Below are 72,089 nucleotides of genomic sequence, written 5' to 3' on the forward strand. Positions count from 1 at the left end.
TTACCACATAGATATATCTGAAGGGTGAATATGAAAACAATACTGTAAAAAATATAGCATTCTATTCTATTAAATAATCCCGATACATTGTATATTTAAAGGAGAGCTTTAACAAAACAACAAAATGCCCCTTAAAATGAATGGAGTGATAAATATGATATCTTACAAGAAACTATTAAAACTAAAATTGTAAAAACAAAAAATTGCATGGAATGAGAACCTGCAGACTCATGGATAGCCTTTCCTGTTCAGCCATCATAATTTCTACAGACATTCACTGGTACAGAAACATGATTCATACAGTGCATTTGGTGGCATAATTATTCCATGTTTGCAGCTTTAACAAAATCAGTTTAAAATGTCGAGAGATGTCATCTATCATTGGTTAGGTCAGATTAGTGTTGTACCAGAGACAGATTGTGGTATACATGACCTTGTTAGAATTCTCCTGTATCTATTAAAGGTGTCTTTTCAATGACTGAAGTAACATTTACTACAAAATGTAAAATGGGAAGGGGGGGGGGGCATTTCTTCGACTTCAACCTTGCTAGATGACTGACAGTCATTTTGCCATCGTTTTACTCCCTAGTTTTGTTCTCTGTGCAAATCAATTTCGTAGATCATTTTATCTTCTTCAATATGATATGATGAATCACTGACATCCCTCTTGACAATATGAGTACAAAGCTGGAATAGATATCAAACTATGACATTCATCAAATTATGTTTTACATGCACTTATCATTACATTTGACTTGTCTATGGTTGTTAGTATTTGTAAAGTTGGTTCAAGACCTGTCACATGTACAAAATAGGACAGCGGATCTGGTTTAAGTTATGATGTTCTCTGTCTTAGAGTTTTGTTACAATTACAAAAGGCTGGATTAAAAAAAAAAATCAATAATGTCAAACTCTAACAAGCCCTAACTCTCATAACCATGCTTATATAATTCATACAGCATCAGAGTTGCAAATTTTCAACAGTACTTGTACCGTATAAAGATTGCATATTATAAAATTTACAATGTTTGAGATGTACAAAATCCTAAAGACGTTACAAAAATATGAAAGTGGCTTAAACATAATTAGGTGGGTGTAAATATGAAGCCTCTCACATTCATAATCTCCCTTCCATAAAAATAAGTGTAGTCATTATTACAGGTATGTGGGCAAAATCCTCCTAGAGGTATGTCCACATCCAAATAAAGCAGTAGATTTTGATACATTTTCATAAAAATAATGTTTTTTTAGTCTTTAAAATTTCTAAAGAATTGACACATTTACACATATTAGATAACTCACATAGGACAGGATGAATATCAAGGTAATGCTGGATGTATTCAGAGAGATAATGCTAAAAGATAACAATACATATTGGTGACTACAGTATGATATTTCTTGCATGATGAAAAGGCATAATTAACACTGACAGCAATATATTCCAGGAGATAAAAAGGTAAACAACTTCTAATTTATCATATAGACAGTCAATGGCTCATATCACTGATTTATACATGTATACTTGAACATACTGTTACAGACAATAATATATAAATAAAATGCAGGCATGCTTTTCAGCCTCAAATAACATTTCAAACTTTTGAGTGGACATGTAATGGAGGTGGGATAAATGAGAACAAAAGGAAGACATGAGAATCAAAGGAAGATAGTGAGGGAGAGAAAAGGAGGGCATAATTACATTGTGCCCCCCACCCCCTTAAAAAAAGGACTGACAACAATGTTTGAAGCTTGGTTTGGTGCAGAGGCACTCACACACACCCTCCATCATATGTCATACCTACAGAGTTGTACTAACAAACTTCATGCTCATTGGTAGGCATAGCCTGATTTCAAGGCTGTTGGCTTTTTTTCCCCTTAAAAAAAACATTAATCGCATCTGCTGTCAAACAATACAAATTACAGTTTAACCCATTTAGCACTTTCAAGGCTGAATATTTGGCATATTTCTAGATGCATCACAAAAAAGTGGATGTTTATAAAAATAAGAGCAATTCTTAATTCTTCTGCAGATTTGGTACAATGCCAAGTGATGATGTCAATGGTATGGTACAATAGTAATTAAGAGTTCAATGTAGATTGGAGTTTTAGAGCACATCCCACAAAAATTAATTGTGACATGGGTTAAATTCAAAATGATTGTGACAAATTCAAAATGATTGTGACAAATTCAAAATGATTGTGACAAATTTTAGAGTGAGCGTTCAGCCCGTGAACAGCTCCTCACATCTGCTCCCATATTTTGTTCTAATTTCTTGCAGTATCATCTTGGCCATAGCTTCAAAACTACACCAATGTTCTTGGTAAGGCATCTGGATCACGCTAGACTCTTGATGCAATTTCTAAGGATGTACCTGTCATGTCTGTGGACTTCATATTTTTTGCCATACCATGAGTCTACTTGGGTCAAGCACAGCCATGTTACAGCTTCTTCATGGGCATACCCATTGCTGATTACTCAAGCCTGAATGAACTAGCTTGGAATCTTATTGTGACCATCCACTGAAGCAGTTACAAAGTGCTGAGACAATGGAGTCAATCAAGTATTCAACCCTTGTTCTGCTCCTTGGCATGCACCTGCTGAATGGGTGTACTTCAGAATGCTGGTCTCAACTGAGACAATCCCAGTACACTCTTACACCAGTGAAGTGGACACATTCTCAGGCAGTGAAACTTACAAGTAAACTCTGTGGCGGTCAGATTCACTACTACCCCAAGTCTGATGCTTGTTTTCGAATCTCCATTCTTCGTGATGGCGACATCAATCCTAACCCTGGGCCTGTTGAGGATTTGTGCAGAGGTCAAGGCACGCAAACTAAAGACATCAGAGAGCATGTTACGCATACTTATCCCAGGCAGAAGCTGTATGATATCGGCCTCAAAGAGACATGTCATCAATGGCTTCCCCCTACATTATGGAGAACTCTCACTTCTCTTGGAATCTCGTACAAAAAGAAAACGAATCGGGGGAAAAAGCGGAAAGCAGCAACACCCATTACTCAATCTTCTGTCATACATGTAGCGTCTGAAGAGAGCAGCATTTCAACTGTACAATCTATGCCTCTACCATATTTGCCATGCTGCCACAAGGTAAGACCACCCCCAGCATCCATGATGCCCTCGACTTGCACGTCAGCCCAAAAGCCCTGTCACTTTGGCTTGTGGAATGCACGGTCGCTGAACAACAAAGTGGACATGTTCTGTGATGTGGTGATGGAGAGAAAACTTGATATTATTGTCATCACAGAAACATGGATGTCAGGGGATCATCGAGATGACCACACCATTGCAGGAATACTAAATGCACTACCCGATTATAGGCTGCACCATGTGCCAAGACAAACCAGGAAAGGAGGTGGCCTTGGTATTTGCCTCCTTAAGTCCTTCAAAGTTGTTTTCAACAAATCCAAAGTATTCGAGTCTTTTGAAATTATGGATTTGACATTTACCTGTTCGTTAAAGTGTTCATCTGTGCGTCTGGTAGTGATTTATAGGCCGCAAATGACAGCAAACAGATGCTCCACGATTACTAACTTTTTTCATGAGTTTTCAACACTCCTTGAAGAGCTGGCTACTTACCCTGGTCACGTTATGGTGTGTGGGGATTTTAACATTCATGTTGATGACGTCACAAGTCGCAGCACTATACTTCTTGATGATCTTGCTACGTCATTCAACCTCAACCAACTTGTTAGATCTCCAACCCATGATGCAGGCCATACATTGGATCTGATCCTGATACGTGCTTTGGATGATTTTGTTGTGGATGACAGTGTCACCGTCTCTAATCCCTTGCCTTCAGATCATGCTTTGGTTGAATGTAAGCTGAACATATCCAGGCCTCCGGCAGGGAAGATTGTCATAAAGACGCGTAAGCTTCGTGACATAGATCTGGAGGCATTTCGCTGCGACATTACAAAATCTGCACTGTTTCTTGCTCCATCCTCTGATCTAGCCGAATTAGTAAAACAGTATAATGATGTCCTTAGTGATATGCTGAACAAGCATTCACCTGAGATAATACAAACAATCACTGCTCGTCCACATGCTCCTTGGTATGATGATTCTCTCCGTGCAGCAAAGAAGGAACTTCGGAGCTGGGAACGGCTAAGAAATTCTCAGAATCTCGAAGTGTACAAACAAGTTTTTCGAGATCAGCGAGCTAGATACAAGGCTTTGTTGAACAAGAGAAGACGTGAATATCACAAGAAATCCTTCGAGGATTGCAACACTCGGCAAATGTTTCAAAAGTTCAGCAAACTTTCCTCGTCATCGTCCGACAAGGTTCTTCCATCCAAGTATGGTGGTGATTTACTTCACTTGGCTAACCAGTTTGTGCAATTCTTCTCTGAGAAAATTCAAAACATAAAGAATGAATTGGCAAAAGTGTCAAACAACCAGTCATCACTTTCATTTCCTTGTACATCACCACGTCCAAATAGCATCCATGCGACAGCATACGGACCAACCTTTGCAGAATTTCAACCCGTCACCGAGACAGCGGTAAGGAAACTGGTGTTGGCTTCACCATCTCCATCTTGCAACCAGGATCCAATACCCACATGGCTGTTGAAGAAATGTGTTAATGAGCTGACTCCAGTACTCACACGCATTATCAACCTTTCTCTGATGAGCGGCTGTTTTCCAGATTCCTTCAAGCATGCACAAGTTGATCCTCTTATTAAGAAACCAGGTTTAGATTCAGAAGTATTGGGAAATTACAGACCAATAGCAAAGCTTAAATTTGTTGCAAAGTTGGTAGAGCGAGCATGTGCCAATCAGATACATGCATATCTGGAATCAAATGAAATGTATGGAAGAGCACAATCAGCATACAGGAGAAATCACAGTGTTGAGACAGCTACGATACGTGTTTTTAATGACCTACTTCTTGCAGCAGACATGTCTCAGGAGACACTGTTGGTGATGCTAGACTACTCGTCTGCATTTGACACTATTGACCATAACATCATGCTCCGCCGTCTGTCATCGACTTATGGAATTGTTGGTACTGCATTTGATTGGTTTCAGTCTTATTTTAGCAACCGAACGCAGAGTGTCTCAATCAATGGTACTGCATCTGCCCCTTATGTTCTCAAACAAGGGGTTCCTCAGGGTTCTGTCTTAGGACCACTGTGTTTCATAATGTACACAGCTCCCTTAGAGGATGTAATTGACAAGTGTGGCATAAGTAAAATTACATATGCTGATGATACTCAGATTTATCTTTCATTGCCAAAAAGCACCAATTCTGATGTAGCAGTTGGTCAGATTGAATCATGCTTAGGTAAAATTCAAGATTGGTCTTTGCAAAATGGTTTGAAATTGAATCTTGAGAAAACTGAAGTTGTGCATGTAAGATCTCGTAACAAGTCCTCAACAACTTTGTCCGTTAATGTTTGCGATACTCCTGTGCTGCCAATTTCTAAGGCACGTGACCTTGGTGTCATTATCCAAGATGATCTTAGTATGAAAACTCACATCAATAACATATGCAAATCTGCAGCCATAGGTCTACACAGGATTGGAAAATTGAGACACGTTCTCGATAAAGCAACTACAGAAAAACTGGTTCATGCGTTTATTTTTAGTCATTTGGATAATAATAATGGTTTGCTCATTGGAGTTCCAGACTCCAACGGATACAAAATTCAGCCGCAAGGCTTGTAACACGCAAAAGGAAATTTGATCATATAACTCCCATTCTTCGTAGTCTTCATTGGTTGCCCATAAGAGCTCGTATCAGGTTTAAGATTTTGACCCTTGTATTCAAATGTTTTCATGGAAATGCCCCTGCATATCTCAGTGAACTCATCAAGCCATATCATCCTGGTCGTAATCTGCGCTCAAAATCAAAAAATCTCCTCTCTGAAATAAGTGTCAAATCTAAGACATATGGTGATAGGTCTTTTGGAAAAATGGCACCCTCATTATGGAATAATCTCCCTCTCAGTGTTAGATGCATTACAGATTTTGATAAATTCAAATCTGTGTTAAAAACTCACCTTTTTGATAATTGTTGATTACATGTTTGAATAGAGAAATATGTGATACATTTTGTTTCATTATTTTGTACACGCATAGAGACTATCTTATGGTATTATGCGTTTCTAAGAACTGACTATTATTATTATTATTATTAAATTATATATGTATACATTGTATATCAATGTCATGTTAAATAGCTGTCTGTTTCACAGAGAGCTTGGCAGAAATTAAAACCCAGTCAAAGTTTCCAAACCCAAATCAAATTTCATCGTTCATCGGGACATTATTGTCAGTTCACTGGACCTGATATGATATTCTATTACATGCAAAGTCAGCGATGCCGTCAGCTTTTCATATATGAACAAAAGAAAATCAAATGCTACATAATCGCTGAAATGATGAGAATTATCTTACTGAAAACACATGCCGAATATAAACATGTAAAAAATTGCAACTGCACACCATCCTTCTAAAATAATTTTCTTAACCAGCAGACAAATTTGCATGCATAATTAAGATATCTCATAGAACATTCTAATTTTTTGTTTACTTTACGGTATAGGTAACAGTAGTATACATGGGAATCTCAATGGTGATGTCTTGATGAAGACACAATGGGCTCACCAATTTATTTTTATTTTTCAAATGCTCTGCCAAAAGATATTTCAAGGAAACCAAAATCCAAAGCACAGTGTGGATTGAGTGAAAGCAGCAACATTAGTAGAACACATCAGTGAAAGTTTGAGGAAAGTTGGACAGTCAATGCAAAAGTTATCAATTTTTAAATTTTGGTGTTGTAATGACTGGATAATGAGACTACTAGAGTTCATGATGTCATCTGTGGACAATAATATAAAGAAAATGTAGAGAGAATTCCACAAAAATTAATTTTTCATGAAAATTACACATTCCATCACCTTGATACTGACATATGTTAAGGGTAGTATTTGTTCTACCTGCTTTCTGAAAGCACTTAGTAGAGTGGTCTGTCATTATGCTGAAAAGTGAAAGCACATTGAATTTTCTTTGTATTTTCTTTATATCATTGTCCACACATGATGTCATAAACTCAAGTAGTCTCCTCATCCAGCGGTTCCAACACCAAAACTTTTGAAATTCATAAGTTTTGCATCGATTGTGCGATTTTCCTCAAACTTTCACTGATGTGTTCTACTGACGTTGCTGCTTTCACTCAATCCACATTTCTCTTTGGGTTTTGGTTACCTTTAAGGTTGGCATCATGCCAGAGTTAACCCCAAAAAACCCTAAAACTTACAAAATAGTAAGAGCCAGTCTGAAGAGGAACTACGAGAAGTACTGATTTGAAATCAAGTATTGCCAGAAGGAACGTAGAGGAGACAACAAAAGAGTTGAAATACACATATAATATTTCCTGAGAATATTTCAGTGTATGATATCGACTGAAGCTAATGTCAGAGGAAGATAGCAAGAAAGAAAAAAGAGCTTATAAATTAAACTTATTACCCATAAAAATTACAATACAAATATCTAAAAGTTATGGTCATAGCCACAACGGTAATGACAGAATAATGTTAATAAATATCATAATTTGATAATATATTATGAATGATACACTAACAACAATATCACCATCATCATCAACTTTAAAATTGTTTTTATCACTGCTAGCATTCTGTACTGACAATGATAATTCCAAAGAGCTACATGAGTAGGTACTAGAGTGCTTACTCGCCATAAGTCCTACATAATTCTGTGATTGGACAGAGAGATGCAAGGCGCTAGTAAGCTTACCCCTCATAGCTAGCATACAAGCAACCTAGGAGCAGCCAAATCAAGGAGTGTGGACTCGTATAAAAGTTCACAAGTTCAAGTACTCCCTACAAAAATGTTACTGGAGCATGCAGAGTACACATGCAGAGAGAAGTCTGCCACTACTATTAAAAGTAGGGCATTTGTGCGGCTTCTTATGATCACAAATGTTAATATATAGTTCACTCTAGTGAGAAAAATCTCTTTGGATAATCATATTAATGAAATTGATATGAATGGTAATATTAATCATCATTTACCAGCATAACCATAAAAGCCAGTAGATTACTTTTTCACAGCTGATATGCCTGAATGATAATAGTAGTAATATTTGATGATCAGTCAGAGACGCATTACTATGTGAGCTAATTACAGTACGAATAATTCATTTACTGGGCAATACTTGTGCCAGAGACAGTTTAGATGAATGCCAAAATAGAAATTATGGTAAGATCGTATCACTTGTCAACAGTTATTTGGACCTTTATCAATCGTTAGCAGTATGCAAATTCAGTCACACTTGTTTCCCATCCTTCAAACCATTTAAAATCCACACATCTTTTATTGCTACAGAAAATTTAGAGGCTCAAGGAATACTGGATATGTCAGTATGCACAGAAATTACCAATATGCATGAACAAGCTTATTTGAGACGACAATGCATTACTGAAGGGCACACTTCTATTTCACAAGCAGCGTACTAGGGAGCTTTAGATTTGACGACGATTGCACTGGCCGTTTAATTCTCTCCATGCATCATGCTGAGAAGTAACTTTAGATTTTCACAAAGACGCAGCCTATATGAAGTAAAATAGCGCCCCCATATGATCATTACACTAAGTAGCTCTCTGCATCATTAATTTGAGTGGATGATAAAATGGCCAAGAACCACCATAAAAAGCTCAGACGATGCGAGATCAATTTTGATAAATGATTTTACGCATGAGCAGAACAGTTTTTTTTTCTCTAACGCATGCATCATAAAAATCTAAAACTCCCTACAATTACAAAAAAAAGGTCCTATTTAACCCTTTCTATGCCACAGATTTCAGAAAATGTGTACTATTCTATAGGGTTTTCTGTGTCGATCACCACTCAAAGCACACAATGGGTTAAAGCCATCATAAGCACTGAAAGTCACACACACTTTACTTCACAGGTGGTCTCATAAAGTCAAGCCTCAGCCTCTGCCTGAAAAAATATTAGTCTACGCTAAAGGAAAATGATATGAATGACTGATATTTGCACTAAATGTCCAGCATTGTGCTCATTTGACTTTTAAATACAATCTCATTCTCATCAAAATACATGTATCCATGGATGGAGTTGATAATTCTCACTGTACATGCAGCATCCAATGTATGCTCCCTATACTGTTTTCTGTGAAAGAGGCGCTATCTTTGGAATAGAGACAAAGTCTCAAAGATAATACAGAACAATTCCTCAGAAACATATCTGCATTATGTCTCCTTTTGTTTCATTCAAGTTTGTCTGCAGAGACTAGCACAAAAAACTGATTGATTACACCCCATTGAATTATTTACACTATTTACTTTGAAGGCATGATCTACATGTACGTGGTAGAGGGAATTATTAATTCCTGAACACTACTTTGGGTAGATAGAAATATCCATCTTTAATACTCAACCTTAAAACTTACATTGCTGTACTCTCCACACTAGGAATCAGAAAAACTGCCACTGATTCCCCCCAATTCATTGTTCCAAATACATACAGAAAAAAAGGCTAGAAGAAATTCTTCTCCAGATATCTTTCAGATTTCAAATTCGCTCTGTCTTCCCAAAGCAGTGATGACGGAATATTGCTAAAATGTGTATAAAAATCAGCACCACTTTTACACATATAGTACAAAATCTTCTAAGGCCGAGTCTTGAATTCTAAAACTGTGAGAGTGCAAGAAGGCAATATGGTAAATTTCTGCATCATAAATGTATAATAAATTAAATACAATTTGTATATAAATGCATATAAAATACATAATGAAATAGTGTTACAGACACACAAAGCAGACTGCCTGCTTTGCTGAAAGGTGGACATTTCATTTATTATACTACAAAACCAACAAATATAGACTTTCTGCACTCTCCTCATTCTCTGAACCAAATGCAATTAAAGTGCACTGTGACTCTGATAAATAATCTATGTTGAGCCTGATAAATGACATTTGAAGGAAATGATAAAATGATTGTCTGATTTGTACTAACAAAAGGTCACTACTTCAAGGTGTGATGAAGAGATCTGAGTAGGAAATGTTGTGGGTACTCTTTGGTGGAAGAAGGTAACAATTACCACATTGGAGAATACAAGTTCTGTGTGATCCTGAGCGGGCAATGCAGGAAGCTCAGTGCATTGTGGGAAGAGGCACAGGTTAGGAAGACGACTGAGAGAGCGCCCTCGCATGTTGGGTCACAGGGTGACTTTCTCCATATGCTTTCTCAAGAAGAGGAATTGTCTAAATGGGTACAAACAAAACAAAAAATGTCACAGAATAGCAATTAAACTGTTTGCATTGATACTGGTATATAAATAACATATTTCATTTGTTTTACAAATATCAATCATCATTCACCACACAGAACCCTTTTCATAAGGATAGGTATTATAATTGCTGGTTATACAGTGCACTCCCGTTAAAACGAACACGGTTATAACAAAATTCCGGTTACAACGAAGTAAAAATTCGGGCCTCAACATTATCCGCTCTTTGTATTTTTATCGTTTATTTGTGCAGTTTAACAAAAGAAAACGGCCGGTCCCAATGACTTCGTAATACCGGGAGTCTAACTGTAATAATTTCAGATACTACAGCAACACCTTTAATACTGATAATTGATTGCTAGTTGTATAGCTGCTGTGACAGCAATTATATTCATTGCTACTTGCAGTAATTACAGACCTCTTTAAAGAGTGGACCACTTGTGTCTCTGTAGAATAATTGCTAGAAAGGCTTGCATAAACATCATCTCAAATGAACTTGACTTGGCATCTACGTTATTACAGTAAAGAATTAAACCCAACTGAACAAAGTGAAAGCATGATGAAGTTCACAAAACTACAGAACCTCTTCCATCTCTACTACAAAAGTTTGAACAGAATATTTATTCAGACTGGTATGTGGATATCATCTGTTTATAAAATGGCATTAACATCAGAATGTAACTAAACATGCCAACAGATTTGAGAGCAAATACAGTACTTTAGGAATATTATGATCTTATTCAATTCTCATGCATCTCTCATTCTGCCTAACTATGAAAAGGAAACCAAAACCAAAAGAGAAATGTGGATTGAGTGAAAGCAGCAACGTTAGTAGAACACATCAGTGAAAGTCCAAGGAATTGTAAAGAAAAAAAGTAGAAATTACGCGGTGCGTAACATATGTCCCCGCCGGAAGTAGCATTTAGTGGCAAAATGTACAATATAGGTAAAAAATCAAGGTCAAAGGTCAAAGAAGTCAAAGGTCAAAATTCTGTGTACAAGTTTTGAAGCCCTCACCTAGTGCCATCACATAAAGCAAACGGAATCGAAATCGGGTTAGAAATGGCGAAGGAGTAGCATTTTGTAGCCAATGTACAATATAGGTCAAAAATCAAGGTCAAAGGTCAAAGAAGTCAAAGGTCAAAATTCTGTGTACAGGTTTTGAAGCCCTCACCTAGTGCCATCACATAAAGCAAACGGAATCAAAATCGGGTTAGAAATGGCGAAGGAGTAGCATTTTGTAGCAAAATGTACAATATAGGTCAAAAATCAAGGTCAAAGGTCAAAGAAGTCAAAGGTCAAAATTCTGTGTACAAGTTTTGAAGCCCTCACCTAGTGCCATCACATAAAGCAAACGGAATCGAAATCGGGTAAGAAATGGCGAAGGAGTAGCATTTTGAAGCAAAATGTACAATATAGGTAAAAAATCAAGGTCAAAGATCAAAGAAGTCAAAGGTCAAAATTCTGTGTACAAGTTTTGAAGCCCTCACCTAGTGCCATCACATAAAGCAAACGGAATCGAAATCGGGTAAGAAATGGCGAAGGAGTAGCATTTTGTAGCAAAATGTACAATATAGGTCAAAAATCAAGGTCAAAGGTCAAAGAAGTCAAAAGTCAAAATTCTGTGTAGCAGTTTTGAAGCCCTCACCTAGTGCCATCACATAAAGCAAACGGAATCGAAATCGGGTTAGAAATGGCGAAGGAGTAGCATTTTGAAGCAAAATGTACAATATAGGTCAAAGGTCAGGGTCAAAGGTCACAACTGAAATTCTGTGCAAAAGTTTCAAAGCTTCCATGTAGTGCTATCATATAAAGCAAACAGAATCAAAATTGGCTCATAAATGACAGAGAAGTAGCAAATTGAACATTTTGATCACACACGGACGGACACACGGACACACACACGTACGGAGCCCGTTTCATAGTCCCATCCTCGAGCTCGTTCGGCAGGGACAATAAGAAAATTATACATGATTTACTTTTCTAGCATAATGAAAGAGCACTTGACTAACCACTTTCAGAAAGCAGGGGGAATAATTACTACCCTTGACATATATGCCAATATACATGTATGTCAAGTCAAGTTGATGTCAAGTTGATGGACTGTGTAATTTTCATGAAAAATGATCTTTTTCATTTTTCCCTGTATATTTTCCTTATATTGTTGTCCACACATGGCATCATAAACTCTAGTAGCAGGGCTCGACACTAACTTTTCTTTTTGGTGGCCCGATGGGGCCACCAAAATCAGCAATTTCAAATTTTTGGTGGCCCGAGAGAAAAATTCGGTGGCCCGACTCAATAAAAAACATTGAAAGTCCTTTTTTTAATGAGTCAAATATTCAAGTTTTATCATAGTAAGAACAGTGGAAGCTGGACATATCTATTCATGAATAAACCTCAACAAACTCGCAACTCACTCTTAGACACTCATTCAGTCCTTTTAATCCATCCTTTAAACAAATTTAACTGCTGAATGGTGAAGACTAAGTTATTCATTGACAGGCACATGGGTTGCAACGTCTAAACATAAACAAATAACATATTTCTATTTCTCAAAACACAAAAGACAAAATTAATACTTTTGCACACACTCACTGCATGCATTTATGCATTTCCGGCGCAAAAAGTTACGAACTTATTGACATACTGTTCAAAAACTTTTTGGTGGCCCGAGGCGGGCCACTAAATTTGCCCTTTTTTGAAATTTGGTGGCCCGACTTTCATTTTTGGTGGCCCCGGGCCACCGGGCCACCGTTAGTGTTGAGCCCTGCATAGTCTCCTCATCCACTTTAAAAATTCATAACTTTTGCATCGATTGTCCGATTATCCTCAAACTTTCACTGATGTGTTCTACTAATGTTGCTGCTTTCACTCAATCCACATTTCTCTTCGGGGTTTTTGGTTTCTTTTGATAAAAGTAGCTCTTTGTACAGTGCATATCAGCTCAATGAATTCCATGAGCTACTCTCTATTTAATCTGAGATAACAATTTCAAGAGCTAAGTCAGATTTCTCCTTTTCAACATGTGTAAGATTTATTCAGTCAACCCACACTTAAAAAAGCACAGACTAGTTAAGACAATGTGTTGTTGGGAAGGTTGCATGGTGATGTTAACAAGGAAGACAGCTTTGTGGTAACACCATGTACAGTAGTCCTTGGCAGGACTGCTGTTTGGCAAAAGAATACTGCAGACCTCTTTCTCATGTCTTCTTTTACCAAACAAAGCAAGTGCCAAATTGTGTCTCGCCCATTCACGTACAAGGAATTAATATTTTTTATAACTCCCAGAAGTTAATTGACCTGCTTATGACCTTTGACCTTGTGGTGACCTTCAACACCCCAAGGGACATTTACCATCCAAGTTTGGTCACAAACGGACAAAGGGATCAAAAGTAATGAGCCATAATCGAAACACGCCATAAAAACTTAACATTGGGCCCTAAAAATTTGTGGACCCCTTCCTGTGACCTTTGACCTTGTGATGACCTTTAACTCCCCAAGGGACATCTACCGTCCAAGTTTGGTCACAAACGGACATAGGGATCAAAAGTTATGAGCCACAATCAAAACGCGCCCTAAAAACATAACATTGGGCCCTAAAAGTTTGTTGACCCCTGTCTGTGACCTTAGACCTTGTGACGACCTTCAACTTCCCAAGAGGCATCTACCATCACCCAAGTTTGATTGCCATTGTAGCAACATGTGCTGAGTTACGTGTGACAAGAGAGTCTTGCAAGTAAACTTTAACGTATGACCTCAAATGACCTTTGACCTTATCATGTGACCTCTTCAGAGACTCCAACTCTCCCGTTTTCGACGGGAGATCTCCCACCGAAAGCCCATTTTTGCACAATCTCCCGTTCTCCCGTTTGAGATTTGATTTCTCCCGCCCTGGCTCTGTGTCTCCCGGTGGAAAGGATTTCTTACTTATTTCTATCGTATGTTGAAAAAAATAAGCTTTAGATAGCACCAGAGAACATCTAGAATCCTAGGAACTTCGCGCTTCGCACACATCAACTTGGAATTTCCCGTTTGCTAGCGGTCTCGGGCGGGAGAATATCAAGATCAGAATGTGCTTGGGGTTGGAGTCTCTGCCTCTTATGGCACCATAACATGAAGGTACCCCCAGTGCATCCATCACCCAAGTTTGATTGCCATTGTAGCAACATGTGTCGAGTTACGTGTGATAAGAGAGTCTTGCAAGTAAACTTTAACGTATGACCTCAAATGACCTTTGACCTTATCCTGTGACCTCCAAAGGCACCATAACATGAAGGTACCCCCAGTGCATCTATGACCCAAGTTAGGTTGTAATCCAAGCAACTTATGTGAAGCTATTTGTCAAAAGAGAGTCGTGCAGGTAAACTTTAACATAGAAAAGAGAGTCTTGCACATACAGTACTCTTTAATATATGACCTCAAATGACCTTTGACATCATCACATGACCTCCGACAACACCATAACATGAAGATACCCCTAGTGCTTCTATCACCCAAGTGTGGCTGCCATTGCTGTAACAGTTGCCAAGTTATGCATCATAAGAGAGTCTTGCAGGTAAACTTTAACATTTGTGACGGACGAGGATGGACGACGGACGACGGACGGACGACGGACGACGGACAGACGACGGACGGTCGCCATTTGGATCCCTTAGTCTCGCCTTCACCTCCGGTGGGCGAGACAACAATAGCCCTTTCAAGGACTACATACACATGATGTTACCACAAACCTTTCTTTCGTCAATAGATATTAAATACTATGTTGACATTTGCTAGCAACAGCAGAACATCTAATACAGATTAAGTGTGACACTGTCTTGAAATGAACAAAAACTTTCAATACAGTGAAATATCATCATTAATGTTTGAGGACAATTCACAGCTTAAGCATTATTTTCTCACCTGATTGAGTAGTCTCTGTGCCAGGCTGTCATTGCCAAGATTTATGTGTACGATGCTCAGTTTCAAGAGGAAGAATGCTAGGTAAGGGTCCTCCGGGCTGAGATGGAGTCTACATGTCAAAATGTCCATGGGAAAACAATAAGAGACTGCACATACAATGTACGTAGGATTTGATAGGCACTCACAGCAGGGAAATTGTCTGTTTGTTGATTTTATGGGATATATTTTACCCTTTATGTTAAACCATTCTCATGTTGCCATGGTTGTGACAGCAGGCCCTCTTTAGAATTTGGCATCCTCAAGAAGGCACACATCTTCAGAAGGACTTATATTTCTACACCAAACCATGCTTTCATTATAGTATCATAATTAAAGTGAAAACATAGTTCTGGTAAGGGTTTGAGAACCTGTCTTGCACCATTTCATATTTTTGCTTGCAATATATCGTAAGGGTCTACCTAGAAACTTACCTGGCTGACATGATTTGCCTTGATGATGAGTTGTTTGGAGTATTTTGAGATCAAAGGTGTAGAATAATAAAAGTTGCTATACCTACTTTTATTCCAAAAGAATACAGGCTAACTCGGATTTGGGGACAACTCAGCCCTATTTCATACAATTTACATGCAGTTCCCGATCGTCATATTTCATACATAGGCGCACGTTCATTTTGCATGTTCGCCATAGAAGTTCTTTGATGCACACATTGTATCAACTCAGCCCTTAACTGCGACCAGCCAGAACGCAAAGCGCTCCCACTAGTACAACACTGTACAATCCAGAGGGACAACTCGGCCCCGCTGTCAAAGCGAGGCTGAGTTGTCCCCAAGTCTGAGTTAGCCTGACCCCGATCAAGTATTAAGTTCTGAGATTGTAACTCCAGCGAATCTTTTTGGTTAATATTTTGCATTTTCGTCATTACACAACAAATATCTTGTTATTACAGCATTATTCTACACATTTCTTAGGCATACATGTACATTTTAGAGCAAAATTTGACAGCTACGGATCTGCAGGTGTACAAGAACTATATTTTACCTTTAACCTTTACACAATACATACCATCGCAAACACTTGTCTGAGGGCATGAAGTTATTGTATATTTTAGTTTGTAAGAATAACTATCCTTTCTTCTTTCGTAGCAGAAATCCTGAATGAGCTAAAGTTCCTGATAACTTCCTCTATATGACAGCATGCTGCTCCAAATTGTCTCATTTCAAAAGGAAGTTGCCTACTTGACCTCACAATAACAATCACTTCCTTATGGCATAAACATATGTACGATTATTGCCTCATTGTAATCCATCCAGCCATGTCTGAATGAAATTTCATATTTACCCCACACACAGGGGCCATTATTTTGGTATTCAATCATGTGAATAATTCTGGGTCTCAGTATGACAAAACATGCAATTCTTCATCTCAGACCCAACAAAAACTCACAGAAGAGACAATTTTTAAATCATGGTCTGAGGAATTGAAAGAAGGCGTTCTCAGCTTTAAAAAGATACATACTTCGTAAAATTCAGATGTTAATAACTCACTAACAGAATAAATAAAAATCTAAGCTCTAGGAAATTTACTATGCAGAAAAAAGGTCTTGAACAGTAAGTTTCTATTGCAGCCCATGACGCATTCTCTATTGTGCCCAGTAAAAAGACAGAGTTTTAAGACTATAGGCTCATTCACACAGCCCAAAACAGTCATGATTGAATCGCAATGCAGACTTTTCTTTAAATGCATGTGGACATAATATTTGCGACTTAAAGTGTGATTCAAATCACGATCCAATCACCATGAAAAGTATGACATTTCCGAAACAGTTATGATTATTTATGGTGTGAAGTATGTATGAACATTGTGCAAAAATTGTATTAGCTTTTACATCCCGTAATGCAAAGCATGCATGGGACAGTCAACACACAGTATGGGCAAACTCATAGACTCATGCATGAGCAGTTTGGTCCCGCTCAAACCAATGCAATTTGGGTGGCAAATTTTCTTCGTAAAACAGTGCGATTTGGATCGCGATTAATCTTGCCTGTACATGTGCAAACCTGAGTGAAAAGAAAATGTGATTTGAATCACATTTTTTACAGTGTATGTGAAAGGGGCCTATGGTAACCTCTACAAAGTTCACCTGAGTCCCTCCAAGATCCCTTGACTGGCGTCGAGAGCCTCCCCCCACCACGCAAGGCGGGAGAATGTCTGCATGGCCTCTAGGCCTAGCCGCAGGCAGGCGTGGTGGGTGGGGTGGAGTAGGGATGACTGCTGGCGCTGGCACTGCCGTAGGATGACTGCCAGGCGGCTATCATGTGATCATGGGGTTAAGGGTCACATAATCTTGGAATGAGAACTTTTCTTACTTTGCAGTTTAATGCACATTAACATCTTTAAACAGGCATTTGCTCAGTAGAGCATTATGTTGTTGGTTGGTAATGGGTCATACACTCTAGTAATGTTGCTGAAATCAAGACTCAATTTTCTTCAAATCTACAAATCTTCAAATTCACCAGCCAAAATTTTGACATATGAAAAACATTGTTTCAATGTATCCCAAAATCTGCAAGATGAAAAGAAAAACACAAAAATGACCTATGCTGCTTTGCCAAATCACAACCTAACAAAGGGCTTCTAAGAAAGAAAATTCCCTTTATCTCATGAAAAATTAACAATGAAATCAAACAGTTATAACCCCAAACCACAGAGACATGGTTCTGAAAAGATTCTGGAAATCAATAGGTTAACCAATCAAACTTTTATACACTGCTGATACAAAATATTTCAGCTTACTTATGAAGCAGACTGAGACACTAACCTTTTTCTGTGGTGGCCCATTCGAGCCACTGAAATCTTTAAATCTGTAATTTTGGTGGCCTGAAAAAGAAATGTAATGGCCAAAAGAGATTGACACATGACAATCCATTTTGAATTTAAATGCCTGACTGGGCCATCAAGGGATAGTGTTTTTGGAATTTTGGTGGCCCACCAACAATTTTTAGTGGCCCCAAGCCACCGGACAACTGCTATCAATGTCAAGCCCTGTGTAAAGTGAAACTAAATGCACACAGTCCTTCCTTTGTTTGCACTATTTGTGGTTTCATCAACTCAAGAATGATTAGGTATTCATCGTCGCGTCATCAAAAATGCATCAAATGAATCAAAACAAGAACAATGAATAAAGGTGATCGCAGGTCTCCTTTTTTCCTGGCAACTTGTCAATTCATTTAGTTTGCTTGCAAAGGATATTCTGATACGAGTTGAGCTCTGCCACCTCCTGCTGGGACTTTCGGACTTCCTGCAGAATCTCCTCCGTGAATGCCTCCATCCCCTCCACAGCAGTAGAATGTTCCAGGGATGAGATGATTGAATGGCAGGTATGACACATTTGGAAGCATCCATCTGTCATAGAGGGATGCGCACAACCATTTTTCGCTTTAACAATTTGGCTTGATGCCAATGCCAATGGTAAATGACAATTTATATATTCCCCCTTTCTTTCAGAAAACAGTACATACCTCAACAAGTTTTTTTTTACATATTAGCTTTTGGACATTCCATTCTTCCTTTTTTCCACTTCCACTTCCTCATTTCGCAAGCAATATTTATATTGCAGATACAAGTATACAGTCATGAAATCTACTCTGCTATGATAAACAGAGATAAGGGGGGGGGGGGGCAAATTCTCACAGAATCTTATTTTGTGCTCAATACCAGAGAGGATTATGGAAGGAGTAAGATTTTTAAAATAAACAATTCAATATACAAATGTACGGTTTAATTTTGAGCAACATACATACACCAGCTAACCAATCTTGCTAATGATACATTTCAATTCATTGCTCTGCATGATATGACAGAAATACATTATGTACATCTAAAACATTATCTGTAGTATAAAATGAAATTGAACCCTTTATTTAGACAAAGCAAAACAAACATTTATGTGATAAATGATAACATTTATGTGATAAATGATAACCCGATAATTATAAATCTGTCTTAGACTGTAAAAGGAAATTGATGTGTAACACTCTTAGAGGGAATAAATGATCATGAATACAATGTATATGTCTTGAATGCAAAAATACTGTTCTGCATTGACCATGTGGCCATGAAGTTTTCACTGCTTTTCACTGCTCTTCACTGCTCTACATGGTTTTACTGCAGAAAAAATACATGCTCACATTCATGATTGAAGGAAGCAACATTTGCTTGTGAGGTGGCTACTAAAACACTTGGTTTAACCTTAACCCGTTGAGGACGAGTCCCGAGTATACTCGGGCAAGCGTCTATGGGAAATGTGTGTTGTAGCAAAATCAAACGGGTTAAAGACACCTGACCATGCATCTTACCTTGCACAGGAAGAACAGGGTCGGGACATGTCCTATTGGGACACTTGACACACAGCATGAGGCTATCCTGATGGAGACAAGGAGATGAATAGACAAACATATACTATAAAATGATTGAACGATATATGATGATAGATGGATAGATAGATAGATAGATAGATAGATAGATAGATAGATAGGTAGATAGGTACATCCGAGATAAATATGTTAATGAGTAGATAGACACATAGTCTAGAGCTAACCTGATGGAGAGAAGGAGATGAATAGACAAACATATACTAGAAAATGGTTGAATAATATATGATGATAGATGGATAGATAGATAGATAAATAGATAGATAGATAGATAGATAGATAGATAAGTACATCCAAGATAGATATGTTAATGAGTAGATAGACACATACGTGTAGTCTAAGGCTAACCTGATGGAGAGAAGGAGATGAATAGACAAACATACTAGAAAATGGTTGAATAATATATGACGATAGATGGATAGATAGATAGATAGATAGATAGGTACATCCAAGATAGATATGTTAATGAGTAGATAGACACATTAGTGTAGTCTAGGGCTAACCTGATGGAGAGAAGGAGATAAATAGACAAGCATACACTAGAAAATGATTAACGATACATGACGATAGATGGATAGATAAATAGATAGATAGGTAGGTACATCAAGGATAGACATGTTAATGAGTAGATAGACACATACGTGTAGTCTAAGGCTAACCTGATGGAGAGACGGAGATAAATATGATACTAGAACATAATTGGAAGTTATAATAATAGGTAGATAGATGCTTCCAAGTTTAGCACTTCGATGCTTTTGTGTGTGAATACAATAGACAGAACTTGGAGGGAAGAGATTCTTGACATTCTCTACAAAATTCCTCATTTCTCTTTGACCACTAAAGCAAATCGAATGGGGATTTCTATAAGATGTGGGCAATGAGTTATAGTTTCATACCCTGAATTTGTATTTGGATTGATTCACTATTTTTAAAGATATCATTGCGGAGGGTCCCGTTGTAATTGTTTTGGGGACATACGGTATAACAGAATAAGATTGAGAAATACAGTGATACATGGGTAGATAGGTAGATAGATATATTGATTAATAGATAGATAGGTAGATAGATATATTGATTAATAGATAGATAGGTAGATAGATATATTGATTAATAGATAGATAAGTAGATGGATCAATGACTAGATAGATAGATCAATTCATAGACAGATGGCTATAAATAAGACACATAGATATAGAGATAGATAGATAGATAGATAGATAGATAGATAGATAGATAGATAGATATGAAGATGTAGAAATTGATTAATACCGGTATGTAAATGGGAGATATGGAGATACAGTAGAAAATAGAAAAGAGACAAAGAGAAAGAGAAGGACACATGTAGAAAGAAATTGAGAGTTATATATAAATGAATAGAGAGCTAGATAGATAGAGAAGGGCAAAAAGAGATAGAATCAGAAAGGAGAAGGAGGGAGATAGAAAGCTACTTTTAATAATAGAATGCTGGACAGAAAGAGAGTTAGAGACAGAAACAGAGACAAGGTGAGAGATATATATATTGATAGATCTAGAAATAGAAGAAAAAAGAGACAGGTGGATGGATGGAAGGAGAGAGAGAAAGAAAGAGAGTAACAGAGAGATAGAGACAGAGACACTAAAAACTCTATTACAAAGAGGAAGTCACGTGAAGGGGATACCAAATCACACAGTGACTTTGTGACTTTTCCTTTTTAATACAAGAAATGGTCATATCAACCCAGACCAGAGTAGCCTCTTCCGAGTGTGAACTCTGATCTTTCTGAGGGTCTTGCTTTAATACTAACTCTGCACCAGCTGGCATAAATGCATGCACATCCCGGGCACTCTGGGTGAAACACCTTGTCTACATGATGGTACGGATGAACGTGTGTGTGCTATTAAAGCAGGATTTGAACCAAGATCTCCAGTTAAAAATGTACTGAGCCTTTAATAACCACTATACTACAGCTCTCCCTTTTAAAGACATATGTGACCCGCTACAACAAAATGATCCTAAAGTCGGGCGAGGTCGATTATTTGAAAATTGCATGACATAATTCCCTAATCTTTCTGCTTTAAATTGATATATAACACATCTTATAAAAATAATTGGCTGCGGAGATATTGATGTTTAAAAGAGAGCATGTCGAGATGTCTGGGAAATCACTGTTTTGAAAAAAGCACCATAAAAGTTTTCCTTGCAACGCAATCGCGATCAATGGACACGCAAGTCAGTTTTCACCTCCGGACAATAGAAGGTAAGCCCTAGCAACCCCCGAAATGCTCATTCAAGCACAGCGTCGGCCGTCTCCTCACCGACCAATCAATGACCAGGATGCCAGGAGAAGCGACTGGGCATAGCACACCCGACCGGCACGCACCAGTCGACTGGGCAGTGTGCGAGCTTCACGCTTCGGTTAGCGGCAAGCAGCAAACTGACCAATGAGATCACTCTGGTCGTTGTTAGGGGCGGAGCCAATCTGTGGCGCTCAATCCAAATTTTCGAACCAGTTTCTGCTTCGTTGAAAAATATGGCCCAGAAAAATGCTATTTTTTGGTCTTTCCTTTCATCATTTTGCTTTAAAATTTCGACAGATGATAGAAGACATGTCAGACTCCAATAATATGTCAAAATCAGAAAATCATAAGTTTCGACAAATTTTGATGCTCTGACTTCAAACTGGATTTTCACGGCTTCGACCGTGCGCGACTTTAGGACCCTTTTGTTGTAGCGGGTCACATATTACAGTCATGCTTTCAAGCCCTTGGACATGGTTATTCTTGTCTGCGGCTACAAGGCTTTCAATTGCCGTGATTAATTCATGAAATGATTCATTGCGTGAGCGTGACTAGAGGGAAACCCTCGAAATTGAGATGAGACAGCCAAAACATGGCTGTGTCTGTCATAAGTGGAAAAACAGGGGGGGGGGGGGAAATGGAGTGCTCATGAATCAAACTAGCTCAGCAAATTAATCATAGTGATTGTAACCAGACCACAATTCACCTACTCCTATTCTAGAGATGAACAAGCTTTACAACAATGAAGATGTTACTTGATACGCATACAATGGAAATGAAATCAGGATAAACACTGGAAAAGCACTCAGAGGGTGTGGACCTGTGCTGAGCAGCTAATTTCCACTCATATACAAATATGTTGAAAATGCCCTTATTTCCCATTGATATAGAATCCTTGCTATAGTGTCTCTACCTTAGCTTCCTGCTGCGCCTGACCGTGCACCCAGTGCGCATATGCACGCCTCAAATATGCATAGGTTTAATTTCCTCATTTGTTGGCCCTATTTGCCAATGATAAAGAATCTTTCAAGAAAATTCAAATAAATTCCTGGAACCAGATGGTGATCCAGATCACTACCAAATTGTATTATTCTGTCCTTTGTGTCGTTATCAACTTTCCTGTGTATTTCGTCCAAATCCATTCATAAACTTTTTAGTAACAATGTATTTTGCAAACAGAGAAACACACAGACAAACAAACCAATGCTAGCAAAAACATAACATCCTTGGTGGAGGTAATATTATTACAAATAAAAGGATTTAGAGATTAACCCATTGAGGACGAGTCCTGAGTATACTCGGGTAAGTGTCAATCGGAATTGTGTGTTGTAGCAAAATCAGTCTGTCCGCAACGGGTTAAAAGTAGAAAATTAGAATGACTCAACATACCCTGGTGGTGTCCAGACATCTTTGACACTGACAGACGAATCCATACACAGATCTCAGCTTTTCCTGTCTGAGTCTCGTTGGCAGCAAAGTGCTCACATAACTGATGCTACACTGTAGGGAGTTGTGGAAGATAATTTGATAGAGAATCAGTGAAGTTATAAAGTCAATATTTTTTCAATTCAAACAAAATCTTATTTCCAAATAAAACAAATTCTTTCACACACAACAATTTCAATTACTGTAAAAGTCTATATTTTCGCGTAAGTAATTTTTTGTACTCGGCTGGATTAGATGAATTACTTGTGTTTATAATTCTGTGGAATCAGGACGCTAACTACTGGAACATTATGGCACGCAAAAATATTTGCGTGCTTTTATTTTCGCGCTAGCTTCTGGTTGCGCGGAATACGCAAAAATTTCCACTTTTACAGTAATCAATGTATTACAATATACACAAATATACATTTTGACAGCAGAGTAGAATATGAGCAAGTGCATAACCTCAATGAAACTATTTTGTTCAAAATCATTGTATTATTAAAAAAAAAAGGCCCGCATAAAAGAGACAAGTTTATAGGGGTGTGGGCCTCTCAAAAAATCATACTTACAAAGAAAAAATAAGGAGAGAAATGGAGACACACAGAAACACACACACACACACACAGACACACACACATACATGTACACACATAGAGGCACACAAATAATTGCAAAAACAAAGACTAAAAGGTAGAAAGGACAAAACGGTTAGTGACATTGGGAAAAGGTGGTAAGAGAGAGAAGGAAGGACTATTGAAGAGGAAGCAGATGTCTGCAGCACATTCAGAGCAAACGCCAGACACTATCCAAGTTTTGTAAATGGTAGTGTTGTGAAGTACTTTGTAATTACTGCCACAACTAATTTGCATGTAAACACAATCAGGAAAAAATCTACTACTCTGCTCACTGGATTTCACTCTAGTCACTACAAACCATTGCAACATATCATTGATTGTCAGTTTTATATTTAACTGCACAAATACTTAATGTGCACTATCTCCACTCTCACTGCTGGAGTTATTTCTGAGCCACCATTCGGCAGGTGCCTAGCCAATTTAACAACATCCTGTTTGGTCTCACACTCCCTCGTTGCTAAAGACTCTGACCGATCACATTCGGCCCTTTTATGGCTTGTGGTTTCAATCTTGTGATTACTAGTGAAACCTTGACACATGGTTGAGAAAAAAAAATCACCAAAAATCTTAAAGCACTTTGTATCTTGTGGAAAAAACATTATATAAATATCAACTATTACAAATCTGTGAAAAGTCTGCCAGCTGATAGCTTCAATTTTGTCTGCTCATACTACTTTACTGTTAAAGGTCCTGTTTAACTTTGGGAGCAGTGATTTTTAAAATGTTCAAGATATCACATTTGATGCATATGTGTAGGTCTGTTGTATCACAAAACATCCTACCATGAAAAAAAAATTGCAATAAAACCTATTATGAGAAGATATCAATATTTTTCCCATCAAACCATAACTGTAGACAGTTTAGTCTGGAAACATTCTTATTATAACTATTGTTCACATTTTGTGTATGTATATGGATTCAAATTTTTACAGTGGATGTTTCTACCCATAGCTCACATTTTAGAACTATTTTACAGCACTAATGCTGGGTTTTTGTTTCTTCAGCAAATGGTAAATTGTGCCTTTAAGACCTAGCTGTGATATGGTAGAAAGATGATAATTCTTAGAGGGGAGGGAATAAGTGAATTTGGTCATCAATTACATATCATATAAACAACAGGACAAACTGGTTGTCAGCAACACCAGAACTTATGTGCAAGGTTTGAAGAAAGCTCAGTCAAACAGAACTTTCTATGCTTATGTCAAAACAAAACAACAAATTCTATTTCAACATTTCACTAACCCTTTAACTGCTAGTACATGAAGTTGTAACTTGTCAAGATACAGATATTTCATTAAAAGTTGGTGCATTTAAACAGGCAACTCAAACTGAACAATGCCATAGTCATGGTGACACAAAAGGAATCGAGGGGATGGATATATAATCTCTGTTCACCAATGGTCAGCACATCTGTGATGATAAGCAAAGACAGCAAGTTGGTACATGTGGTGACTGAGAACAAAGAACAGCAGGGATCAACTGACCCATTATAAACACATATAGTGGATTCCCGTTATAACAAAGTCCTTGGGGCCGGCAGTTTTCTTTCGTTATATCAAAATTGCGTCATAACCGAACAAATAAACAACAGAAAATATGGAGTGAATACTGTTGCTGCCTGAATTTTATTTCGTTGAAACCAGAATTTTGTTATAACCATGTTCGTTTTATATAACGGGAGTGCACTGTACAAAATTCAATACTTGCATAATATTCACGCATACACATACAGATGAACAAATTGTGCAGTTCAGAATTGTCTGGTGCAGCAGTTCTGAAAATGATTGTTACGCACCCTCCAATGGATACAATTCCATAAGGAAAGCTGAAGAAAGCAAAAATAGTTAATAATCACTAATAATAGTTTAATAATCACTGGCATAGGTAAAAAACAACAACATTAATACTCTCTTGATAAACTATTGAGTTATCAGGAAAAGTGGAGAAAAGATACAAATGGAAATAGAGAGGGAGTATTCTCCCATGAGAACTGTTTGTAGAGAGAATTGTTACAGCATGAGAATTCTCCGAAAAAAAGAAAGAAAAGAAAGAAAGTAATTCAGGAATGGAAGGGTACAGAAAAAGAAACTATTGGTTTAAAGGACAAGTTCATCTTCATAGACATGTGGGTTGAGTGATTGCAGCAATATTAGTAGAACACATCAGTGAGAGTTTGAGCAAAATCGGACAATCCGTTAAAAAGTTATGAATTTTTGAAGTTTCTGCTCCATCACGGCTGGATGAAAAGACTACTATAGCTTGTGATGTCACATGAGTACAACGATATAAAGAAAGAATAAAGAAAATTCAACATAATTCCATTTTTTCTCACATAACAAAAGAACACTTGACTTCTCTCTTTCAGAAGGCAGGGGGAATAATAGTACCCTTAACATACCTCAGTAGCAAGTCGAAGAAATGTGCACTTTATTCAAAAAGTAAAGTTTTGTGAAATTCTCTTTTTATTTTCCTTATATAGTTGTACGCATGTGACATCATACACTGTAGTAGTCTTCTCTTCCAGCAGTGACTGCGCAGATACTTAAAATATTCATAACTTTTGAACGGATTGTCCAATTTTCCTCAAACTTTCACTGATGTGTTCTACTAATATTGCTGCATTCTCTCAATGTATATGAAGGTGGACTTGTCCTTTAAAGAAGTTGAGATCAGAAGTGAAATGAAAGTTTCAGTGAGGAGAGAGAGTGCCAGAAAGTCACTAATAATAATTCTGATCATTGCACACCAAAGATTCAATGTAAGACAGCTGTAAGTCACCTCTAGAGAAGGAAACAATTTTGACCCTTTCTGTGCCAGGGAATGGGGACAGTGTATACAATGGTATGGAACTTTCTGTGCTGGTTAACACTCCAAGCAGTGAAAGAGTTAAGCAGCTACTGAATAAAAACAAAACCTCACCTCTTCTCCCGCCTCGATCCTCCGGATGGCTCTCACGCTAAGTCTCCTGCCGTCAAACACAAAGGTGCAGTTCGGTTCGCAGCTGTGGTTGAGAAGCGAGGCCCTGCACAAGGAAAGCACAATAGAATCAATGTCTTCGACTTCTGTATACGCCGAATATTTCACGAGATTTTTATTTTCACAAATATTGCGAGTCAGGTGCTCTTTCGCAAAATTAAAGACATGCGAAAATATTTACTCTGATCCTGATGTGAATGTGATGTACGCATTTACACTTCTCCGTTCAGTACAGGACTCCACGATCACAAATTTAACCACTCGCGAAATCGTCGGGAATTCCTGATTCGCAAAAATTCAGACTTGCAAAATATATGGCATATACAGTATACAGTATTGAAAAGATTATAATTAAAAATGTTTCAAAGCATACCATACAGGTTCCTCCAGTCAGATGACAAGTTTTACAAACCCTTCAAAGTGTAACAGCACCACAAAGGACATGACTGAAGACCGATCAATACCTTTCAGCATTTATGGCGCAGAACTCAAAAGACAGAAGGATGATTCTAGCCCTGACAAACTGGTTTTGCACAGGACATATTTAAACTGATATTACAGTCAAACCTGTCTATGGCGGCCACCAAGGGGAGGTGATAAAAAATGACTGACTTCAGACAGGTGGCCACTATAGACAGGGTCTTTAAACATGGCATTTCTGTGGGGGAGGGGATTTTTTTTTTTTTTTTTTTTTTTGTTGCTGTATACAGCAGGTGCCCATTATACACAGCGGACTGATTAAAGGTTTGACTGTATCTTAATGTTTTATTATCAATAAAACTTCATAAAAATCTGTGCAAGGTCACCTGAGGTAGATGGCTTCTCCAATGACCGTCCTCTTCATCTCATCGTACATAGAGAAGTCATTGGCCACCAGTTTCTGGAAGACGTCCAAGATTCGCCTGTCTCCAATGGGGAACAGTCTGGAGCGGAACTTGCCCCTCCAGCCCTTCTCGTACTGGTGGAAAAGGCGCTGGATGTACTCCTGGGCCCGGGTCGAGAGCTGACCTGGACGCACGTCAATCAAAACATGAAGAGATATCGACTCAATTTACAGGAATGAGAAACCCTCCACATCTCAAAATAATATCTTCATATATGGATTTGGACAGTTTAGATTGCGGTTTCCTTGACTACAGCAACCACACAGTTTGTGATTTCAGTTTCTGCAATTTTACATCCATTACACTTTGGCTAGTGCTACATAATGTAGATATATAAGAGTAGTAAAGAGCATGGAAGCAGGAAGTTCCTCTTCTGCACTGTTTAAAAGAGGTACATAAGTGCCATCTACTGGAAGAGTTTCTGTTTCATCAAGATGTAATGTGTACGAGGCTTTTGTCATGTGAGCTTTCAGTTGTAGTATTATTTCAGCTGATGCTGTTCTGCTATCAAAATACTGCCAAAATTGCCTGGAACATATAATGCTATCTACCTCTTTTAAACAGTGCAGAAGATAGCTCAGATCCTGAAACACAAAAAAAAAATCATGCACAGTCAAACCTGCCTTAGCGGCCACTCAAAAATCTCCCCAAGAGAAAAGCCTGTGATGGAGCCGTAGCTGAGCCGATAATTCATGTTTTTTTGCTTTGTAGCCCTGCCAGTCATTTGTGGGCAACATTCAGTGATCGCCACTGCTGCATTCATCACTCATTCAGTCATAATACTGTGCTACAATAATGTAGTGTTGAGCTTTCTTTACAACTACACGTGCTCCTGTGTAACAACTTCATAAACATCAGACGGCATTTGTTCAATGCATGAGACACACATGTGCATACATGTATGTACACACATACATGTACATGTTTAAGTACTTATAGATGTAACAATGACACATGTACATGTAGGCAATGCACACAAAGTTGGATAACCTGTCTATAGCGGCCACCTGTCTAGAACAGCCACTTTTTTGTCTCCCTTGGAAGGCTGCTATAGACAGGTTTGACTGTACAAGTTTGTATTAACACACATACATGTACATGCACACACAAACAAGCCACAAACATATCAAGCAACACATTGACAGTATGCAAACTTTCAACGACTTTAGAAGCTCACATTACAAAAGCCTCATACACATTACATCTTGATGAAATATAAACTCTTCCAGTAGCTGGCACCTCAAGAGGGACTTCTTGCTTCCATGCTCTTATAAATACTACTCTTATATCTATTATAAAAATCCCTACAAAGAATCATCACATGAGATATTGAATTTCAATGTTCTTATATTAACTAACAGCTATTACCGTTGGATCAATCAGATGATTGACTATACTGATTAACTGATTGACTGATAAACTGATTGATTGACTGATTAACTGGTGGACGGATTTACTGACTGACTGATTGAATGACTTACTGATTAACTGACTGACTGGTTGATCGATTGATGGATTGACTGAATGATTGTGTTTCACGGACTGATGGACTGACTGATTGATTGATTGATTGATTGATTGATTGATTGATTGATTGATTGCATGACTGATTAATTAATTGACTGATTGACTGAATGACTGAATGAATGTCTTACTGATTGACTGATTGATGGATGGATTGACTGAACGATTGACAGTTTCATAGACTGACTGATTGACTGATTGATTAATTGATCGATTGGATGACTGATTAATCAATTGACAAACAGATTGATCAACTGACTGATTGATTGACTGAATGACTGATTGAATGACTTACTGATTAACTGATTGACTGAGTGATGGATGGATTGACTAAATGATTGACAGTTTCATAGACTGACTGATTGACTGATTGATTAATCGATTGGATGAATGATTAATTAATTGACTGATAGATTGATCAACTGACTGATTGATTGACTGAATGACTGATGGAATGACTTACTGATTAACTGACTGATTGATTGATGGACTAACTGAATTATATACTGTTTCACAGACTGACTGATTGACTGATTGATTAATTGATCGATCGATTGGATGACTGATTAATTAACTGACTGATAGATGGATCAAGTGACTGATTGATTGACTGAATGACTGATTGAATGTCTTACTGATTAACTGATTGACTGATTGATTGATGGACTGACTGAATGATAGACTATTTCACGGACTGACTGACTGACTGATTCAAGTTTGTATTAACACACATACATGTACATGCACACACAAACAAGCCACAAACATATCAAGCAACACATTGACAGTATGCAAACTTTCAACGACTTTAGAAGCTCATATTACAAAAATACACATTACATCTTGATGAAACATAAACTCTTCCAGTAGCTGGCACCTCAAGAGGGACTTCTTGCTTCCATGCTCTTATAAACACTACTCTTATATCTATCATAAAGATCCCTACAAAGAATCATCACATGAGATATTGAATTTCTATGTTCTTATATTAACTAACAGCTATTACCATTGGATCAATCAGATGATAGACTATACTGATTAACTGATTGACTGATAAACTGATTGATTGACTGATTAACTGTTGGACGGATTTACTGACTGACTGATTGAATGACTTACTGATTAACTGACTGACTGGTTGATCGATTGATGGATTGACTGAATGATTGTGTTTCACAGACTGATGGACTGACTGATTGATTGATTGATTGATTGATTGATTGATTTATTGATTGATTGCATGACTGATTAATCAATGGACTGATTGATTGACAAACGAACTGAGCGATTGACTGAATGACTGAATGAATGTCTGACTGATTAACTGATCGACTGATTGATGGATTGACTGAACGATTGACAGTTTCATAGACTGACTGATTGACTGATTGATTGATTGATCGATTGATGACTGATTAATTAATTGACTAATAGATTGATCAACTGACTGATTGACTGAATGACTGATTGAATGATTTACTGATTAACTGATTGACTGATTGATGGATGGATTGACTAAATGATTGACAGTTTCATATACTGACTGATTGACTGATTGATTGATTAATCAATTGGATGACTGATTAATTAATTGGCTGATAGATTGATTAACTGACTGATTGATTGACTGAATGACTGATTGAATGACTTACTGATTAACTGACAGACTGATTGATTGATCGATTGGACGACTGATTCATTAATTGACTGATAGATTTATCAACTGACTGATTGATTGACTGAATGACTGATTAAATGACTTACTGATTAACTGATTGACTGATTGATTGATCGATTGGACGACTGATTCATTAATTGACTGATAGATTGATCAACTGACTGATTGATTGACTGAATGACTGATTGAATGACTTACTGATTAACTGATTGACTGATTGATTGATCGATTGGACGACTGATTCATTAATTGACTGATAGATTGTTCAACTGACTGATTGATTAACTGAATGACTGATTAAATGACTTACTGATTAACTGATTGACTGATTGATTGATCGATTGGACGACTGATTCATTAATTGACTGATAGATTGATCAACTGACTGATTGATTGACTGAATGACTGATTGAATGTCTTACTGATTAACTGATTAACTGATTAATTGATGGACTGACTGAATGATAGGCTGTTTCACGGACTGACTGATTGATTGATCGATTGGATGATTGATTAATTAACTGACTGATTGACTGATTGTCTCATTGATTGATTACTGACTGATTGACAGATTGAGTGCCAAACTAACAGATTACTGACCTTCTACCTGACAAACTTAATAGTGATTGACTGACTGACTGACTGGCTGGCTGGCTGGCTTACTGACCAGCTGACTTGTGAAACAAACTTACTGACAAACTTACGGAGTGAGTGAACCCAAACACATACAGTATATTCAAATAATGAAAACACATCATAAGGCACGTAAAATTAAAGTAACAGCCATGTCAAAAGCTTCACAAGGAAAATGAAACTGGCTGTCTTTGGGCCATCCAGTACTATACATGTAAATATCTTTTCTTTAAGTAAGAATATATTTATACAATGTGGAAGCTGATAAAGTAAATCCAACAAGCAACATTCAACGCAAAAATGAAAACTCACTAACAAGCACCTAAAACTGAAGTGCAATTACATAGAGTATCAAAACCGCTCTGCTTTCAGATAGTTAAAGGTCCTGTATACCTTTGGGAGCAGTGATTTAAAACATGTTCAAGATATCACATTTGATGCATATGTGTAGGTCTGTTGTATCACAAAACATCCTACCATATAAAATTTTTGTGACAAAGCTAAAATATAAGGAGATATCAGTAATTTTCTCATTAAACCGTAACTGTAGATGGTTTAGTCTGGAAACATTTCTATTATAACTATTGTTAACATTTTGTGTATTTAACAATATACTTAACATCAATCATACGGATTCAAATTTTTACCGTGATTGTTTCTATCCCTAACTCACATTTTAGAACTACTTTATATAAGTTTAAAGCATGTTTCTTCTGCAAATGGTAAATTATGCCTTTGATTTATGCAGCCCCTCTAAAGAAATAAGGAATTAATACAAAGTAGTATCACTTTTCTGTACTTTGTGAGTCATGTGACAAAAGCTTTATACCCTAATTATACACAAACAAACCAACCAACCCATGGATAAATGAAACAACAAAAAAATAAGACGAAATATCATACACAACCTATTCACATTTCCACCCCCCCCCCCCACATACACATAAAATACACATTTACACACACTCATATGTGACCATGCATCACAAAACCAACAAAGAGTTGCACTTAGTGATTTTAAGTGAGAACTACATGTAAAAGTAGGTGAAATAGTCAACTTAGTCAATCTTCATGTTTCATATTTTCTCAAAATGTGATTCTTCTTTTTCATAATTCTAAAGTTTGAGATCATGTAAAACAAATAGTAATTTGTAGTTTTAGCAGTTTTTTCTAGAACACTTTTGGGCAAAATAGTGTGACTAGGCATACTTTAGAGGCCTCATTTTATTTCTTAAAACCCCCTCTAATGGACACTCCTCACTTTCAACTCTAATAACTATTGAACAGATGATGTTATTACACTCAAAGTTGGCATCAGTCATGAAAAGAATGTGCTTAATTCGTGTGTAAAATTTCAGCTTTATCTGATTATCACTTTACTGTGGGTGCTACAAGTTTTACTTCCTGTTTTTGTCCCATTCATTACACAGAGCACAGCTTGGTGAGATCAACCACATGGATAGACCCTTGACATCAAAGACTCTTTTCTCAGTAAACACTTCACCAGAATGTGTACTTTCTTTTCATCTATCATAGATTTTACTTTCATTTTTTAAAAAGATTTTTAGATTTTTAGATCTTTCCATTTGTATTAAGTTATATATTAATTCAGAGCTCAGTCTGCTTTTTTTTTTCAAAACCTGCCCTTAACTTAAAATTCACGTCTGGCAAATTTTTGGTGGTTTTGTGATGCTGGGTCACATACATTGTATATTTTACCCAAAAAGAATTGAAGCATCCATATACAATGTAGAAACAAAATAAAATGGTACTCTTGTCTATTCTTAGTAACAAGTGTGCATACTTCTCTTGAACCAGTTATGATGTACACACAGAATGCACATATTGCATGTTTGCTGAGGTCATTAACTATACCGTGTGTACCTTTGGACTTCACGATGTACATTTGAAACCAAATGAAGAGCTTTTCATACTCTGACAAGGATTTTTTTTTGACAGATACAAGATGGTAACCTATCTATGGCAAGCCTTAAGTGACATGGAGCATATGAATGATTAATTTTCAGTTTCAGTCAAGTTTCAGTTTTGGCGAAATGTAATCCCACTGCCATGAACAGTTTAGTTTAACGGCACTAGTTTAACTCTTTATGTGCCACGTTCGCACGCTCGACTCAGTCGACGGCATGCCAACTTCGCATATTCTGCTCAAACGCACAAAGCCGCCCAAACAGATCGATAAATAGTTAAATGCCACGCAGTACAATGAAAGTGTTTCTCGGGATTCCACTCCAGTCACATGTAGGGGCCCATTTCATGAGGTGATTGGCTATCAGTGGATATTCCCAAGTTCTGGATTTGCGAGTAAATTACAAGTTTCAGGCACTGTTTTGCATGCAAAAGTCATGCCTCTACAATAATGTATAGCTACTTGTCATCTAAAAGAAAAACGACTATAGATATGTCATACAATTTACATCAAAGGAAAGCTGGGCATTTTCTCTGCAACTTTGCTCATTAAATGACCAGGGTAATGGAAATCTTTTGAAGTTACATAGATTTGAAAAGCAGAATGTTTCCACAAAGCATGGCTACGTTGCTGTCTCAGAATAATGTGGCACACAGGGGGTTTACACCATGGCACATAAAGAGTTAATAAGAAGGCCATTAATGCCAGGTAGACTAGTATTTCATCCAGGTGCATTTGAGAAGATGTTATTGATTACATTGTACCTGAAGAATTGTACAGTCCATTTGTGTGATGGATGCCATAACTGATCTGTATTTGATTCGTTCACCACTTTGGAAGACTTACAGTGCAATGCACAACGTATCATGTCTTGTAAAATGAATACTGTAAAACATGATATATTCGCGGCATGAAATTTTCGCGAATTGGAGCCGACAGCCTTTTTCGTGGCATGAAATTTTCGCGAATTACTACTGGCGTTCAATGCATGTAGTGTAGACAAAAGCTTTCGCGTGCATTTTAATTTCGCGAATTTTGGCGCTCGCGAAATTAAAATGCACGCGAAAATTCCTCGTTTTACAGTAGTATTACTTCACACAAAGGGAATGGTAAAATCTGAAACTTCTACAATGAAACTTCTATCATTCTGGTTACTGTAGAACAAAAGACTTTTGCATGAATGAAAACCTTTGTGAAATTAAGATTAGCAAAGAGCCACCATTCACAAAAAGTAAAATGCATGCAAAAGTTTTTGTCTACATGGTGCATGGAATGCTAGTACAATGTACATCATGATGTTTGGCTATTCACAAAAGTTTCATACAAAAAAATATCAAGTTGCAAAAGTCTCATGCTGTGAATGTTTCTGGTTTTACACTATAAGTCTTTATTCTACAGTCAGGAAATAGCTTCGACTTATAGAAAATTCCTCATACATAATTTTTGTATGAGAGATTAAAGTCAATAGAATTTATAGAGGACTTGAAAAGACCTTTGACTTTGGCGATTATTCGACTTATACGAGGTTGACTTAAGCAAGGTTGACTGTATCTGTTAACCCCTTGAGAACGAGTCCCGAGAATACTCAGGCAGGTGTCCATGGAAAATGCCTGTCGTAGCATAATCAGTCCGTCCTCAATGGGTTAATGGCAGCTTGAGCATGGAGTGGTACTAGACTCTGTAGCCAGCAGAGCAGGGACTTACGTGAGCAGAGATCTCTGAGAGATGAAGGGAAGCCAGAGGTAGAGCTGGAGTTTTTCTTGCCATCTTGCTCCTAGTTTTATCGAATGAAATGAACAAAGCATCAACAAAAATCCTGCCCATCAAAAAAATTCTTGTCTGTTTCTGAAATACTGTAAGTGAAAATTTTTGCATGAGAAATTTTTCAAATTCAGCTGAGTAGAATGAATTTTGTGTTTTAAATTCCATGTCAACAAAAAGATAAAATATTAAAGGAAAATATTTCTGTGCTTTCATTTTCATGCTACTTTCATGTTGCATGAAAATTTCTACTTTAAATTACAGAACTTGAAATACTACACCAGAAGAAGAAACAGCATTTTGACACATGCAGGCAGAGACATAACTTGATTGTTAACACTGTATCACCTCAAAAAAACTGTGGAAACATAAAACTCTATGAAAGATAACCTTTAATATGTATGCAAAAAGTTCATGATGACGGAAGTGCATGAAAAGCCAGTCAATTACAACACAAGCTATTTTAGACACGTCTCAACAATTTTGTGAATTTTACTAAGTCATTCAAACGGTGTCAAAAGAAAGTTTCATGATATAACCTTAATGTACATTCTATGATGCAGCTGTTTTACCATGATAACATTTATTTTTGTATTGCTGGAGAAAACTCTTGGCTGCCTTAGGTTGACAATGATATAGAATAAGCTTATAATGAACCAGCTGAGGGTTTACGATGTAACAAAAGGCTTCTACCATACTGGGAATTTGGGCAATTGTTACTGTAGCATGCATACCAAAATGTACGCATATGGGTGAAAATCACTGATGTCTATGGAAGAACAAGATCATTGGTGGAAATTAGCTGCTTGCCGGAGGTCTGCCCTCTCAGAGTGCTTCTCTAGTATAAATATGGGACACTCATTACTTTTTTCATGGTTGGCACAATTTTGAGAAATTTTCATGCTGCAAATATTTCTGGTTTCACAGTACAGGTAGTGGAAGTATTGAAGATTTTACACTACATGTGACCCCTGACCTTGGTCTGGATGATAATCTTTGCCACCAGCCTGAGGGTGACTTCAGCATGATCCATACTCTGAGCCCTCAGCAGCTTACATTCATAGTAATGATCCACACTACCAGATACCTGCAAAGATGACATTGTGTTGCCATAAACAGATCATGTTTTCTGTCTTTACTGTTTTCTCTTAATCCAAATCTCTCTTCATAAGAATCTCAATTTAGCAAAATTACATTCATAAATATTAACATATCAAATCATTTACTTTCCACTTTCAGGCATGCAAAAAAATAATAACAAGAAGAAGAATCAAATTATGATTAGGTCAACTCCTTTGTATACTAAATTTTGGTATCAAACCAAGTTTCAGATAGATTGGAGAGACGTGAACTCTGTACAGAAGTCAAGAAAGACTACAATCTGTCAGAAAACAAGATCTGTACAAACCTGGCAAGTCTTGCTGCAGTAGAATGTTTGCTTACAAGTCCTACATGCCCTCAGTCCATCCTCTCTGAAAAGCAACAAAACATGTTAATTTTTACAGAGTATGTCTCACACAGTTATAACATGTAGCAAACACCCAAAACTACAATATGTGACAGTGCACCTCAAAACGAACATAAAGTCGCACACACTGATTTTGCGTGAGGACTGAAAATAAGTGAAATGGGTCAACCTAGCCGAACTTGACTTTTTCATATTTTCTGAAAGAGCGGGTCTTCTTTTACATTATGCTAAAATTTGGTATCATAAAACGGGTAGGAAATTGTGTTTTTTTAGCAGTTTATCTCGAACATTTTTGGTAGAATAGTGTGATTAGGTGTGTCTTTAGAATTCCTTTTTCATTTCTGAAAAACCTTGTCCACACTCTTCACTTTCAACTCCAATAACTTTTGAAAGGATAGTGCTACTGATTTGAAAGTTGACATTATTTATGGACAGAATGTGTTAATGAGGCACGCTTAATTTCAGTTTAATCTGATAATCCCTTCATTGATGTTACTCTGGTGGTTTACTTCCTGTTTTTTGTCCCATTCATCGCACAGCCAGCACGATTTGGTAAAGATTAAGCGCTTGAATAGATACCGTACTTTAGAGCCTCTTTTCTCAGTTCACACTTTTCCTGAGTTTGTGCTTTCTTTCCAATATTTAGATAGGTTAGGAGAGTCCATTTGATTTGAGTTATACATCATTTTAAAGCTTAAAGTTTGCTCTTTCAGAATATGGTCTTAACTAAAAATTCATGCCTGGCGACTTTTTGTTTGTTTTGAGGTGCAGGGTCACATATGGTCAAATCATGCGTACAAATTAGAAAGCCCTATTCTGTACATGGTTTCATAAACCTGGGGAAAAAATATGCATAAAAATACACATTTAAGCTGTCAAAAACAAACACTTCTGCTGTCAATTTGGGTAGGGCTTTGATGATAAACAGAGTTTCAGACTTGTATCATACTACCTGTACAAAATTTGTGGCATATGACATGGCTCGACACTAACTTTTTTGTTTGGTGGCCCGATGGGGCCACCAAAATCCTAAATTTCAAATTTTTGGTGGCCAAAGAGAAAAATTTGGTGTCCCGAAAAAAAAACAGTAAAAAACATTAAAAGTCCTTTTTTTTAATGAGTCAAATATTTAAGATAAATGATAGTAAGAATTAGAAGTTGGACATATCTACTCATAAATAAACTTCAACAAACTTAAAACACTCACTCTCAGGCATTCATTCAGTCCTTTTCATCCATCCTTTGAATAAATTTAACTGCTAATTTCCGGCGCAAAAAGTTACAAATTTATTGACATACTTTTCAAAATATTTTGGTGGCCCGAGGCGGGCCACCAAATTTGCCCTTTTTTGAAATTTGGTGGCCCGACTTTCATTTTTGGTGGCCCCGGGCCAACGGGCCACCGTTAGTGTCGAGCCCTGCATATGATTATAAATACAAACAATTCACTGACCAACAATCAACCAACAAGTAACAAATCAAGGTGTTTGTTTGTTTGTTTGTTTGTTTGTTTGTTTGTTTGTTTGTTTGTTTGTTTGTTTTTAACCCAGCTGGGCTTGGCTCTACAAATGCTATAATATTCTGCTACAATTGTACTGACCTACAAATATAGTATATATCTTTTTTTTTTATCGATGAGTAAAATTGAAAGCAAAATGACAACAGCTTGTTGGAAAACACTATTGGGGCATCTGTTTCTAATTTTAGTTTGTGTCATTTTATGAGTAATTTTAGAATAAGATACAGTTCATGTCCTATGATAATTGAACTACAAACATATTATTACCGGGTAAGTACACAATGCCATGGTACTTCACTTTTTTATAGGTGATCACAGTGTGAGTACATCTATAAGATAAATGCTGACAACACTCCACAGAACCGCTCATAATTCTTGCTCAGTTACCTACTACCATTGTACCAATCACATTCGATCACTTATTTGTCTTTCACACGAGCCATACATACATGTAACAGTCAAAGATTCAAGCCACTATGTCAACAACACAGCATTTTAATAGTATGCATGCTCATATTTAAGTACCGGTAGGTGTTTTCTTCTGGTATGGTTTTCACAAAAAGGTGATGTAGATTGATAGCGGTTACAGCTCGTTATTCCGAAGGTTCGTTATTCCGAAGTCTCCTCAGTCCGAAGATCCGTTATTCCGAAGGTTCGTTTTTCCGAATTTCATTTTCGGATGAACAAATCTTTGGAATAACGAACCTTCGGAATAACGCCACAAATGTTCGGATTAACGAACCCTTTTTCATTTTCGGATTAACGAACCTCTAGGTATAGGGAATTTGTGTGTTTTGGATTAACGAACTTTCGGAATAACGATCCTTCGGAATATCGAACCTTCGGAATAACGAACAGCACCCTTGATAGCAACACCTGGTTACTGCCACCTTCTTTTTTTTTTCCAGACAAGCATCATCATGCAAGAGAGTGCGTTATACAACAACACATTGTACACTTATGAAACTGAAGGGGATCTCAAACACTGCTAGCAGTTAAGAGTTAAAAATATAAGTTTAAATGCTAATGATCATTTGCTAGAAGGAGGTCTAGAAACTTATTGTATACATGTGAAATTAACTTACAACTGTACTTCCATGTAGTTTTCATTTCTTTTTCCAAGATTTTAAGGAAAGATAGCATCTATGACTTGATCTGAACTCAATCATGAAACCTGTATGTAAACATTGGGATCCATGGAATTTTTTGTTCTGTTCCTGCAATGTAATGCCATTTATTAAAGCCAAATGGTACAAAGATGCAATATGGGTAAAGATTGAAGGATTGTACATTTATCACATTATTATATTCAGATTAATACATCACATGACATGTTCTACAATCAAGAATTTTATATGTTATTGTAAATCAAAGACTTTCCTCCTGTCACTATCATATGTCACTGACACCGGATGGTGCCTCTTTTATGCATTAATATTCACAAAAGACAAGTTTCATTTCATTCAGCAGCAATGGCAATAATGCACTCTCCTCCTCCTCTTCTTCTCTTCCTCCTCCTTCTCCTCTTCCTCTTCTTCTTCTTCTCCTCCTCCTCTTCTTCTCTTCCTCCTCCTTCTCCTCTTCCTCTTCTTCTTCTTCTCCTCCTCCTCCTCCTCTTCTTCTTCTTGTCCTTCCTTAGGACCTAGACCTTAGATTGTTAGAATGTTACTTGTTAATGTTAGATCTTTATCTTCTTCCTGGTGATAATTCATGCTTTCTCAAAGGGAAAAATATACCCTGATTTCCGTGCAGACACACTTGGTAAACATGTAAAACCTACTTGAACGTGCGAAGTAATTCATAGCATGAATAGTAATTATGGGGAAATTATGCTGGAGTGTTCTGTACTTCTCACTGACACTGCACTGTGATATTTTACATTGGTTAGAACAAGGTAATTCTACACTAACACGAAAAGACATACATGGGGCTTAACTTACCTAATTCTGTCACTCGTGAATGCACGTAAACAATGTCCACATCGCAGTTTAAGTTGCTCTTCGTTTAAAATGAAAGCGTAAGGATATTCCTCTAATACAACCGTCCCAGCATGTATAAGTGTTTTTGCCCGGAGACCTCTGCCTTTCTTGGAATCAACTGTGTAAGCTTCCACAAGGAGTTGTTCATCGGAGTCAATCTCTGCTGCCATTGTTTACTGGCATCCAACTGAGCTAGCACTGTGGTGACTGACTGCAGAATTCACAGATCAGCTCAGCGCGCGAGAGATCGAGACGGGCGGGTGAAGGGAACGCGGGAGCGCAACGGAGTGCGAGTGACAGGGTAGAGACACCAGCCGTAACGTAATCTGAATGACACAACAGCAGCACACATGTACAGACAAAAACTGAAGCTCATTTGACGTTATCACAGGCGCTGCTATATTGGTGGTTTTATAATAAATACCCCTGGACAATTTATTACCCCAGCCATTTCCCCTGACCCTTTAATCCTTACTCAACATAATCCTGACTTATACAAGCCAAATCCTAACATTAATACTAACCCTAACCCTAACCCTTGCCCTAACCCTAACCCTAAACCTAGCCCTAACCTTAACCCTAACCCTTACCTTAACCCCAATCCTGAACCCAACCCTATCACTGAAAGGGGTCATTGTCCTGATATGACGATTGGCTTCGACAGTCATATCAAAGCAAAGGAGCTAGACGGAGGCGAATTTTTGTTCAGCAAATCTTTTTCTTGGCTGTCTTTTCTAATCGAATGGCGGATTCGGGACCATTTAATATTCGATAAAAAAGATTTGTTTTTTCTTTTTAATTCATAATCACAATAGTGAAAACTTGATCGAAATCAGATAAAGATGAGGATTAGTTATGAAATTGTGAACATTTCGCTCATTTATGCGAGCAGCCGATTTGAATAATATGCAAATCAGCCAGGTGATGTTGTCATCACCTTTTTTATTTCATTAATCGCGCACAAGAAATCTGACAAAATTCATATAAATAAAAATTATGCCTGTCATAAATGTGTAAAGTTAGTTTATTAAAGATAATGCCATTCATGACTGAACAACTTATCTTTTAAATAGGGACCTTACTGATCAGACATGATTAGGATTTGAGCCTGGGCGCAGTTGTATTCAGAAAAAAAAAATAGAATATACTAGAATTTTCAAAATTATCATAAGTATTATATGCAAACTTCATGCTTGCCCGATATGGCCTGACAAGTCTTACGTGTTGACTCTCTGTTAAAGTAGGTGTGACCTCTCCGTGAATCTCATTCGCTCCCGCTCCCCCCCCCCCCCCCATAATAATATAGCTTGGGCAGGACCACAACCTCCCGTTGCAACCAGTTTACATTACAGAATGTAATCGTGGCACATCATGGAGTTTATCGCCTGTCCTGCGTCTTTCTACCGGTACTTGGGTTTATAATCATTGAGTGGGAGTCTATAGCTCGTCCAAAAGTGTTATCTGATAACGTCTGATCTGTGGACGCTCATAGTGGTTTATAGGGAATAAAACCCAAAGGATAATATAAGGTCAATAAGAACATATCTCATCTTACTTCATATTTTCATTATATTGAGTATTCATACAATTTGCATACATCCAGAGATCAATTGATAGTGAAAATAATATTTAAAAAAAAAATCAGGGTACAGACTTTGTAAATAGGGCATGGCACAGAATAGATTTAAATCCGTGTAGATGATGACGGTGGATGAGTAGGCCTACGTCACATTCATGTTAGATAATACACTGTAATAATAAAAGATCTTTGCTTCTTTAGTGTAATATAGCCACACAAACCAAAACCTAATGCCTACAAGATTAAATTCAAACTTCTGTCGTGCTATAAAATTATTATCACGTCTTACATACAGGGGTATACGTCTCGCCTCCCCAAGCTTGCTATAGGTCACCTACGTGTTGTCAGTGGTATGCGGATTACTATGATAAGTTTTTAAGCTTGATCTCTAGAAATGTAGTTGTGTAGGTACCATACATATTTATGGCTACAATCCTAAATCTGTTCTACTGATAGTCACTATTTCTCGTTTGCCTCCCCTTACTGTCACGACTTTATTCTTTGCATACCAGTACTATTAAGGCCAACATGTAAAATATCACTTATCTTGAACGGCTGTCTACTTCATACAGCAGTTCAAAGTGACAATGTTTGCATTTCGCCAGGGTGCGGGTTGTATGGCAAATGTTGACAAAATTTATGCAAGTCACGACATGGTTCACAGCTTCGCTGGATTTTGCTCGACGATCCCATGCCAAAGGGGAACTACAGTATCCCGATTATATTGTACAATGCTAGATTGTTACACTGTGGCGTTGCAAAACATCGCTGGAAACTCTATCGATGAATAATTCACAAGCATGTTCTAAATAATTGTATTGGTCACACACCATCCGAACAATGGGAGCCGTACCCAGGCCTTTATATCAATATAGTTTTATCTCATGTAATTTGGATGACTGCCTCTAGTCCCGACGATGTCAAGTTAGACATCACTTCATGTTCAAATTGTAAAAAACGCAAACAGAAAAACTGACCAGAAATGAATAGGGGGCGCCGGTTGCGCCCCCCCCCCCCCCCCGATCCGCCACTGAACTAATTACTATACATTGTACTCATTAAAGTTTTATGCTCTGCCGTCATCACCGCTAAAAACAACTAGATTCAAGGACTGCCGTACTTACAATACGTAATCGTGTTTTTATCAAGACCCCCCCCCCCCCAAAAAAAAAAAAAGCAATAAACGATGCAAAGCATCAGCTAGAATACATAATCATGTAACCGAATCACGGGTGTATTAGTATCTCTGCATGCAGTCCTGTATGCCTACTGGTAGTAAAATGTGCCTTTCTGTAGGTACTTTTGATAGATTAAAAGAAAAGAAGACATAGCAAACAAATCACAAAGTTCTGTCTACTACAGAACACAAAGTTGGCATGGTACTGTACGTCCACTGTACGGTGTCTATCCAAGGAGGTATGACCTCCGTGGTCTATCACATGACAAGCTACTCAGCAGTAGACTACGGTGGTTGCGTGTATACACTGTACATAAGCCTTTAACACGAGCAGTCCAGTCACTTGGTAAAACAGCCACAAAGTGCACAATGTCACTACCTCAAAGAATACCAAGAGCAACCACTTTGGTTTTAAGCTGTGGTAATATTCTCAACTGGGGTAGCTTAAAGCGAAAAGTTCCGAAGTCCTCAACAGAGGAGGTAAGACAGTTGTTAAAACAGCTAAAGCGCAGTTCATATTCAGTCCCACACATGTAGTATTGTGTTAGTTGTTGACCGAATGATCGGTATGTACACGTAGGGGCAAGCATGGTATTACCGGACGCATGGTATTACCGGACACGCACATTTTTGCGTACTAATGACATTCTGTACGCGCGAGACTTCGTAGATTAGCCTCACAGAACTTTGTGTGGAACGAAATCGCAAAAAAATGCCACATAAAAATGTAAAAACACGAAAAAATTCACATTTTACCTCAAATTTATAGTTGAGTGACCCGCACCTCGTCATAGTTAATATTTATGCATGTTTGAATCACATTTCGTGACTGAAATTCTGTGAAATCCCACTCACATACAGGAAAAATGCTGAAGATTCTATTAGAACCAAAAGTTCACTGATAATTTGTAGCTATCCTCCTCAAACGCGAACGATGCGGAGTAGAAAAAAACTGTGCGCAAGGGGCACGCAACTCATCGCCCGTGCGTGCAGCTCCCATAGACAAAGCACGTATACTCTAACCAGTTGTCGATTTCTCACAAGGTTTATTGCGTGAACTGTTCGAAATGGTCAAGACAGACATTTTACTGTAAAATACGAAATTTGAGCCTCATTTGCCGATTTTTTTGTGTGTCATCCGCTCGGTGAGAAAGTGTACGGTGATTTGTGGGATGAATTGTGATTCTGGTGCAAGGATTAGGTGCGAAAGACCTCAATTATTCGATTACGAAAATCGCGTCCGGTAATACAATGCGATTTTGCACCGCGCAAAAAAACACTATTTTTAGAGGGGTATGTTTGAAGCATATTTTCTAAAAACTGGAACGAAGAAATGACGTAAGTTGGCTGAATTCGTAATTTCCATGAGTCTGTGAATAAGTGGTGTTGTTTTTAGCCTAAATTTCATTCTATGAGTACGGAATTCAAAGCCACAAAGAAAAGCGTCCGGTAATAGGATGTTCCACCCTACATCTCTGCCACTGGTAAACTATTTAAGTGCGACCAGCCCCAACGTGCAGCGTTGGGAGCGGCGGGTCTCCGGGGCTATGCCACTGGCACTGGGTATGGGGATATATGTTCCGCGGAGACTGCTGCGTCTGCCTTCACGGAATCCCCCAAAGAGAGCAATAACGTCGAAAAAAAAAGAAAAAACACACGGATCTTTCTATATTCTGTCTAGCTACTTGTTAGTCGGCGCATTACGTCCGACCTAGCAATAAATTTAATTTATAGTAAATATTAGCATTATTGCGCATAGACCTATATTTTACAGTGCACTCCCGGAGTCCTGGCTCCCGTTAAAACGAAATTTCGTCAATATAACGAAGTAAAACTTCTTGTACCAAAATTATCGCCATTAAAGTCTATGGTACAAAATTTGCTTAAATGACAAACACGTACCGGTAACACGTTTATAGCGAAATTTTTGTTATAACGAAGTCTTTTTCGAGTGCCACTGACGAAGAAAAACAAAAGAAATGTGCTCCATTAACCCGTTATAACGAAATGTGGATCGCTTCTGAAAATACGTAGTGGAACAAGCATTTACCAGTACAGCGTCTCTGCATGGGCGAACACTTCAAATCACTGCGTGACTGTTCGCTCCTTGTGTCACGCACAGTTTCCTGGGGGGAACTTGCGTTATTGTAATACAATAATCTGATTAATAAATAAAGGTTATTGTAATACAGTAGTCTGATAATAAATAAGATTATTGTAATACAGTAGTCTGATACAATAAGGTTGGTGTTACTGCTCCGAAGGTTCTTTAATACAAAACACACAGATTCTGATACAAATAACACCTAAATGTCCACTAGTTCGAAAATGAACAGGGTTTGTTATTACGAACATTTTGGCATTACTAGTATTCTGAAGGTTCATTATTAATAAGGTTTGTCCACCTGACAAAGAAATGTGGTTCTTATTACGACAGTTCGTTAGTCCGAAAATGATAGGAATTCCACACATTCATTAAACGGAACAATGAAAACAACGTTTTGTTAATCCAAAAGTGAAGAAGGCGAGTCCACTAACAAAACTTAGGAACTGCAAATCTTACAATTGTCGTAAGATAACTGAACCTTTGAGATAACTAACCTTTCTCATCTTTTTTTTTATTAAACCTTCTCCTGAATAAAGAACCTTATTTCATTTTCAGATGAAAAAAAAACCTTCAGAACAACGAACTTTCTGAATAGTGATCCTTTCTCATTTCTTGATTTACAAACCTTAGGAATGACAGACCTCATTTCATTTTCCGATCAACAAACCTTTGGAAAACGAATAATATTACAAGTGTATTTATATCTAAATTATGAACTTTCAGAATTCATAACGAATCTTAGGAAGAGTAAAGCTTCAAATGAACAAGCCTTCAGAATCCCGGGAATGGCGAAACTTCGTAATAAGGACCCTTTGGAGTTACGAACTTTTAGAATAGCGAACTTTAACCGAATCCTAAACCATTATTTTTCCATAGAAAAACTATACAAAACAATACAAAAACTTTATGCTCTCTTTTAAATGTAATATTCAAACGAAATTAAAAAGGTACCATTCCCGTTTCACATAGCTTTTCAGTGTATGATGAGTATTCAACAAACAGAATATGATATGTGCGTGGTTTCCTTGTTTTTGTCATGTATATTGTATTTGTTCGTTTATAACGAAAGAAAACGACCGGTCCCGAGCATTTTGTTATAACAGGAGTGCACTGTAGCTAGACCTTATCATGTTATTATAGAGCTAATATTAATAAGGTTAGAGTTGAGCTGTCTCTTCTTACTCTCCTCTTTGATTTTGAAGAGTCTTGTACTTGTAGAGGAATCTACTTGTAGTTTATCAATGCATTTCTTTGGTTGCTCACACAATCTGTTAGAAATACAGAAGACTGTATGATTCAGTAATAAACTTAGGTCTATACAAAAATGGAAATGAGAATGCCCCGTGTTATACAATTTTTTTTTTTTTTTGGTAACTTGATGTCTTGATTGTAAAAGTAAAACCCATTCTCTAAAGTTATTCCTCTAACTCCATTTCATGCACCCCATACAGATCAAATTCTGCCTGCGGCAAACATTGAAGAATTGTGTAGAAAAGGCTGGTGACACAGGCTGTCTCCAAGGGGAAGTGATCCAGCTTTCTGACCCTCAGAACGCCCCTTCCCAGCATTCCGAGGCTAGGGAGGACCTCAAAGTTACGGTGAAGCTCATGATCACAAAGAGTGATGAGGAGGAGATTACTGAGGCAGTTGATATGGGTAATCATCTCTTTGACCATATAACTTCAAAGTGATCTTGGAAGCAGTTGTCCTTTTTAGATCTAATAGTACATAACCACAATCATAAACATTGCTGCAGATAAATTCAGAATGCACAAGATAAATTTACAGCGTATCTTCATGAGCAGCATGTTGTGCCCAAAGAGAGGATGATGATGTTTTTCTTTTTTTTTAAACATTGTTCATAATATGGATTGTTGAACCGTTCTCACTTTATAAAACCCCATTCTTGGATTAAATGCTTTTCGACAGTGCTGTATGTACGGTACATCATCAGTGTGGTCTTTACTATGAAATGTATGTATTCAATAGTCACATGCGTACATGAACATTATCCTTAGTTACTTATTGCAATAATCCCATTCGCAGTTCCAAGGAAGCTATACCGGGATGCAATCCGGGATGCTATCCTACACACATTGTAGCTGCTTTGCAAACAAAATGATGCAATCCCTTTAACAGTGGATGGCAGTCAAAATGAATAATTTCTTGTTGAATGTGTAATTTGTCTTTCTATTACTCCCCCCTTCACTTGAGTAAGTTTTCATGCTCAGCTGAGTTCAATTAATTTTGCACACAATACATAGCAGTATGTAGAATAGGCAAAAAATATTTGTGTGCTTTTATTTTACTGTAGTCTCTGGTATCATAAAGTAGCCGCAAATTTCCACTATTAAAGTATTGCATACTGTTTCAAGCCTCTTATTTTTATCCATGCAGTATTGAAAGAACTCAACCTTGCCAAGATTGATGTTCTGCTACTGGCCATTTCAAAAAGGCCGAACGTTATCGAGGATCTCACCTTTGAGCACTACAAGCCGCTGTGGTGGGAACTTGAGCGGGAGGTCAGCAGAGGTCGCATAGGGGCCCTTGGGATCTGTGACGCAGACAAGACGATGCTTGAGGAGCTATACAACTGGTCAAGGGTAAGAATATTTGGAGCCCAGAAGTGGAGACTGTACCTGCATGTGTTCCCTACATTCAGTGATGTCAGACCATAGAGGGAGATAATCCTTACAACACTTCAATTTGCTTTTTTCCAGTTAATAATGATAATGATAATAATAATAATAATAATAATAATAATAATAATAATAATAATGATAATAATAATAATGATAATAATAATAATAATAATAATAATAATAATAATAATAATAATAATAATAATAATGATAATGGGATACAAACAACCTCTGTAAAAATTTGAATCTGTATAATCAACATAAAGTATTGTTAAATACACAAAATGTGAACAATAGTTATATTAAAGATGTTTCCAGACTAAACCCTCTACAGTTATGGTTTAATGAGAAAAATACTGATATCTCCTAATATTTTAGGCTTTACTGCGAGAAATTTATATGGTAGGATGTTTTGTGATACAACAGACCTACACACATGTATTAAATGTGATATCTTGAGCATTTTTGAAATCACTGTTCCCAAAGGTAAACAGGACCTTTAGTGTTTCGTCTATAATCTGCCAAAATTTCAAAGCTAAATGACCAAAGGAGAGGCAACAAATTACCATTTTTCTGGGCCATGATTTTCTGACTTTCAATGGAACAGAAACCTGTCTGAAGATTTTGATTTCTCGCCGCAAATAGACTCTGCCCCTAGCAACAAGGGAGCGATCTTATTGGTTGGTGCGTGACATCCTTGTTACTAATTATACCCCCGCCAAACGAAGTTTGAAGGGGGTATATAGGAATCAGCGGACAGTCGCGGCGGGCGGTCGGGCGGTCAGGCGGCGGGCGGTCGGTCCGTTGCAAATATTGCGTCGCGAACTACTTTCTCAGTTTTCAACCGATTCCCATAAAACTTGGCACAGATGTGTGCCTTGGGTTGTAGATGTGCAAGACGTATTTTTTGACAGTACCCAAAAGTACGTTGCCATGGTAACGGCATATTATTGGCAAAAATGGGTACAAATCTTGCGTCGCGAACTCCTCCCACAGTTTTGGATCAATTTTTATGAAATTAGGTACAGATGTTCATCTGAATATGTTAATGTGCAAGACACATATTTCCGCAGTGGCAAAAAGTGCGTTGCCATGGTAACGGCATGTTATTGGTAAAATATAGGGCAAAATGCTTCATGGCAAAACTGCTTCATCAGTGTTCTTCCAATTCTCATGGAATTCATATTGAATGTTTGTCTTAGGATATAGGTCAGCATGACACATTTCTTGACTGTGACAAAAAGTATGTTGCCATGGTAACAGCTCACATATTATGAGCCAAAATGATGGAAAATTTTGTGTTGCAAACTACTTCCTCAGTTTTTGCCCAATTTCCATGAAACTTGGTACAGATGTGTGCCTTTGGTTGTAGATGTGAAAGACGCATTTTTTGACAGTACCCGAAAGTACGTTGCCATGGTAACGGCATATTAATGGCAGAAGATCAAGGAAAGACCTTGCGGATTTAACTACTTCCTCAGTTTTTTGACCAAAGCTTATGAAATGTGGCACACACCTTGATCTTGGTGGGAAGATGTGGAGGACATATTTTTTCGGACGTGTCGGAAGCTGCGTTGCCATGGTAACGGCATATAAATGGCAGAAGATCAAGGAAAGATCTTGCGGATTGAACTACTTCCTCTGTATTCGACTGAAGCTCATGAAATGTGGCACACACATTGGTCTTGGTGGGAAGATGTGCAAGACATATTTTTTGGACGTGTCGGAAGCTGCGTTGCCATGGCGGCATATTAATGGCGGAAGATCAAGGAAAGATCTTGTGGATTGAACTACTTCCTCAGTTTTTGACAAAAGCTTATGAAATGTGGCACACACAATAGTCTTGGTGGGAAGATGTGCAAGACATATTTTTCGGACGTGTCGAAAGCTGCGTTGCCATGGTAACGGCATTTAAATGGCAGAAGATCAAGGAAAGATCATTCCTTGGGTAAAACTGTCGTCACGGGGCGGGGGTATTAATCACCTTCAGTGATATTTCTAGTTGGTTGTGTTAGACCACTGGCACTAAGCTTGAGTGAGCATCGCTGAGGTTGCTTGGAGCGTACCTTCTATTTGTCAAGAGGTGAAAACTGTCTTTCCTCTCCTTGATCATGATTGGGCGGAAGGAAGACTTTGAAGGCAGTATTTCTCAAAATGCTGATTTCTTTGACCACTTAACATAATCTCACAAAATAATCAATATCTCTGCATCGAGTACTTTTATGAGTAGAGTTAAATGAAATTAAAGTGGAAGAGTAAGGGAATAGTGTCATTTCATTTTCAGAAAATTGACCTCAACTGACTTTTTTGTTGTAGCACATTTGTTTAGTTTTCTCTCTCATTTTTCTTCCCTCTCCTTCCAGGTGAAACCAATCATAGACCAGCTCAACCAGGAAACGTGCTGTGTCATCCCACCAGAGTTGAATGAGTATGCCAAGGCAAACAAGATCCAGCTCCTGACTCACAATGATGCCAGTGGTGAGAGGAATTTCTGCAGATTCTTTTAGGTGCCTTCTCTTTTGTGGGGGTACATAATCAGTGGCAGATTAAGGATGGAGGGGGTGGGGGGGGGGGGGGGGGTTCCCTTGGGCTTCCAAGTGAAAATGTGACGTGCATAGAGAAATGCCATCATATGTGTAGACCAACACAATATACTCCCAGCACATCATAAAGTCTTTATTTTCCTGTATACCCTGTATGTGATGATCTATGTTGATTGTGAGGACAGTAGGTGATAGACTGTTGTATTGTAGGGTGTTGTATTTCCTGTAGAGAAAGACATAACATACAAACATACATGTACATTTCTAACAATATGATTTATAACAAGCTTGAGAGCCCTTCTCAACATAATAATGCTGGTTTTCAGAGGAGTCCAAATTAAAAAAAAAAGTGGATTAAAAAAAAAGTGACATATGATGGAAAACAATATTACAAAATCATAAAATCAAACATACGAAAGCTTATAGAGTTAGTATCTGCATTAGAGCTTCTTTGTGATCCAATTGAATCAATGCTTGTGTTTTACCAAACAGATGCTGTCATGCCACTAACATTTTTGCCACATAATTTTTCATAATTGATTATTGCTAATCAACAAATTTAACCACAACAGTATCCACCCATCTTCCACACAAGTATGACTCGCAGGAAGCTTGTTAGAAAATATAATTGCTAGGGCACGATTAATCAACACATAATGTTTTACCTATGCACACTGCTGAACAGGGAGGGCTCTTCTGCAATAAAAGTGTACTAAGATCTAAATAATTCTTCACTTTTGATCTCAAAAGTACTCCAAATAAACTCATCATTCTGGCAAATTGTGTCAGTCAGGAAAGTCTCTTTGTCGACCCTTTCTACGCATTGCAAGCAAATTTCAAATGGTGAAAGATTAATTTTCAGCTCTTCTGAGTACTACTACAATAATATGTACAGTTGAACCTCTCTCATCCAGCCTCCCTTTATCCGGATCTCTCTATTATACGGCCGCAATCTCGCCGTGATTTTATTTTAAATAATTACAGGAGGAAAGGGGGATTCCCAACTCCTTGAGCACTCCTACACAAACACACATGAATTACATATACTTGATACATTTCTTAATAATTATTTAGGTAAATCATCCCAAGAATTTATAAAAGAAAATGATTTCATTCTTGCAAACACGAACCTCTATTTTGGGGTCTGTTACTGAGTGTAACAATGAAAAGGTTGCAGTATACACATTACTACATGTGGTACTACAATGGGCTACATCAGTACATGTGTATGTATATGTACATGTATAAAGCATTGAGTCTCTCGTATCCGGCCAAATCCCTTATCCGGATAAGCCCCGGTCCCGACTTGTCTGGATACGAGAGGTTCAACTGTAGTATGTTTTTGCTTCTAGAATTATTCCGTTGATTTCCGTATGTGCGTGTTTTCTGTCTTGCCACCTGCTTTCCACAGACGTCCTACCACCGGAGGAGTTCCAATCTGTCCTCGGCGAGTTCTTCCCGGGCCCCGACTCTGAGCGATGGTATCCTGCCTGGACACTGCGCTTCTCTGTTCTCATCCGATGTCGCGGAGTTATAACAACCAAGGGGTACACGCTCAAGGCCCTGAAGGATAGCGACTGATACTTTATAGGGTGACACAAACAGATGTATGAACGACATGGTGATCATCCTGTCTATGAGTGGAGCTGCGACCAACATAAAATCAGAGCCTGTAGTCGCAAAGAGTTCGGGGCTAGAGGGCAAGTGAGAATAGGTTGTATAATGATACAAATTACTATTTTTCTGGGGGTTTTCACAAGGTTTGCTTTTTAACAGCTGGAAGTATATTTTTGCAAACTGAAATTCTTGTGATTTACATCATCGATGATTCAAGTTCAGTGTATGCTTGCTTATCATACTGCCATTCCAGATTCCAATGTAAAAAGAACTGAAAATGCCCTCAAAGCTTTCTTGTGCAGCCGTAAAATAAGTTGAGTAAATGTTTCTACAAACAGATGATTTTGATAGCAGTCTATATTTCGAGGAGTCTTTCCCTGTCTGGCACTTTTATAATGCTTTTTACATACAAGTAGTGGCTATCTAGAGACCACTCAATTGATTCATTATCTGCACAATACATTTTTTTTTCCCCTGAGATCATAATTATTCCCAAGTAACACCTGCTATGAAAAAAGCCCAATCAAACAGATTATTTTGTCAAAGATATCGGATGGACTTCACATGAGAGCAGAAAATGTGAAAGTCTTGGTTTAATAAGTAAATACTCACTACACCCACAGTGTATTTGGCCATGTGTGCACAAAAAAATTATTTGAAGCATATTTGAAGTACACATGGTCCAGATGTGTTTTTCTAGCACAGTTCTCGTAATTCATGTTATATTTTTGTCATATGCACAGGTTGACATACTGTCATCCTCGTATGTCAACTTAACCCGATTGATAAGAGAAAATCGGACCTCATTTATCTGATTTGCTGCATATAAATGATGCTTTTACATCTGCTGTCATAATGCTATGTGATTACTACTCTTTAGGGCAACGTATGTGTTATGTGTCTGACTGCATTACAAGCATGTTCAGGGCTCAGGTTTAAGGCGTCAGTAACCGCACTAATTTCATGGAATTAGCTTCCCTAATTTGTTAGGGAATATGAGGAGAAAAGGCAACTGTATGTATATTTTGACTGATAAAAACTGGTTGGCGGAGGGAGAGGTTGATATATGATTCAGGCACTGAAAAGTGGCTTATCTTCCAGTATGTGTCAGCAGAAGGCAGGATATACTTCTGAACTATTGTGACAACCTCTTTAAAGGACAAGTTCACCTTTATAGACATTGGGGTTGAGTGAATGCAGCAATATTAGTAGAACACATCAGTGAGAGTTTGAGGAAAATTGGACAATCCGTTCAAAAGTTATGAATTTTTGAAGTTTCTGCTCAGTCATGGCTGGATGAGAAGACTACTACAGCTTGTGATGTCACATGTGTACAACGATATAATTAAAGTATAGGGAAAATTCATCATATTCTCACTTTTCTCGCATAAGTAAAGAACACTTGACTTGGCTCTTCCAGAAGGCAGGGGAAATAATATCATCCTTAGCATAGGTCAGTCACAAGTCAAAAAAAGTAAGCACCTTCTTCAAAATGTAAAGCTTTGTGAAATTCTCTTTTTATTTCCCTTATATCATTCTATGCACGTGACATCATACAGTGTAGTAGTCTTCTCATCCAGGAAGGACTGCTCGGATACTTTAAAAATCCATAACTTTGGAATGGATTGTCGGATTTCCCCAAAAACTTTCACTTATGTGTTCTACTAATATTGCTGCATTCACTTAATCAACTTGTATATGTGACCCTGCACCTCAAAACAAACAAACAGTCGCCAGACATGAATTTTTAGTTAAGACCATATTCTGAAAGAGCAGACTTTAAGCTTTAAAATGATGTATAACTCAAATCAAATGGACTCTCCTAACCTATCTAAATATTGGAAAGAAAGCACAAACTCAGGAAAAGTGTGAACTGAGAAAAGAGGCTCTGAAGTACAGTGTCTATTCGTGCGCTTAATCTTTACCAAACCATGCTGGCTGTGCGATGAATGGGACAAAAACAGGAAGTAAACAACCAGAGTAACAACAATGAAGGGATTATCAGATTAAACTGAAATTAAGCATGCCTCATTAACACAATTTGTCCATAATTAATGCTAACTTTCAAAGCAGTAGCACTATCCTATCAAAAGTTATTAGAGTTGAAAGTGAAGAGTGTGGTCAAGGTTTTTCAGAAATGAAAAAGGGATTCTAAAGACACACCTAATCACACTATTCTACCAAAAATGTTCGAGATAAACTGCTAAAAAACACACTTTCCTGCCCATTTTATGATACCAAATTTTAGCATAATGTAAAAGAAGACCCGCTCTTTCAGAAAATATGAAAAAGTTAAGTTCGGCTAGGTTGACCCATTTCACTTATTTTCAGTCCTCACGCAGTATCAGTGTGTGCGACTTTATGTTCGTTTTGAGGTGCACGGTCACATATGAAGGTGAACATGTCCTTTAAGTTTGATTACAAAGTAATGAACAAACACATCACATTTTGTTATCTAGAATGATGACACTTTTTTTTTCAAGTCATGCTTCCCATGCAGACCTCTCCTCCTTGTGTTAGGTTTGTCAGTCTAGTGCCTACAATTGCAAACTTGAACGTGACCACACATCGGCTGTCATGTAAACATTGTTGATAAGTAGAAATAGTGGGTATTGTTCTTTGGACACATGTTTGAGGTATATTTTTCATGCTCTGTTTGTGGTTTGTTGTTTTATGATGCAAGGGGGTAACATTTATGTTGTTGGTTTGTGTTTCTCAATGCAGCTGGCCAATCCACATCAATCTAGGTTATAAAAGAGTCAGTGTGAAAGATATATTCAGAAAATGGACAACTTGTAAAATTTTTTAACAAAAGCTTTATGACAGGTGTATTAAATGTGATAGCGACGAAAATTAGAGTCTTTGAAATATATGAATGAAAATAAGCAAGAAAATGGGATTTCATAGGGTTGGAATCCCATATTCGGTTTACTCACTTTCATTAATTTCTGGTCAGGTTCTCTTTTTGTTTGAAGTTGATTCTTTAAAACATGATGACAGTATTCATTTTATGAATGATATATTTTACATCAATGTTAAAAGAGGATATGATAATGTTTGATTATAATATTATAGGTCTGAGTTGTATCATTGCATTGAAAAAGTGTGATCTCTACATAATTTATACTTGTATATACAGAAATTTTATTCTCTTTATGACCTCAAGCATTTACTCCTTTCTGTTGGGGAAGAGTTGTGTTTGATATGAAATGTATTTGATAGTTAATGATTCAGTACTTTGCAACTACCTAAAGGTGACGCACATACTGACCAATCGTTTGTTGTTGCTGCTCAATTCATACCAGGCTTTTTGTCATGGTTGTCGATAATGATATCAAGGCATCTCCTCCTGTTGATAACTCCCAATTAATTTCATGAAGAAAGTTGATAATTATAGAGATTTATTATGTTTTAATATAAATCTTTCTCTGTGTTTAAAATCAATATCAGAGCAGCAAACTGATGTCAAATTTTAGAAGTTGAGCATAAAGTCCTATGATTTGCTCGACCATCCTTTGGTACATAGAATGGCAAAATTCAATTTTGTTTATGCTTTTTTGTAAAACTGATCAGCAAATACTTTTGGTTGTAAACGATAGATTCTCCATTATTATATTAGGGTGTTTTGTTTCCAGTACACTTGTATGTACAGCATATGTTACAAATACATATTGTGTACTTTTGTAATTAGGTATGAATAAACACAATTGATAGTATTTATATCTATTTCATGCATCGTGATGTTGTATTGTTTATCTACATCTTGATCAGTGGTACTTGAGTACAGCACTTTGAACAAACATGAAATGAGATGCACATGTCACAACATGGCCTGCTAACTGAAAACCTGTCTCTTATTTTATCTTTCCTTACGTAATTCTTTGTTTTCTTCCATCAAGTTAGTATCGATGGTAAACTCCCTTCCCCTGCTGCATAGGGTCTCCTGGTAAAGCCGTCAGAGAATGATAGGTTTGTTTGATGTTTGTTGCCATTTTTTTTTTAAGAGCAAAAAGGAAATACAAAGTTGTGCCTGTATTTTAAAACGATGCACTTCACTGCCTATTCGCAAAACCCCAGGGTACAATATCCCACTTCACTTGTTTGCAATACAGGATGTTTGTTCCGATGTGCCTGAAGTTGTGCTGGTATGAGTTCATTTCATGTCTGGAGTGATTGAGTCTGTGTGTATGTATGTGTGTGTATATGTGTGTGTGTGTTTGCCTTTCCTTTATCCTTTTTTTGATACAAAATTCTTTTTCATTTGTAATTTTTTTTATAATGAAATTTGTATTATTTTGCAATTAACTTGTTTGTATATGCTATGGTTCGTATCAAAAAGAAAGAAAAATGAAGGATTGACAAAAATAAAAAAGTGTTCGTGTGTGTGCGTGCGTGTGTGTGTGTGTGTGTGTGTGTGTGTTGGTGGACGCATTTTTATGTTCTTATACCTCTCCCACCTTTTGACCGTAACTGTATAGATGGTATATATCGTTTAATGACCAATTATTGGGGGGAAATCTGTAGTTCAACACAACGGCTGAATAAAGTTTACATTAATAAGAAGAAAATAGAGCCTGTTTTGCCAGTGATGTTTTGCTCCCCCCCCCCCTTTAAAACAAAACAAAACAAAACACAATAGACATTGTTTTGCCTTGCCATAGAAATGCTTCGTCTTTGCCACTTGTTGATTTTGATACAAGGCCTCGCGTTGACAACAAGAAGTAAAAGAGTCGGCCAATGAGAGAGAGCGCGGTGACACCCGGACCTTCCGAGCTTTCGCAGTGATTCCTGCAGGGCCAATCAGACAGCGGATGTGAGATTTTATCAGCCAATGATCAAGAGGGGTGGGTCTTAAAAAGAAAATGAGTTCTCACTTACATTCTGCGCAAAACCAACAACCCTGGATTTCTCATCAGGGAAAATTAAAGATCCAATATACCTTTTTGAACGACACGCACCTGAACAAGCAAACGTACCGTTCAGGGCTGTTATACCAATGAGATTCAAGAGCTGGAGTTCCTATACTTTTCATAACTATTCAAACATTTTTCTAAAGATGCACAAAAATTTTCACAAGACATGAGTGCCATTGATGTTCAAAGCCCGACGCCGCCGTCTTTCAGAGCAATCTGATGATTCATTTTTCAGTCACGAATATTTTTCGTGTTTATTATGAAATGTAATGAAATTTCACTTCATGGTAAAACATGAAATAACTGTCAATACCGTCCAGAGATAGGTGCAAAAGTGTAAATTGGAGCTGTATGCTGGGAAAGTGTTTGAAACTCTGCATGCCCTCTGAAAAAGACGCTTTTATCATTTTCTGATAAATTCCGGCAAATAAAACTGACATGGTCCAATTTTCAAGTGTAGGTTTATATCATGTCAAATAATGTCTAGAAATGTTCAGTCGACTAATCAGATCCCGTTTGACACATGTGACTACTTCAAATAAGTTCGAGTGTCGGCACTGAAAACGGGTTCAACGGGGAAAAGTCAGTCGTGGCTCAATCTCTAAAATTTTCTTGTCATAAGACGATGCGCATCAGACAGTGCCAGAGTAGAGGGGGCAGTCGCTTCACTAACACCCCCTCCCCGAAAATTCCTACAGTAGTATTCCTGATTTTTGTTTCACTATGAAACATTAGCGAAAGAACAGAATTTGGCCAATACATTAATTTTCTTACATCTTGGGCACGGACTTTGTTCAAGACTTTGCAAATTGTGGTTTTAAGGGAAAGAGACAGTTGTAACTCCATCTTAAACCATTCTGATTTCCTGGGTTAGGTCATGTGCACAATGGTTGCGTAAGCTTGCCCGACGCAACTATTTATTGAATTCATAAGTCATGATTGATGAAACAAAGGGTGAATTTGCGCATATGAGACAACTGTGACTAGACACTTGCCAGAATGGTTTGTCAATGAACACTTGGGGAAGCATTCAGTGCATTCTTTGCACGAATTCAGTTTGTCTTCCATCGATAGTGCCAAATACCACGCTTCCTGTCAGATGGATGTGGTGGCACGCATCATCAAAAGGACTACATGTATAATCATTACATCACGGATGCTGATCTCAGTGAATCTAAAAAGCCAACATGCCTGATTGTACAAAATGACTTTCTTTTTCACAATCATGCGCAGAGTGGAACGCGGAACTAGCTTGATTTTAAAGTGAAGAAACTACGTGCCCTTCGTTTGGCTACTGCATGCTTTCTTTAATACATTTTCTCTTCTTTTCGTAAATATTTTGGTGTTTTTAAAACACTATGAAAAAGCAGATAAGAGGAAAGGATTTTTTTCTGATTATAAAAAGTACACATAGATTATCTTGACTAATTACTGCCCTTGCATTTCTTATCAAGCTAAACATGTGATCCTGCATCACAAAACCAACAAAAAGTTGACAAACATTGATTTTTACTTAAGAGTATTATAATCTTATATTCTGAGCTTTAAAATGATGTATAACTTGACTCCAATGGACACTTTCAACCTAAATCTAAATATCTAAATATTGAAAAGAAAGCATGCACTCCGGAAAAGTGTGAACTAGAGAAAAGAAGGTTTGAAGTACGAAGTTCTTGTTGTTGTCGTTGTTGTTATTTTGATTTTAGGCGTTTATCATTCAGTGATGAATATTTACGCCTATTCAAGTCTATTCAAGCGTTTAGTCTTTACCAAGCCGCGCTTGCTGTGCGATGAATGGGACCAAAAGAAAAAAAAAAAGATGTAAACCACCAGAGAAATAGAAATGAAGGGATTATCAAATTTAGCTGAAATTAAGCATGTTTTATAAACATATTCTTTCCGAGATTAACGCCAAATTTCACATTTGTAGCATTATTTTTTAAGTTATCAGAGTTGGAAGTTGAGGGTGCGTTCAGCGTTTTTGAGGAATGAAAGAGGGATTCTGTAAGACACACCTGATCACACTTTTCTACAAAAAGTGTACGAGAAAATTGCTACAAACACAATATCCTGTTCATTTATTGATCCCAAACTTCAGCGGAAGGCAAAAGAAGAGTTGCTCTTTCAAAAAATATAAATTTAAAAGAACCCTCAAGATTGGATGGGTTGACTCATTTCATCTATAGTCCACATACAAATTCACTGCGTGCGACATTTCGTTTTGCATAATAAATATGGTCTAAGATGTATATAACCTATGCTCCCATTGTCAACTTCCCTCAAGAATCACTGCTGCGTTCTGCTAAATTTCGGCATCCGCTGCATTCACGTAACCTTTTAGGGGTAATCGAAGTCCCCTTTCGTCGTTCTCTTTCCTCTAAACTTGCTAACTTGGGTGTATAACCCGGAATTGATTGGATATTGAAAATAAGGGTACCAGCTGGGAGAAGAGCTAGACGCCGAATTGTGATTATGGTTATTGAATTTTGAACGTCGTCCTGGAGTACTCTATGTGACACGTTGGGATTTTGGAGTGTGATTCGTGGAACATGTCTGCAGATAAGTATGTCAAGTATGGCAACCCTACATGGGAATACGTTGCACGTTTTGTCCTTGTATATTATCGGGTTACAAAATGGGTATATATGAAAACACTTGACTGGAAAACAGCACCTAGGGCTACCAGGGCCCTATATGCATGGGAACGGAAGGCGAAAGAGATTGTGGTCCGAGTAGGGAAATTCCCTGACTGACAAACACAAAGGACAAAAAAAAAGCAATAACTGAGGTATCATTCCATGGCATCCGGTTCTGGGGACTGTTTTTCTCCCACTCAAAGACCCGCTTCCTCTTCCCTCTCCACAGGGATCACTCCAAAATCTTCGAGTGATCCCTGCAATGAGTTCACTCCAAAATGAGTGAAAATGAACATTTTCACTCAAAATTCGCTCCAATTTCACTATAAATTAACTCTTTTTTGTATTCACTCCTTCAAGAGTGAATATTTTCACTCAATTCTTTTAGAGAGTATTTGGGAAAACATGAACAAAAGCGACACACTTGAAGAGGTCTAAGTTATAGATGTTATTTACCTTATAATTCTTACTCATGTTCGAACTCTATGTCATAGTAATGATCTGTATTCAGGACTAATGACAATTTAAATACGAAAGCAGCCGATTGAGAGGCAATTAATAAAAAAGTAGCATTGTGTGCAGTCATTTGCTGGATGACCAGCAGTTCTCTTGTGCTAAACGACAGTAAAATTGAATTGCTTCATATTCACTCCCACATCACTCCCAAGTTTAAAGGAACTCTCTCGTTGACTGTTGGGAAATCTCTTCGTTATTTTTCTCCACCAGTCTGTGGCCATAGTGTACAGTCACCTTACCATGAACAGTCACATGAACAACATCATATTTTGTTTATTCTCCGCTTTTTGCAAAATTGAGCAAATTCGTGGTTTTCTCAGTGAATCTGCAACTGTAACAGTTGTCCATGCCCTGGTCACATCAATTTTGGACTGTTGCAACAGTATTTTCATAGCTGAACTGAACCAAATGTTTGTTTGTTTGTTTGTTTGTTTGTTTTTGTGTTACATCAATGTGTGATCAAAATGTGCAGAAAGGTAGAGTTACTGGTATATACATGTATAGTCAAAACCCAGCTTGATGTAGAAAGCTTCTGGATGAAATTGATGGAATCTATTCGAGACTGTTGAAAATAGCAGCACCACTTATTCATGAGATTCTTTAACCAAGTTAACCTCCCTCTTGTAACTGTATTATTCCTGAGGAGGTGGAAGGAGACTACGGTTACCCCAAATCACACTGCGGTTATGATTTTATAAATATTGCCCTATCTCTGCAATACCGGTAGTCATGAAGATTTTTCAAAGACTAGTCCACAACCAGCTGCGCAACTTTTTTTACTGAAAACAATATCCTTGTGGAGGAACAATCTGCATGGATTCAGAAAAAAAAAAACACTCGACCAATACTATACTTACATACACTACTTTAGTGATTTTTTTTACAAGCATAACTATGGGAGACTAACTGGAGTGGTGTATTTGGATTTGAAGAAAGCGTTTGACTCAGTAGACCACGAACTCTTACTAGGAAAACTATGCACGTCAAAGGAAATGCATTCCATGGTGGTCGTACACAGCACACGTCATCTGTGTGGGTCTTCCAAGGTTCGATATTTCGGCCACTTCTGTTTTCAGTTTAACGCTAAAAAGGCCGGGGGTGAATCAACCCCCCCCCCCCCCCCCCCCACTCTCGACATTTTTTCGCGACTACTTCGCCGTGCGAAATTTTTTGACCGCGCCGTTCGCTGACTTTTTATTTTCAAGTCTCGCGCCTGTTTTGACACCATTTTCGCCAAAATCGCGCATACCGTTAAGACGCTGCACGACAGCTTATGCATGTCTGTCAGACCGAAAATGGCTCAAAAACGTGATGTTATGTATAAAGTCTATGCAAATGGAGTTTTCTCTTCTTATTCATAAAGATATAATTATCTTTTATTTTACTTTACTTTCTTATTTAGAGCAAAATGTATGATTTTATGCATATATTAGCATACTTAATTATTATGAAGAAAATTTTCATTTCTTTTTTATAGTTTGGTAGATTACGCCACAGGTAATGCATGTGCCAATTTTCGTGGCGATTGCACGATCGACGGCCGAGATCTTGGGGGGGGGGGGGGGGGGGGGGGGGGGGTTGAATCAACCCTCCCCCGGCCACAGAACACCCAAAAAAGCCCGGCCTGGTTAGGGTTAAATGATCTACACAGCTCAGTATAACAAGTGTGAAGTAATGTTATATGCAGATGACACGGTTCTGTTTCATAGTGGAAATGATGCCCAGGAGATTGAAACCGTATTGAATTTTGAAGTGCACAATGTCAACCGGTGGTAGAGACAAAACTGTCTGATGTTGAATGTTAAATCGGCAGATCGGTTGAAACTTGAAAATGATGGTAATGAACTGGATAGAGTAACGGAATACAAGTATTTAGGAGTTTGGATTGATGTATCTATGAAAAGTTCAAAAGTGTTAAAAAAATTGCCACATGACTAGCATTGCTGAGACGTTTGCGAAAGTATCTTACTGAAAGCAGTGCTAAAAATTTTGGCAAACTCATTAATCCTATACCGTATATTGATTATTTCCGTGTGCGTGCGCACAAAGTCTTAAAGATGTGTTTATCAAACAGCACAAAAAATGGCCAGAGTGGTAAAGAGAGTGGTCCATAGTATGGATCACGCAGTGCCAACCAGTTGGACGACGCTTGACGAGAGGTGGCGTTTGAACAGTCTTGTAAAGCAGTCTTTAAGACACTTCATGGCAATATGCCTGAATATGTGCGAGAACTCATTACACCCCTTGATAGCACACACTCATCACTGTAGTACACGAAACGCAAATTGTAATGATGGTCTCATAATCCAATAAGTTAAAACTCAAGTAGAAAAAAAATAGTTTTCACAATCTGGCAATATGCTTCATGAATTTGGAATCAGCTCCCCGCTGAAGTCAGAAACAATACTTCCCTTCAAAAAATGTTCGTAAGAGCTACATCTAACTTGGGTTAGAATTCTGTCATTTTGATATCCATATAGTATATGTAAGGGTATCATCCTTTTTCAAATAATATGAATTTGTCTATTATTATTATCATTAAATTGCAATCTATATACTAGTACAGTATCGATATGATGTTGATACTGCGATGTATAACAAGATGTCTTTGATTTGTTACGTTTACTTGTTGAATTAACTGTTGTATTGTGTTGTTTTTTGCAGGGCCCCCAAGAATAACAGAGTATAAACAACTAATGGGGCTACCCTTGCCAAAGAATACTGAATAGATCCAACAATCAATCAATCAATCAATCAATCAATCGATCGATCAATCAATCAATAAACCCTTCGTGATATAAAAAAACACGTAAGATTTAGTGTCTTTAGTGTTTCTACGTATACCATGTTTTGTTTTGTTTTTTTCACTCGAACCTTGAAAACTGAAGGGGGAGCTCAAACTCCGCTGTCTAAGAATGCTGTAGTAAGTATTAACATTGCAGTAGGTTAAAAGATTCCAGTTTGAATAGCAGCATTGATCAAATCATCATCCTGGTTCTCAAATTGTTTGGTCTTCGTGAAGGCTGCTTACATAGCACATTATAGGAAAAGATACTTTGATAAAGTAATTATGAATAAATCCTACAGATGCAGGAAACCGTTATCTTATTATTACAATGTCATTGCAAATCATATTTTCATACAAAATTTTATGGGGGGGGGGTGGTGAGTAGAAAATCCATTAGTGTAAAGGTGAGTTGATGGTGTGTGTATGGATGTGCACTTTCGTATTGGAGGACTTTCTGTCGATATAACATGCACGTCAATTTTGTGTTCATGAACATTAATTCAATGCAAACTCCCCTGCACTTATGTAGCTACACTAATAAATCTATATTTGCATAGCAGAGATTTTTGAGGATCAGGCTAATTCTGTTATTGTGGTATCTGTGTCCTCATTTTTCTGCTTACTTATTAGACACTATGGAAGTAATAACTATGTGCAATAGTTGGTTAATTTCTCTGTAAACGCGAACGGTGGAAACCGAAGAAAGCCCCCTCGCGATACCTCTCGCTATATAGGCCTCACGCTCCTTTTATGGGCTCCCATAGAAAACTGTGTTAAATGCAGCATATTCCATGAATCATAAAAAAATAATTGAATCATAGATTTTTTTTTTTGATTGAAGCATATGAATGGAAATTGTCTCTGCTTTCAAGCAAACAACATATTTTGGGATGTTGTCCAGCTCTAAAAAAAGTTAAGAGCCTCCATACGAGACTAGTCATCCAGTCACTCTCAAAAACGATAAAAATAGCAAATTACCTCATACATCACTAAAAATTCATTAAAAATACAAAAACCCTGATTCACACAACTTCTTCATAGCCTGCAGAAGCTTCTGACCTCAAGCAATGTCAAACACTACCAAAGATGGCAATTTTCCACTTGACTGATTTTTAATGATTTCTTTGGTAAAAAATAACATTACCTCATCTTTGTACTGCCTTCCCGGCAGGCAATGCGCGAGTTGAATTAGGAGCGTGAGGCCTATACTGTGAGACTGGTAGGCAGTGGGCATGAGAGTCGTCTGCTAGAATGCGATGTTCTCGCCAGCAAACGGCGTGCAGAGTGTACGGGAAGGTTCCCGGGGTTACTGCCATGGTACCTGCTAGCTTAAATTCGGAAATATTCTTTAAGGGGTAAGTCAAACCACTAGTAAACAAGTGTAGTCCTATTTCTAAGGTAGCCCTTGCCCTTAACTCTTACCATAGAACTAAAGTTGAATCCATTGCCGACCCAAAGTTAGATTTCAGCACCAAATCAGATTCTAACCCCAAATTTAACCCTAACATTAGCTTTTGAAACCCTTACCCTAACCCTAACCCAAACCCAAACCCTAACCCTAACTCTATAACCATAGCCCTAAAGTTCAATCCATTGCCGACCCAAAGTTAGATTTCAGCCCCCAATCAGATTCTTACCCCAAATTTAACCCTAAAGCTGTTAAAACCCTAACCCTAAAACCCTATTAACCCTAACCCTGTACTAACCCTAGCCCTAACCTAACCCTAACCCTAACTAACCCTAACCCTAACTAACCCTAACTAGCCCTATAACTAGCCCTAACCCAAACCCTAACCCTAACCTAACCCTAACCCTAATCCAAACCATAGCCCTAAATGCCAACCCAAAGTAAGATTTCCGCCCGAAATCAGATTCTAATCCCAAATTTAACCCTAGCTGCCTAGTAATTTGAACAAGGCTCAAATTTAACCCAATCTAAGCTAGTGTAGAACTCTAGTCTAAAGTTAGACCGAGAAACTTACGCCCTAGCCCTCACCCTACCTAGCTTCCCCTCGTCCTAACTGTGGGCCTATATCCTTAAGTTTACTTGTACACCTCAAAACTAGCACCCAGTGACAGTGTAACTGTATTATTTTCACTTTTACTGTGAAAATGGAGAGCAATGTGTGTAAAAACTGTGATGAACGTGCTTGGTCCCATGCAGACAGTGGTTTTTTGTGTTGGAAGTTTCCTTGTAGTACGAATTCATGTTCACGCACCAGCCATGTGCCATTTATTCACCACTCATGGTCTACACATTCACTCCATTGCATTTCATTCTAACAACGAACTCAGCATCATTCTCTCAGAAAAACGTAGCAGGACTATCAGTTTTCAAAGTGTCATAGTCATTTACTGACATTTAATGAATAATATAGCTGTGTTGCAGGCTGTCATACACAATATTCTGGTCCTGGATCTGAGGGAGCCAGCAGGTTTGTTCATGAACGCTTTTATACAACAGTGTTTGTTTGTTTGTTTCTTTCTTTCTTTCTTTCTTTCTTTCTTTCTTTCTTTCTTTCTTTGTTGTTGTTTTTTGAGGGGGGGGGGTGTTTTATGGCAACAAGCAAGAAGATTTGGATATGAATGCGGAAGAGTGGAGCAAACATTATTCAAAACAGTTAGAAATTAAGATGGACAAGAGTGCGGGTGATGATCCAGTGGTATGCTGGCTTTTTACAGGCCGAGTCAATAAGGCTGTGACCATGTAAATGTGTTGGAATAATAATACTGGAGAACAGTGAATAAAGAACACTTGCATTCTGACTCCAGATCCAAGCAGTCAAGCATCTAACTAACCCCACAAAACATAAAATGTATAAACCTGTACTCATGCTCTCTGTTGTTGCCCTTCTGTAGGGCCATTCTGTAGGCATGTCCTGGACCCCCCCCCCCCCCCCATTGCCCATCCTATCTTATTCTATCCTTCATATTCTAACCTCTGTGAACTCTAATCCCTACCTTATATCGAATTTTACAGTGATATATATTTTAAAAGTACATCATAGTATATTTATGGCCTGGTGGTGGGCTCAAATGCTCCATGGAACAGTGAAATTGAACTTCCCTTTCTTGCTCATTGAACTTAAATATTTAACTTGATATAATATGAATAATCATTTTGATATTTTTGGAGGTTTTCAGGGTATCCAGCATTTAAACCTTCAAATTGGACTGAATGAATGTCATTGAATTATTGTCTATTTGGGCCCTACATCCAATTTCACCAAACCCAAGGTATAATGCCAGCAAGGGTGCATTGATTGGATTTCAGTACATGGTGCATTGTAGCTTGATGGGGTCCACTCTGCTGAAAACAAGCATGAAATGTAAAAAGTTTTATATCGTTGTAGTCGGAATTAATATCTCTACAAGATGAAAGCGTTAAAAAAGTGTTTGGAAGCACTTGACTGCTCTATAGGCCTCACGCTCCTAATTCAACTCGCGCATTGCCTACCGGGAAGGCAGTACAAAGATGAGGTAATGTTATTTTTTAGCAAACAAATGATTAAAAATCAGTCAAATGGAAAATTGCCACTTTTGGTAGTGTTTGACATTGCTTGAGGACAGGAGCTTCTGCACGTTATGAAGAAGTTGAATGAATCAGGGTTTTTGTATTTTTAATGATTTTTTATTGATGTATGAGGTAATTTGCTATTTTTATCATTTTTGATAGTGACTGTATGACTAGTCTCGTATGGAGTCTCTTAACTTTTTTTAGAGCTGGACAACATCCCAAAATATGTTGTTTGCTTGAAAGCAGAGAAAATTTCCCTTCATCTGCTTCAATTTAAAAAAATTCTATGATTCGATTGATTTTTTATGATTCATAGAATATGCTGCATTTAACACAGGTTTCTATGGGAGCCTGGAAAAGGAGCGTGAGGCCTATAGGCCTCACGCTTCACAGGTGTTCTGTTGTAAACGCGGTGCGCTTAGTTTTTATTCAAGGCAGCGAAGGGAATATCCAAAGGTTATGTTGTTGTTGTTGTTGTTGTTTTGTGTTTAGTGGCGTTTTCCTTCTCTTTAGAATATTTACGCCAAACACTTATTTATAAATTTCTTTTCCTTTTATCTTTTTTTTTTTCAAAAAAGAATATTGTAATGAGTATCCTTGGTCAGCTGTCGGTACGTCTATTTGCCTGCTTAAAATATCATATCTTCTGGCCAATCCGGCTCATTGTCTCGAGCAGACTTCTCAGCCGTTAAAACGGCCTAGGCCACTCCGATATGCAGGCAGTAGAACCAGCACAGGAACCTCAATTGGTCCGATACAGAGCCAAACAAAACAAACAAGCAATATTAATAAATTACAAATATATATAATAATCACATATACATTCTTTAGTAAAGTAAGCAATCTCTGGGCTGTGGTGCGCATGAAATGCCTCTTCAGAGTACCTCGAGGCAGAGTTAGTGCAAACTATGTACACTCATAACATGCATGAAAGTTTATCTATCAGAAAAATCGTTGTGATCTTTTAACATATAACACAAGAGCTTTTTGGTATACTGGGTTAGTTGAAATTAGTAAGTTTTGAATGCTGTTCTCATGAATTTTTGTTTCAACTAACATCATACCTCTGGGTTTAATATATCTGGGGCAGAACATAAGAAAATGATCAACTGTTTCTGGGACGTTACAATATTCACACATACCCGACACATGTTGGTTTATTTGAAACAAATTGTCATTTAAACCTAAGTTCCCCATCCTGAGGCGATGTAGGATTGTCTCAGCTCTTCTGTCATTCAAAGTGCAAAAATAAGTCTGAGAAACCTTTCGTTGAACATATTTCAGGGGGGAGTTTGTCTCCTCCCATTTAATTTGCCATTTTGTCATATAACACCTTTTCAGTTTTTTATTAAATTCATATTTATTCAACTTGTTATTCACTTGTATGGAAACATTTTGTAAAGCCTTTTTTGCTGCTTTATCTGCCACTTCATTTCCTGTTATTCCACAGTGTCCAGGAATCCATTCCAAACTCACTAATATTCCCTTAAAGTATAGATTAGTACAGAAACTTAGAATTTCTGTAACAAAACTTTCTTCTCTTTGAGATCGAATGGCTTCAAGGGCACTGAGTGAGTCACTAAAAATAAGTACTCCTGTTTGAAGTGGTGGTAATTGATCAATCCAATACAAAGCTAACGTGATAGCCGCCAATTCGGCTCTATAAACAGATGTTTGGTTCTGCATTCTTTTACTCTGAACATATTTATACACTGGCACATAAAATGAAGAGGCTACCTTGCCTTCAAGTGATTTGGAGCCATCTGTATATACATGTAAATAGTTTTGCCATTTGGTATACATCACTTCTAAGGAGGCCTGTTTTTGGAAGGCTGTGTTGTCAGTCTTTGACACACACTCTTTTAATTGTGTCGATACACACGGAGGTTTCCACATCCAGATAGGCACGTTGGGAGGTTTTACACACAATTCAACATGAAGTGGATCTAAAAATTCAAATGAGTCCTTTGTCCGAAAGGTTCTTTTGAAGCAGTGTTTTTACAAAATTCAAATTGCCAACAATTCTTAAGCCCTTCTTTCATAGGATGATTGGGAGTATTCTCAATACGCGCTTTCAGTCTAGCCGAGAGCATCTCTCGACGTAACTCTAGGGGCATTTCTCCGAATTCCACTTGGAGGGTTCTTAGGGCTGTCCCTTTTTTTTTGCGTTTGCACAAATAGTTAAAGCCTGATATTGTATGGAGTTTAAAACATTCTTGACACTCATAGTAGCAGAATCATAAGCCTCACAAGCATAATCTATTATGGAGCGTATTAAAGATCTGTATACGCCTAACAATTCTTGTATGCTTTGACAAAAATTTGTATGAGCTAAAACTTTCAGTATATTCAACCTTTTCTTACATCGCAGAACTACGTCTTGCAAGTGTGGTCTCCAAGTCATCCTCCTATCAAATATCACTCCTAAATATCTATACTGAGGAGCAAATTTCAGCTCATTTTTCTCCAACAATAGACGAACGCGCTCATCTTTGTTTCCACGAGAGAAAAGAACAGAAGTGGTCTTCAACGGTGATATTTTCAGTCCCCGTGAAGTGAACCATTCATTCAAAACGTCTAAGTATGTTTGAATTTGAACAGTCATTTCTATAATATCATTTCCTGATGTCCAGATAACGCAATCATCTGCATATAACAAATTATAAACATTATTCGTTCTGCACACAGAGAAATTACGGTTCTAATTTGCACCCTACAGGGTGCATATCGTTGTAACACCAGCGGCTCCATTTAGGGTTCTATTTTTGGGGGTGCTTATTTAGCACCCTATATTTAACACCATATATGGTGCATATTTGCACCCCTCCATTGGGTTCCCTTTCTGCACCCAATAGGGTTCATATCGTTGTAACACCAGCGGCTCCATTTAGGGTTCTATTTTTGGGGGTGCTTATTTAGCACCCTATATTCAACACCATATCTGGTGCATATTTGCACCCCTACATTGGGTTCCCTTTCTGCACCCCATATGGTGAACAAAAATTCAGGTGCAAATTTGCTCCCTTTCTGGTTCATATCGTTGTAACACCAGCGGCTCCATTTAGGGTTCTATTTTGGGGGGTTCTTATTTAGCACCCTATATTCAACACCCTATAAGGTGCAAATATGGACCTCTATACAGGGTTCCCTTTCTGCACCTCATACCTGCACCCATTATGGTTCATATTGTTATTGTTGTAATTTTGCACCCTATGGGGTGATAAAGTCACCGCAATATAGGATGCAATACAATTTGCACACGTCTCTATATAGGGTTACCTTTCTGCACCCCATATGGTGAAAATTATAACCTTTTTTTTAAACCAAAATAATTATATACTGGATGCCTTCACTGACTTCACAAACAATTACCTAATGTCTACTGGATGCCTTCACTGACTTCACAAACAATTACCTAAGGCAACACTCCAGACATGACGCAAAATAGCATGCATAGATTTACACACAGTTTCTCAGTCAATGAAATCCACAATCTTTCGAAAAATGAAGTCAGAGACTTCAATTCAACAACAAATAGAACATAAACATGATGAATACAGTGCACACTTACATATAAATTATTAACATTTTAATATATGTCTAATGGAAGAGGGACAAGTTAACAGCGATTTTCTTTTTCATGGTTTACTTTAAAGTGAACATCAAATATACAGTGTATTTCTACAAATTCTAATACGAGATGCATATTTTGTCATAAAAAGGGCAATGTAAATCAAAAATGTATGAAATTTGGTCAGTACATTGAAAAAGAAAAAAATATTTGTTCTTTCCATCAAATGATTACTTTTTCTTCTTTTAAAGGAAGTTACCACATTGACAAAAAGCACTAATTCTTTTTATTTTAAAAATTCCTGAAGCTTGTGCAGAGTAATAGTAAACTATGTGACAAATATCTTTCACATTGTCCTTCTACTTCTAGAATGGATCATAGATATGTACCTTGAATTTACCGGTACATCTTAAGCACCTTTATGTGTAATCAAAAGCACCTTTATGACGCTCTTAGACATTAACAGCGATATGTCAACTCTGATTTATTGCCAAAACAATGAAGGGTATGGCAAAGTTCTGTCATATATATTTGAAACTCACTACTTGTACTGACATATTCCATCCAATTCCAAACTTGAGAGCTAGCGAATGTGCGCCATTATACAATTAGTATACTTCACATTTTGTTTTTCATATACAATTACACCAATGATAAGAAAGGTGAAAAAAAGAATCAAAAAATGAAGAATGCACATCTAAATTTGGTTACTTTTTTATGCACACAGCTAAAGATATGTCCCAGTTATAAATCTTGGGCAGAATAGCACATCTGAAAACACTTTTCATTGCATCAAATTAACATTAACAATTCCACAGAAAATGTAACCTCAGAAAGGGAAAATAAAGTTAACCAATCAGTGGCATGACAAACTGGACATAAAGAGGAAGGAATATGTCTTGTGAGACAAGTTTAAAAACAATTTTTTTGATACATTGTTGTTGTTTTTTCAAGCGATGGAAACAAGAAGCACATTGTACTCAGTAGACCATAAATATAATTACACAATGTATGCAGTTTAGCCCCAACATTCAAAATATTGTAAAGAGCAGTCGATTTTTCACATTCATAAAGCAGGTATTGGTATTGGCACCATCACAAGCATAATGATCAGAAGCAAAATATATTATTATTACTATCATCATCATTATTATTACTATTATTATTATTATTATCATTATCATTATTACTACATGTATTACCATCAATATTTTACAGAGATTTATGATCATGCATGAGAAATACCTCAAGTGTTGATGTTACAGTCTCACAACTCTTCCAATCATTTTAACACTTAATTTTCACCAAACCTTACACAAATATATCAGCACTTTATACAACCTACTTAAAGAAACCTTAAAATTATAATCAGAGTTAGAGGGCAAGTCCACCTTCATATAGACCTACATGTGGATTGAGTGAATGCGCAGCAATAAGCCAGTCCGGAGATAGCTCATGTGCACATAGGTACAACTGACCTTTCATTTTTCTCAGTTGGTTAGGCACTTCACTCAATTCAAAGTGACATAATGCAGCAGCTTGCCCACCATAGCCATTTATGGAACTCATATTCAAACAAAGAATGAACCTAACCAGTGTAGATGAAGTGACCAGTATGGTTCGTCAATCAACACTTACGGAATCATCTATTTTATTAAGTGCTGTTTTGAATATGTTAACAAACTTTTTTTGTGTGTTAACATTGCCAAATACCAGGCTTGCTGTCAAGTGGATGTACTGGCAGGCAATATTTATAAGGATTCCACGAATAATCCTAGCATTACAGATGCTTATCTCAGTGAAATTAAAAAACCAACCTGTCTCTCGGTACAAATAACCTTTTTCCGCACATGTTCAAACTGGTACCCCGAACTCGCTTATACTATTAGAACACATCAGTAAAAAAAGTGAAAAGCGGACGTTCAGTTCAAAAGTTAATAATCTTTAAATCATTTGTGCAGTCGCAGCAGAGTGAGAAGAGTTTATGATGTCACATGCGTAGAACAATTCAAGGAAAACCTAAAGAGAATTTCACTTTTTTTTCTTTTAGGTAAAACATGCACATTTCCTCAACAAGTCACTGACGTATGTAAGGGCAATGATAATACATGTAGTTTCTGCCTTCTTAAAGAGTGAAGTCCAGTGTTCTTTTATATGCAAAAA

At 37.6% G+C, this 72,089-nt stretch overlaps 2 protein-coding genes across 2 annotated transcripts; one reads left to right on the forward strand and one right to left on the reverse strand.

Moving 5' to 3' along the window:
* Window positions 1-10,186: 10,186 nt before the first annotated feature.
* Window positions 10,187-40,490, reverse strand: LOC139721724 (N-lysine methyltransferase SMYD2-like). Its single transcript, XM_071633047.1, has 12 exons — window positions 40,282-40,490; window positions 36,763-36,826; window positions 36,331-36,441; window positions 35,298-35,367; window positions 27,754-27,955; window positions 26,891-26,993; window positions 23,298-23,408; window positions 19,557-19,623; window positions 18,451-18,603; window positions 17,342-17,516; window positions 15,202-15,310; window positions 10,187-10,270 (listed from the first exon to the last, which is right to left on the reverse strand). The coding sequence occupies exons 1-12, from the start codon at window positions 40,488-40,490 to the stop codon at window positions 10,187-10,189; spliced, it is 1,458 nt and encodes a 485-aa protein (XP_071489148.1).
* Window positions 40,491-43,371: 2,881 nt separating this feature from the next.
* LOC139721737 (glutamate--cysteine ligase regulatory subunit-like) lies at window positions 43,372-55,682 on the forward strand. Its single transcript, XM_071633057.1, has 5 exons — window positions 43,372-43,556; window positions 46,635-46,839; window positions 47,581-47,786; window positions 50,189-50,303; window positions 51,780-55,682. The coding sequence occupies exons 1-5, from the start codon at window positions 43,446-43,448 to the stop codon at window positions 51,947-51,949; spliced, it is 807 nt and encodes a 268-aa protein (XP_071489158.1). The 5' UTR covers window positions 43,372-43,445; the 3' UTR covers window positions 51,950-55,682.
* Window positions 55,683-72,089: the final 16,407 nt, after the last annotated feature.

Source organism: Diadema antillarum, unplaced genomic scaffold (assembly GCF_040938485.1).
Source record: "Diadema antillarum isolate AM-2024a unplaced genomic scaffold, OU_Dant_1.0 scf00000148, whole genome shotgun sequence".
Classification (NCBI taxonomy): domain Eukaryota; kingdom Metazoa; phylum Echinodermata; class Echinoidea; order Diadematoida; family Diadematidae; genus Diadema; species Diadema antillarum.

What these genes read in the sequence shown, in the direction of transcription:
- LOC139721724 (XM_071633047.1), bottom strand. Translation starts at nt 40,490, where the DNA reads ATGGCAGCAGAGATTGACTCCGATGAACAACTCCTTGTGGAAGCTTAC. An exon ending in ACTGCAGCAAGACTTGCCAG is followed by an intron (nt 36,442 to 36,762) that starts GTTTGTACAGAT and finishes TCATCTTTGCAG; the next exon opens with GTATCTGGTAGTGTGGATCA. An exon ending in CCCTGTTCTTCCTGTGCAAG is followed by an intron (nt 18,604 to 19,556) that starts GTAAGATGCATG and finishes CCTCTATGACAG; the next exon opens with ATGGATGCTTCCAAATGTGT.
- LOC139721737 (XM_071633057.1), top strand. Translation starts at nt 43,446, where the DNA reads ATGTCACTACCTCAAAGAATACCAAGAGCAACCACTTTGGTTTTAAGC. An exon ending in TACTGAGGCAGTTGATATGG is followed by an intron (nt 46,840 to 47,580) that starts GTAATCATCTCT and finishes TTATCCATGCAG; the next exon opens with TATTGAAAGAACTCAACCTT. An exon ending in GACTCACAATGATGCCAGTG is followed by an intron (nt 50,304 to 51,779) that starts GTGAGAGGAATT and finishes TGCTTTCCACAG; the next exon opens with ACGTCCTACCACCGGAGGAG.